Source organism: Lagenorhynchus albirostris, chromosome 1, assembly GCF_949774975.1.
Source record: "Lagenorhynchus albirostris chromosome 1, mLagAlb1.1, whole genome shotgun sequence".
NCBI classification, from domain to species: domain Eukaryota; kingdom Metazoa; phylum Chordata; class Mammalia; order Artiodactyla; family Delphinidae; genus Lagenorhynchus; species Lagenorhynchus albirostris.
In genome coordinates this window covers 101,662,804-101,734,892 of record NC_083095.1, presented here as the reverse complement: position 1 = coordinate 101,734,892, position 72,089 = coordinate 101,662,804, and positions in this window count along the sequence as shown.

Here is a 72,089-nt window from a genome sequence, read left to right as displayed (position 1 = left end):
GCTCAATGAAGTGGACTCAACACCCCATATTAAACGCCTAAGAATATACCTGACTAGTAAGAATCTTAAAACCTATGGATTTACATGTCTCCAAAAGAGAATCAAGTGTGTGTACAGCAGCATAAACGCAGCAGTGATAGGATTAGTGAGGTTCGGTGAGCAAATGCAGACCCTTTGAAGTCATATTGCATGGTACCCATTCCATGGGTCTCAACTCTCCAGGTTTAAGGGATTCTTCCTTCAGCTAAAACATGCATGTGGAACCCAGAGTATGATCCACTGTGTGATCGGGAAACGTGTTCATATATGTCTCAGTTTTCGTCCCCTGGTACTCGGGTGCAACATTCCAGACGCTTTACTAACACTCTCCCCACTTGGAGAGTCAGTGCCTTTAACCTCCTGTTTGGCCCAGCTTGCAATTTCTGCGGGAAATGAACAGGAATAGGGAGAACCAATGAGAGACTAGCTGGAGGTGTCTGGACGGGCAAATTTAACTCTCATTTCCCACCAGGAAGAGGAATTAACCAAAGGCTCAGCTTGCCGTGCCGGAACCACACTAGGGCCTGAAGCAATCCTGCGGTGTTGCGGCCAGCTCACAATAAAGAGAGTTGAAGAAAGGAGCTCAGGGGCACTGTCATTCACAAACCTGCAGAGTTATAAATGACAGCTATCGTCCAAAAATATATTGAAGTAAGGCTGCCAAGAGCACTTGAAAGCGGGGCAGAATTGCAGGAAACCAATTTCAGGAGGTAGACAGGAATTGCATGAAAAGCATAGGAAAAGAGGCAGAACGTCCACAATGATGCACTTGGCCAAAAAGGGCGTATGCGTTTTTTCCCGAATATATTCAGGAAAAAACGCATACGCCCTTTTTGGCCAACCAAGCAAGCTTGCAAAGGAAATCTGCACTACAATGAAGTCTCACTGCCCCCTGGGCAAAAGGGCCATCTGAAAAAAAGTGTAAAATCCAGAAAGGCAGGACAGGCCATGGAGAACTGGGAGCCTTGTTATGCTGATGGGCGGGATGTAAATTGCCAACAGCCACTCTGGAGAAGTGTATGGTGTTTCCTGAAACATGTAAAAAACAAAGCCACAGAGCCTAGGGCACTTCCACTTATGCTCCTATAGCTTAGGGAAATTCAAATCAAAAAGTCACAGCCACCCCAAAGTTTGGGACGGCTCTGTTTACAAGAATCTCGTTTATGGTACAAGTTCAATATCATAGAAAGCCAAAAATGCATAAAGAATTTGTGGTACTTACGTACAATGCAATATCACTCAGCAATGAAATCTATGTCATCAGGCCCGTAGCAGCATAATGAGTGGACTCAGGTACGATGATTCTAAGAGAAATAGGTCACACAGAAAAAGAAATATCATAAGTTATCACTAATACACGGAATGTAAACTTGGCTACCCAGGAACTGAATTACAAAACAGAACAGGGTCTGAAATGTAGAAAACCAACTTATGCTTGCTTAAGGGGAAAGGTGAGTTGGGGTGCTTCATAAAACCAGAGCTTGAAATTAGTACAGATACCGTTCCATAAGCCAAATATGTAATAGACAAGAGCTACTCCTTGCTCAACGAAGTGGACTCAACACCCCATATTAAACGCCTAAGAATATACCTGACTAGTAAGAATCTTAAAACCTATGGATTTACATGTCTCCGAAAGAGAATCAAGCGTGTGTACAGCAGCATAAACGCAGCAGTGATAGGATTGGTGAGTTTCGGTGAGGAAATGCAGACCCTTTGAAGTCATATTGCATGGTACCCATTCCATGGGTCTCAACTCTCCAGGTTTAAGGGATTCTTCCTTCAGCTAAAACATGCATATGGAACCCAGAGTATGATCCACCGTGTGATCGGGAAACGTGTTCAAATGTGTCTCAGTTTTCGTCCCCTGGTACTCGGGTGCAACATTCCAGACGCTTTACTAACACTCTCCCCACTTGGAGAGTCAGTGCCTTTAACGTCGTGTTTGGACCAGTTTGCAATTTCTGCGGAAAATGAACAGGAATAGGGAGAACCAATGAGAGACTAGCTGGAGGTGTCTGGACGTGCAAATTTAACTCTCATTTCCCACCAGGAAGAGGAATTAACCAAAGGCTCAGCTTGCCGTGCCGGAACCACACTAGGGCCTGAAGCAATCCTGCGGTGTTGCGGCCAGCTCACAAGAAAGCGAGTTGAACAAAGGAGCTCAGGGGCACTGTCATTCACAAACCTGCAGAGTTATAAATGACAGCTACCGTCCAAAAATATATTGAAGTAAGGCTGCCAACAGCACTTGAAAGCGGGGCAGAATTGCAGGACACCGATTTCAGGAGGTAGACTGGAATTGCATGAAAAGCATAGGAAAAGAGGCAGAACGTCCACAATGATGCACTTGGCCAAAAAGGGCGTATGCGTTTTTTCCTGAATATATTCAGGAAAAAACGCATACGCCCTTTTTGGCCAACCAAGCAAGCGTGCAAAGGAAATCTGCACTACAATGAAGTCTCACTGCCCCACGGGCAAAAGGGCCATCTGAAAAAAGTGTAAAATCCAGAAAGGCAGGACAGGCCATGGAGAACTGGGAGCCTTGTTATGCTGATGGGCGGGATGTAAATTGCCAACAGCCACTCTGGAGAAGTGTATGGTGTTTCCTGAAACATGTAAAAAACAAAGCAACAGAGCCTAGGGCACTTCCACTTATGCTCCTATAGCTTAGGGAAATTCAAATCAAAAAGTCACAGCCACCCCAAAGTTTGTGACGGCTCTGTTTACAAGATCCTCGTTTATGGTACAAGTTCAATATCACAGAAAGCGAAAAATGAATAAAGAATTTGTGGTATTTACGTACAATGCAATATCACTCAGCAATGAAATCTATGTCAACAGGCCCGTAGCAGCATAATGAGTGGACTCAGGTACGATGATTCTAAGTGAAATAAGTCACACAGAAAAAGAAACATCATAAGATATCACTAATACACGGAATGTAAACTTGGCTACCCAGGAACTGAATTACAAAACAGAACAGGGTCTCAAATGTAGAAAACCAACTTATGCTTGCTTAAGGGAAAGGTGAGTTGGGGTGCTGCATAAAACCAGAGATTGAAATTAGCACAGATACCGTTCCATAAGCCAAATATGTAATAGACAAGAGCTACTCCTTGCTCAACGAAGTGGACTCAACACCCCATATTAAACGCCTAAGAATATACCTGACTAGTAAGAATCTTAAAACCTATGGATTTACATGTCTCCGAAAGAGAATCAAGCGTGTGTACAGCAGCATAAACGCAGCAGTGATAGGACTGGTGAGTTTCGGTGAGGAAATGCAGACCCTTTGAAGTCATATTGCATGGTACCCATTCCATGGGTCTCAACTCTCCAGGTTTAAGGGATTCTTCCTTCAGCTAAAACATGCATATGGAACCCAGAGTATGATCCACCGTGTGATCGGGAAACGTGTTCAAATGTGTCTCAGTTTTCGTCCCCTGGTACTCGGGTGCAACATTCCAGACGCTTTACTAACACTCTCCCCACTTGGAGAGTCAGTGCCTTTAACGTCGTGTTTGGACCAGTTTGCAATTTCTGCGGAAAATGAACAGGAATAGGGAGAACCAATGAGAGACTAGCTGGAGGTGTCTGGACGTGCAAATTTAACTCTCATTTCCCACCAGGAAGAGGAATTAACCAAAGGCTCAGCTTGCCGTGCCGGAACCACACTAGGGCCTGAAGCAATCCTGCGGTGTTGCGGCCAGCTCACAAGAAAGCGAGTTGAACAAAGGAGCTCAGGGGCACTGTCATTCACAAACCTGCAGAGTTATAAATGACAGCTATCGTCCAAAAATATATTGAAGTAAGGCTGCCAAGAGGACTTGAAAGCGGGGCAGAATTGCAAGAAACCGATTTCAGGAGGTAGACTGGAATTGCATGAAAAGCATAGGAAAAGAGGCAGAACGTCCACAATGATGCACTTGGCCAAAAAGGGCGTATGCGTTTTTTCCTGAATATATTCAGGAAAAAACGCATACGCCCTTTTTGGCCAACCAAGCAAGCGTGCAAAGGAAATCTGCACTACAATGAAGTCTCACAGCCCGCCGGGCAAAAGGGCCATCTGAAAAAAGTGTAAAATCCAGAAAGGCAGGACAGGCCATGGAGAACTGGGAGCCTTGTTATGCTGATGGGCGGGATGTAAATTGCCAACAGCCACTCTGGAGAAGTGTATGGTGTTTCCTGAAACATGTAAAAAACAAAGCAACAGAGCCTAGGGCACTTCCACTTATGCTCCTATACCTTAGGGAAATTCAAATCAAAAAGTCACAGCCACCCCAAAGTTTGTGACGGCTCTGTTTACAAGATCCTCGTTTATGGTACAAGTTCAATATCACAGAAAGCGAAAAATGAATAAAGAATTTGTGGTATTTACGTACAATGCAATATCACTCAGCAATGAAATCTATGTCAACAGGCCCGTAGCAGCATAATGAGTGGACTCAGGTACGATGATTCTAAGTGAAATAAGTCACACAGAAAAAGAAACATCATAAGATATCACTAATACACGGAATGTAAACTTGGCTACCCAGGAACTGAATTACAAAACAGAACAGGGTCTCAAATGTAGAAAACCAACTTATGCTTGCTTAAGGGGAAAGGTGAGTTGGGGTGCTGCATAAAACCAGAGATTGAAATTAGCACAGATACCGTTCCATAAGCCAAATATGTAATAGACAAGAGCTACTCCTTGCTCAACGAAGTGGACTCAACACCCCATATTAAACGCCTAAGAATATACCTGACTAGTAAGAATCTTAAAACCTATGGATTTACATGTCTCCGAAAGAGAATCAAGCGTGTGTACAGCAGCATAAACGCAGCAGTGATAGGATTGGTGAGTTTCGGTGAGGAAATGCAGACCCTTTGAAGTCATATTGCATGGTACCCATTCCATGGGTCTCAACTCTCCAGGTTTAAGGGATTCTTCCTTCAGCTAAAACATGCATATGGAACCCAGAGTATGATCCACCGTGTGATCGGGAAACGTGTTCAAATGTGTCTCAGTTTTCGTCCCCTGGTACTCGGGTGCAACATTCCAGACGCTTTACTAACACTCTCCCCACTTGGAGAGTCAGTGCCTTTAACGTCGTGTTTGGACCAGTTTGCAATTTCTGCGGAAAATGAACAGGAATAGGGAGAACCAATGAGAGACTAGCTGGAGGTGTCTGGACGTGCAAATTTAACTCTCATTTCCCACCAGGAAGAGGAATTAACCAAAGGCTCAGCTTGCCGTGCCGGAACCACACTAGGGCCTGAAGCAATCCTGCGGTGTTGCGGCCAGCTCACAAGAAAGCGAGTTGAACAAAGGAGCTCAGGGGCACTGTCATTCACAAACCTGCAGAGTTATAAATGACAGCTATCGTCCAAAAATATATTGAAGTAAGGCTGCCAAGAGCACTTGAAAGCGGGGCAGAATTGCAGGACACCGATTTCAGGAGGTAGACTGGAATTGCATGAAAAGCATAGGAAAAGAGGCAGAACGTCCACAATGATGCACTTGGCCAAAAAGGGCGTATGCGTTTTTTCCTGAATATATTCAGGAAAAAACGCATACGTCCTTTTTGGCCAACCAAGCAAGCTTGCAAAGGAAATCTGCACTACAATGAAGTCTCACTGCCCCACGGGCAAAAGGGCCATCTGAAAAAAGTGTAAAATCCAGAAAGGCAGGACAGGCCATGGAGAACTGGGAGCCTTGTTATGCTGATGGGCGGGATGTAAATTGCCAACAGCCACTCTGGAGAAGTGTATGGTGTTTCCTGAAACATCTAAAAAACAAAGCAACAGAGCCTAGGGCACTTCCACTTATGCTCCTATAGCTTAGGGAAATTCAAATCAAAAAGACACAGCCACCCCAAAGTTTGGGACGGCTCTGTTTACAAGGACCTCGTTTATGGTACAAGTTCAATATCACAGAAAGCGAAAAATGAATAAAGAATTTGTGGTACTTACGTACAATGCAATATCACTCAGCAATGAAATCTATGTCATCAGGCCCGTAGCAGCATAATGAGTGGACTCAGGTACGATGATTTTAAGAGAAATAACTAACACAGAAAAAGAAATATCATAAGGTATCACTAATACACGGAATGTAAACTTGGCTACCCAGGAACTGAATTTCAAAACAGAACAGGGTCTCAAATGTAGAAAACCAACTTATGATTGCCTAAGGGAAAGGTGAGTTGGGGTGCTGCATAAAACCAGAGATTGAAATTAGCACAGATACCGTTCCATAAGCCAAATATGTAATAGACAAGAGCTACTCCTTGCTCAACGAAGTGGACTCAACACCCCTTATTAAACGCCTAAGAATATAACTGACTAGTAAGAATCTTAAAACCTATGGATTTATATGTCTCCGAAAAGGAATCAAGCATGTGTACAGCAGCATAAACGCAGCAGTGATAGGATTCGTGAGTTTCGGTGAGGAAATGCAGACCCTTTGAAGTCATATTGTATGGTACCCATTCCATGGGTCTCAACTCTCCAGGTTTAAGGGATTCTTCCTTCAGCTAAAACACGCATGTGGAACCCAGAGTATGATCCACCGTGTGATCGGGAAACGTGTTCAAATGTGTCTCAGTTTTCGTCCCCTGGTACTCGGGTGCAACATTCCAGACGCTTTACTAACAGTCTCCCCACTTGGAGAGTCAGTGCCTTTAACCTCCTGTTTGGCCCAGTTTGCAATTTCTGCGGGAAATGAACAGGAATAGGGAGAACCAATGAGAGACTAGCTGGAGGTGTCTGGACGGGCAAATTTAACTCTCATTTCCCACCAGGAAGAGGAATTAACCAAAGGCTCAGCTTGCCGTGCCGGAACCACACTAGGGCCTGAAGCAATCCTGCGGTGTTGCGGCCAGCTCACAAGAAAGCGAGTTGAACAAAGGAGCTCAGGGGCACTGTCATTCACAAACCTGCAGAGTTATAAATGACAGCTATCGTCCAAAAATATATTGAAGTAAGGCTGCCAACAGCACTTGAAAGCGGGGCAGAATTGCAGGACACCGATTTCAGGAGGTAGACTGGAATTGCATGAAAAGCATAGGAAAAGAGGCAGAACGTCCACAATGATGCACTTGGCCAAAAAGGGCGTATGCGTTTTTTCCTGAATATATTCAGGAAAAAACGCATACGCCCTTTTTGGCCAACCAAGCAAGCTTGCAAAGGAAATCTGCACTACAATGAAGTCTCACTGCCCCACGGGCAAAAGGGCCATCTGAAAAAAGTGTAAAATCCAGAAAGGCAGGACAGGCCATGGAGAACTGGGAGCCTTGTTATGCTGATGGGCGGGATGTAAATTGCCAACAGCCACTCTGGAGAAGTGTATGGTGTTTCCTGAAACATCTAAAAAACAAAGCAACAGAGCCTAGGGCACTTCCACTTATGCTCCTATAGCTTAGGGAAATTCAAATCAAAAAGTCACAGCCACCCCAAAGTTTGGGACCGCTCTGTTTACAAGATCCTCGTTTATGGTACAAGTTCAATATCACAGAAAGCGAAAAATGAATAAAGAATTTGTGGTATTTACGTACAATGCAATATCACTCAGCAATGAAATCTATGTCAACAGGCCCGTAGCAGCATAATGAGTGGACTCAGGTACGATGATTCTAAGTGAAATAAGTCACACAGAAAAAGAAACATCATAAGATATCACTAATACACGGAATGTAAACTTGGCTACCCAGGAACTGAATTACAAAACAGAACAGGGTCTCAAATGTAGAAAACCAACTTATGCTTGCTTAAGGGAAAGGTGAGTTGGGGTGCTGCATAAAACCAGAGATTGAAATTAGCACAGATACCGTTCCATAAGCCAAATATGTAACAGAGAAGAGCTACTCCTTGCTCAACGAAGTGGACTCAACACCCCTTATTAATCGCCTAAGAATATAACTGACTAGTAAGAATCTTAAAACCTATGGATTTATATGTCTCCGAAAAGGAATCAAGCATGTGTACAGCAGCATAAACGCAGCACTGATAGGATTGGTGAGGTTCGGTGAGCAAATGCAGACCCTTGGAGTCATATAGCATGGTACCCATTCCATGGGTCTCAACTCTCCAGCTTTAAGGGATTCTTCCTTCAGCTAAAACATGCATGTGGAACCCAGAGTATGATCCACCGTGTGATCGGGAAATGTGTTCAAATATGTCTCAGTTTAAGTCCCCTGGTACTCGGGTGCAACATTCCAGACGCTTTATTAACAGTCTCCCCACTTGGAGAGTCAGTGCCTTTAACCTCCTGTTTGGCCCAGTTTGCAATTTCTGCGGGAAATGAACAGGAATAGGGAGAACCAATGAGAGACTAGCTGGAGGTGTCTGGACGGGCAAATTTAACTCTCATTTCCCACCAGGAAGAGGAATTAACCAAAGGCTCAGCTTGCCGTGCCGGAACCACACTAGGGCCTGAAGCAATCCTGCGGTGTTGCGGCCAGCTCACAATAAAGAGAGTTGAAGAAAGGAGCTCAGGGTCACTGTAATTCACAAACCTGCAGAGTTATAAATGACAGCTATCGTCCAAAAATATATTGAAGTAAGGCTGCCAAGAGGACTTGAAAGCGGGGCAGAATTGCAGGAAACCGATTTCAGGAGGTAGACTGGAAATGCATGAAAAGCATAGGAAAAGAGGCAGAACGTCCACAATGATGCACTTGGCCAAAAAGGGCGTATGCGTTTTTTCCTGAATATATTCAGGAAAAAACGCATACGCCCTTTTTGGCCAACCAAGCAAGCTTGCAAAGGAAATCTGCACTACAATGAAGTCTCACTGCCCCACGGGCAAAAGGGCCATCTGAAAAAAGTGTAAAATCCAGAAAGGCAGGACAGGCCATGGAAAACTGGGAGGCTTGTTATGCTGATGGGCGGGATGTCAATTGCCAACAGCCACTCTGAAGAAGTGTATGGTGTTTCCTGAAACATCTAAAAAACAAAGCAACAGAGCCTAGGGCACTTCCACTTATGCTCCTATAGCTTAGGGAAATTCAAATCAAAAAGTCACAGCCACCCCAAAGTTTGGGACGGCTCTGTTTACAAGAACCTCGTTTATGGTACAAGTTCAATATCACAGAAAGCGAAAAATGAATAAAGAATTTGTGGTACTTATGTACAATGCAATACCACTCAGCAATGAAATCTATGTCATCAGACCCGTAGCAGCATAATGAGTGGACTCAGGTACGATGATTCTAAGAGAAATAAGTCACACAGAAAAAGAAATATCATAAGGTATCACTAATACACGGAATGTAAACTTGGCTACCCAGGAACTGAATTACAAAACAGAACAGGGTCTCAAATGTAGAAAACCAACTTATGCTTGCGTAAGGGAAAGGTGAGTTGGGGTGCTGCATAAAACCAGAGATTGAAATTAGCACAGATACCGTTCCATAAGCCAAATATGTAATAGACAAGAGCTACTCCTTGCTCAACGAAGTGGACTCAACACCCCATATTAAACGCCTAAGAATATACCTGACTAGTAAGAATCTTAAAACCTATGGATTTACATGTCTCCGAAAGAGAATCAAGCGTGTGTACAGCAGCATAAACGCAGCAGTGATAGGATTGGTGAGTTTCGGTGAGGAAATGCAGACCCTTTGAAGTCATATTGCATGGTACCCATTCCATGGGTCTCAACTCTCCAGGTTTAAGGGATTCTTCCTTCAGCTAAAACATGCATATGGAACCCAGAGTATGATCCACCGTGTGATCGGGAAACGTGTTCAAATGTGTCTCAGTTTTCGTCCCCTGGTACTCGGGTGCAACATTCCAGACGCTTTACTAACACTCTCCCCACTTGGAGAGTCAGTGCCTTTAACGTCGTGTTTGGACCAGTTTGCAATTTCTGCGGAAAATGAACAGGAATAGGGAGAACCAATGAGAGACTAGCTGGAGGTGTCTGGACGTGCAAATTTAACTCTCATTTCCCACCAGGAAGAGGAATTAACCAAAGGCTCAGCTTGCCGTGCCGGAACCACACTAGGGCCTGAAGCAATCCTGCGGTGTTGCGGCCAGCTCACAAGAAAGCGAGTTGAACAAAGGAGCTCAGGGGCACTGTCATTCACAAACCTGCAGAGTTATAAATGACAGCTATCGTCCAAAAATATATTGAAGTAAGGCTGCCAAGAGCACTTGAAAGCGGGGCAGAATTGCAGGAAACCGATTTCAGGAGGTAGACTGGAATTGCATGAAAAGCATAGGAAAAGAGGCAGAACGTCCACAATGATGCACTTGGCCAAAAAGGGCGTATGCGTTTTTTCCTGAATATATTCAGGAAAAAACGCATACGCCCTTTTTGGCCAACCAAGCAAGCTTGCAAAGGAAATCTGCACTACAATGAAGTCTCACTGCCCCACGGGCAAAAGGGCCATCTGAAAAAAGTGTAAAATCCAGAAAGGCAGGACAGGCCATGGAGAACTGGGAGCCTTGTTATGCTGATGGGCGGGATGTAAATTGCCAACAGCCACTCTGGAGAAGTGTATGGTGTTTCCTGAAACATCTAAAAAACAAAGCAACAGAGCCTAGGGCACTTCCACTTATGCTCCTATAGCTTAGGGAAATTCAAATCAAAAAGACACAGCCACCCCAAAGTTTGGGACGGCTCTGTTTACAAGGACCTCGTTTATGGTACAAGTTCAATATCACAGAAAGCGAAAAATGAATAAAGAATTTGTGGTACTTACGTACAATGCAATATCACTCAGCAATGAAATCTATGTCATCAGGCCCGTAGCAGCATAATGAGTGGACTCAGGTACGATGATTTTAAGAGAAATAAGTAACACAGAAAAAGAAATATCATAAGGTATCACTAATACACGGAATGTAAACTTGGCTACCCAGGAACTGAATTTCAAAACAGAACAGGGTCTCAAATGTAGAAAACCAACTTATGATTGCCTAAGGGAAAGGTGAGTTGGGGTGCTGCATAAAACCAGAGATTGAAATTAGCACAGATACCGTTCCATAAGCCAAATATGTAATAGACAAGAGCTATTCCATGCTCAACGAAGTGGACTCAACACCCCTTATTAAACGCCTAAGAATATAACTGACTAGTAAGAATCTTAAAACCTATGGATTTATATGTCTCCGAAAAGGAATCAAGCATGTGTACAGCAGCATAAACGCAGCAGTGATAGGATTCGTGAGTTTCGGTGAGGAAATGCAGACCCTTTGAAGTCATATTGTATGGTACCCATTCCATGGGTCTCAACTCTCCAGGTTTAAGGGATTCTTCCTTCAGCTAAAACACGCATGTGGAACCCAGAGTATGATCCACCGTGTGATCAGGAAACGTGTTCAAATGTGTCTCAGTTTTCGTCCCCTGGTACTCGGGTGCAACATTCCAGACGCTTTACTAACAGTCTCCCCACTTGGAGAGTCAGTGCCTTTAACCTCCTGTTTGGCCCAGTTTGCAATTTCTGCGGGAAATGAACAGGAATAGGGAGAACCAATGAGAGACTAGCTGGAGGTGTCTGGACGGGCAAATTTAACTCTCATTTCCCACCAGGAAGAGGAATTAACCAAAGGCTCAGCTTGCCGTGCCGGAACCACACTAGGGCCTGAAGCAATCCTGCGGTGTTGCGGCCAGCTCACAAGAAAGCGAGTTGAACAAAGGAGCTCAGGGGCACTGTCATTCACAAACCTGCAGAGTTATAAATGACAGCTATCGTCCAAAAATATATTGAAGTAAGGCTGCCAACAGCACTTGAAAGCGGGGCAGAATTGCAGGACACCGATTTCAGGAGGTAGACTGGAATTGCATGAAAAGCATAGGAAAAGAGGCAGAACGTCCACAATGATGCACTTGGCCAAAAAGGGCGTATGCGTTTTTTCCTGAATATATTCAGGAAAAAACGCATACGCCCTTTTTGGCCAACCAAGCAAGCTTGCAAAGGAAATCTGCACTACAATGAAGTCTCACTGCCCCACGGGCAAAAGGGCCATCTGAAAAAAGTGTAAAATCCAGAAAGGCAGGACAGGCCATGGAGAACTGGGAGCCTTGTTATGCTGATGGGCGGGATGTAAATTGCCAACAGCCACTCTGGAGAAGTGTATGGTGTTTCCTGAAACATCTAAAAAACAAAGCAACAGAGCCTAGGGCACTTCCACTTATGCTCCTATAGCTTAGGGAAATTCAAATCAAAAAGTCACAGCCACCCCAAAGTTTGGGACCGCTCTGTTTACAAGATCCTCGTTTATGGTACAAGTTCAATATCACAGAAAGCGAAAAATGAATAAAGAATTTGTGGTATTTACGTACAATGCAATATCACTCAGCAATGAAATCTATGTCAACAGGCCCGTAGCAGCATAATGAGTGGACTCAGGTACGATGATTCTAAGTGAAATAAGTCACACAGAAAAAGAAACATCATAAGATATCACTAATACACGGAATGTAAACTTGGCTACCCAGGAACTGAATTACAAAACAGAACAGGGTCTCAAATGTAGAAAACCAACTTATGCTTGCTTAAGGGAAAGGTGAGTTGGGGTGCTGCATAAAACCAGAGATTGAAATTAGCACAGATACCGTTCCATAAGCCAAATATGTAACAGACAAGAGCTACTCCTTGCTCAACGAAGTGGGCTCAACACCCCTAATTAATCGCCTAAGAATATAACTGACTAGTAAGAATCTTAAAACCTATGGATTTATATGTCTCCGAAAAGGAATCAAGCATGTGTACAGCAGCATAAACGCAGCACTGATAGGATTGGTGAGGTTCGGTGAGCAAATGCAGACCCTTGGAGTCATATAGCATGGTACCCATTCCATGGGTCTCAACTCTCCAGCTTTAAGGGATTCTTCCTTCAGCTAAAACATGCATGTGGAACCCAGAGTATGATCCACCGTGTGATCGGGAAATGTGTTCAAATATGTCTCAGTTTAAGTCCCCTGGTACTCGGGTGCAACATTCCAGACGCTTTATTAACAGTCTCCCCACTTGGAGAGTCAGTGCCTTTAACCTCCTGTTTGGCCCAGTTTGCAATTTCTGCGGGAAATGAACAGGAATAGGGAGAACCAATGAGAGACTAGCTGGAGGTGTCTGGACGGGCAAATTTAACTCTCATTTCCCACCAGGAAGAGGAATTAACCAAAGGCTCAGCTTGCCGTGCCGGAACCACACTAGGGCCTGAAGCAATCCTGCGGTGTTGCGGCCAGCTCACAATAAAGAGAGTTGAAGAAAGGAGCTCAGGGTCACTGTAATTCACAAACCTGCAGAGTTATAAATGACAGCTATCGTCCAAAAATATATTGAAGTAAGGCTGCCAAGAGGACTTGAAAGCGGGGCAGAATTGCAGGAAACCGATTTCAGGAGGTAGACTGGAAATGCATGAAAAGCATAGGAAAAGAGGCAGAACGTCCACAATGATGCACTTGGCCAAAAAGGGCGTATGCGTTTTTTCCTGAATATATTCAGGAAAAAACGCATACGCCCTTTTTGGCCAACCAAGCAAGCTTGCAAAGGAAATCTGCACTACAATGAAGTCTCACTGCCCCACGGGCAAAAGGGCCATCTGAAAAAAGTGTAAAATCCAGAAAGGCAGGACAGGCCATGGAAAACTGGGAGCCTTGTTATGCTGATGGGCGGGATGTCAATTGCCAACAGCCACTCTGAAGAAGTGTATGGTGTTTCCTGAAACATCTAAAAAACAAAGCAACAGAGCCTAGGGCACTTCCACTTATGCTCCTATAGCTTAGGGAAATTCAAATCAAAAAGTCACAGCCACCCCAAAGTTTGGGACGGCTCTGTTTACAAGAACCTCGTTTATGGTACAAGTTCAATATCACAGAAAGCGAAAAATGAATAAAGAATTTGTGGTACTTATGTACAATGCAATACCACTCAGCAATGAAATCTATGTCATCAGACCCGTAGCAGCATAATGAGTGGACTCAGGTACGATGATTCTAAGAGAAATAAGTCACACAGAAAAAGAAATATCATAAGGTATCACTAATACACGGAATGTAAACTTGGCTACCCAGGAACTGAATTACAAAACAGAACAGGGTCTGAAATGTAGAAAACCAACTTATGCTTGCTTAAGGGGAAAGGTGAGTTGGGGTGCTGCATAAAACCAGAGATTGAAATTAGCACAGATACCATTCCATAAGCCAAATATGTAATAGACAAGAGCTACTCCTTGCTCAATGAAGTGGACTCAACACCCCATATTAAACGCCTAAGAATATACCTGACTAGTAAGAATCTTAAAACCTATGGATTTACATGTCTCCAAAAGAGAATCAAGCGTGTGTACAGCAGCATAAACGCAGCAGTGATAGGATTAGTGAGGTTCGGTGAGCAAATGCAGACCCTTTGAAGTCATATTGCATGGTACCCATTCCATGGGTCTCAACTCTCCAGGTTTAAGGGATTCTTCCTTCAGCTAAAACATGCATGTGGAACCCAGAGTATGATCCACCGTGTGATCGGGAAACGTGTTCATATATGTCTCAGTTTTCGTCCCCTGGTACTCGGGTGCAACATTCCAGACGCTTTACTAACACTCTCCCCACTTGGAGAGTCAGTGCCTTTAACCTCCTGTTTGGCCCAGCTTGCAATTTCTGCGGGAAATGAACAGGAATAGGGAGAACCAATGAGAGACTAGCTGGAGGTGTCTGGACGGGCAAATTTAACTCTCATTTCCCACCAGGAAGAGGAATTAACCAAAGGCTCAGCTTGCCATGCCGGAACCACACTAGGGCCTGAAGCAATCCTGCGGTGTTGCGGCCAGCTCACAATAAAGAGAGTTGAAGAAAGGAGCTCAGGGTCACTGTAATTCACAAACCTGCAGAGTTATAAATGACAGCTATCGTCCAAAAATATATTGAAGTAAGGCTGCCAAGAGGACTTGAAAGCGGGGCAGAATTGCAGGAAACCGATTTCAGGAGGTAGACTGGAAATGCATGAAAAGCATAGGAAAAGAGGCAGAACGTCCACAATGATGCACTTGGCCAAAAAGGGCGTATGCGTTTTTTCCTGAATATATTCAGGAAAAAACGCATACGCCCTTTTTGGCCAACCAAGCAAGCTTGCAAAGGAAATCTGCACTACAATGAAGTCTCACTGCCCCACGGGCAAAAGGGCCATCTGAAAAAAGTGTAAAATCCAGAAAGGCAGGACAGGCCATGGAAAACTGGGAGCCTTGTTATGCTGATGGGCGGGATGTCAATTGCCAACAGCCACTCTGAAGAAGTGTATGGTGTTTCCTGAAACATCTAAAAAACAAAGCAACAGAGCCTAGGGCACTTCCACTTATGCTCCTATAGCTTAGGGAAATTCAAATCAAAAAGTCACAGCCACCCCAAAGTTTGGGACGGCTCTGTTTACAAGAACCTCGTTTATGGTACAAGTTCAATATCACAGAAAGCGAAAAATGAATAAAGAATTTGTGGTACTTATGTACAATGCAATACCACTCAGCAATGAAATCTATGTCATCAGACCCGTAGCAGCATAATGAGTGGACTCAGGTACGATGATTCTAAGAGAAATAAGTCACACAGAAAAAGAAATATCATAAGGTATCACTAATACACGGAATGTAAACTTGGCTACCCAGGAACTGAATTACAAAACAGAACAGGGTCTGAAATGTAGAAAACCAACTTATGCTTGCTTAAGGGGAAAGGTGAGTTGGGGTGCTGCATAAAACCAGAGATTGAAATTAGCACAGATACCATTCCATAAGCCAAATATGTAATAGACAAGAGCTACTCCTTGCTCAATGAAGTGGACTCAACACCCCATATTAAACGCCTAAGAATATACCTGACTAGTAAGAATCTTAAAACCTATGGATTTACATGTCTCCAAAAGAGAATCAAGCGTGTGTACAGCAGCATAAACGCAGCAGTGATAGGATTAGTGAGGTTCGGTGAGCAAATGCAGACCCTTTGAAGTCATATTGCATGGTACCCATTCCATGGGTCTCAACTCTCCAGGTTTAAGGGATTCTTCCTTCAGCTAAAACATGCATGTGGAACCCAGAGTATGATCCACTGTGTGATCGGGAAACGTGTTCATATATGTCTCAGTTTTCGTCCCCTGGTACTCGGGTGCAACATTCCAGACGCTTTACTAACACTCTCCCCACTTGGAGAGTCAGTGCCTTTAACCTCCTGTTTGGCCCAGCTTGCAATTTCTGCGGGAAATGAACAGGAATAGGGAGAACCAATGAGAGACTAGCTGGAGGTGTCTGGACGGGCAAATTTAACTCTCATTTCCCACCAGGAAGAGGAATTAACCAAAGGCTCAGCTTGCCGTGCCGGAACCACACTAGGGCCTGAAGCAATCCTGCGGTGTTGCGGCCAGCTCACAATAAAGAGAGTTGAAGAAAGGAGCTCAGGGTCACTGTAATTCACAAACCTGCAGAGTTATAAATGACAGCTATCGTCCAAAAATATATTGAAGTAAGGCTGCCAAGAGGACTTGAAAGCGGGGCAGAATTGCAGGAAACCGATTTCAGGAGGTAGACTGGAAATGCATGAAAAGCATAGGAAAAGAGGCAGAACGTCCACAATGATGCACTTGGCCAAAAAGGGCGTATGCGTTTTTTCCTGAATATATTCAGGAAAAAACGCATACGCCCTTTTTGGCCAACCAAGCAAGCTTGCAAAGGAAATCTGCACTACAATGAAGTCTCACTGCCCCACGGGCAAAAGGGCCATCTGAAAAAAGTGTAAAATCCAGAAAGGCAGGACAGGCCATGGAAAACTGGGAGCCTTGTTATGCTGATGGGCGGGATGTCAATTGCCAACAGCCACTCTGAAGAAGTGTATGGTGTTTCCTGAAACATCTAAAAAACAAAGCAACAGAGCCTAGGGCACTTCCACTTATGCTCCTATAGCTTAGGGAAATTCAAATCAAAAAGTCACAGCCACCCCAAAGTTTGGGACGGCTCTGTTTACAAGAACCTCGTTTATGGTACAAGTTCAATATCACAGAAAGCGAAAAATGAATAAAGAATTTGTGGTACTTATGTACAATGCAATACCACTCAGCAATGAAATCTATGTCATCAGACCCGTAGCAGCATAATGAGTGGACTCAGGTACGATGATTCTAAGAGAAATAAGTCACACAGAAAAAGAAATATCATAAGGTATCACTAATACACGGAATGTAAACTTGGCTACCCAGGAACTGAATTACAAAACAGAACAGGGTCTGAAATGTAGAAAACCAACTTATGCTTGCTTAAGGGGAAAGGTGAGTTGGGGTGCTGCATAAAACCAGAGATTGAAATTAGCACAGATACCATTCCATAAGCCAAATATGTAATAGACAAGAGCTACTCCTTGCTCAATGAAGTGGACTCAACACCCCATATTAAACGCCTAAGAATATACCTGACTAGTAAGAATCTTAAAACCTATGGATTTACATGTCTCCAAAAGAGAATCAAGCGTGTGTACAGCAGCATAAACGCAGCAGTGATAGGATTAGTGAGGTTCGGTGAGCAAATGCAGACCCTTTGAAGTCATATTGCATGGTACCCATTCCATGGGTCTCAACTCTCCAGGTTTAAGGGATTCTTCCTTCAGCTAAAACATGCATGTGGAACCCAGAGTATGATCCACTGTGTGATCGGGAAACGTGTTCATATATGTCTCAGTTTTCGTCCCCTGGTACTCGGGTGCAACATTCCAGACGCTTTACTAACACTCTCCCCACTTGGAGAGTCAGTGCCTTTAACCTCCTGTTTGGCCCAGCTTGCAATTTCTGCGGGAAATGAACAGGAATAGGGAGAACCAATGAGAGACTAGCTGGAGGTGTCTGGACGGGCAAATTTAACTCTCATTTCCCACCAGGAAGAGGAATTAACCAAAGGCTCAGCTTGCCGTGCCGGAACCACACTAGGGCCTGAAGCAATCCTGCGGTGTTGCGGCCAGCTCACAATAAAGAGAGTTGAAGAAAGGAGCTCAGGGTCACTGTAATTCACAAACCTGCAGAGTTATAAATGACAGCTATCGTCCAAAAATATATTGAAGTAAGGCTGCCAAGAGGACTTGAAAGCGGGGCAGAATTGCAGGAAACCGATTTCAGGAGGTAGACTGGAAATGCATGAAAAGCATAGGAAAAGAGGCAGAACGTCCACAATGATGCACTTGGCCAAAAAGGGCGTATGCGTTTTTTCCTGAATATATTCAGGAAAAAACGCATACGCCCTTTTTGGCCAACCAAGCAAGCTTGCAAAGGAAATCTGCACTACAATGAAGTCTCACTGCCCCACGGGCAAAAGGGCCATCTGAAAAAAGTGTAAAATCCAGAAAGGCAGGACAGGCCATGGAAAACTGGGAGCCTTGTTATGCTGATGGGCGGGATGTCAATTGCCAACAGCCACTCTGAAGAAGTGTATGGTGTTTCCTGAAACATCTAAAAAACAAAGCAACAGAGCCTAGGGCACTTCCACTTATGCTCCTATAGCTTAGGGAAATTCAAATCAAAAAGTCACAGCCACCCCAAAGTTTGGGACGGCTCTGTTTACAAGAACCTCGTTTATGGTACAAGTTCAATATCACAGAAAGCGAAAAATGAATAAAGAATTTGTGGTACTTATGTACAATGCAATACCACTCAGCAATGAAATCTATGTCATCAGACCCGTAGCAGCATAATGAGTGGACTCAGGTACGATGATTCTAAGAGAAATAAGTCACACAGAAAAAGAAATATCATAAGGTATCACTAATACACGGAATGTAAACTTGGCTACCCAGGAACTGAATTACAAAACAGAACAGGGTCTGAAATGTAGAAAACCAACTTATGCTTGCTTAAGGGGAAAGGTGAGTTGGGGTGCTGCATAAAACCAGAGATTGAAATTAGCACAGATACCATTCCATAAGCCAAATATGTAATAGACAAGAGCTACTCCTTGCTCAATGAAGTGGACTCAACACCCCATATTAAACGCCTAAGAATATACCTGACTAGTAAGAATCTTAAAACCTATGGATTTACATGTCTCCAAAAGAGAATCAAGCGTGTGTACAGCAGCATAAACGCAGCAGTGATAGGATTAGTGAGGTTCGGTGAGCAAATGCAGACCCTTTGAAGTCATATTGCATGGTACCCATTCCATGGGTCTCAACTCTCCAGGTTTAAGGGATTCTTCCTTCAGCTAAAACATGCATGTGGAACCCAGAGTATGATCCACTGTGTGATCGGGAAACGTGTTCATATATGTCTCAGTTTTCGTCCCCTGGTACTCGGGTGCAACATTCCAGACGCTTTACTAACACTCTCCCCACTTGGAGAGTCAGTGCCTTTAACCTCCTGTTTGGCCCAGCTTGCAATTTCTGCGGGAAATGAACAGGAATAGGGAGAACCAATGAGAGACTAGCTGGAGGTGTCTGGACGGGCAAATTTAACTCTCATTTCCCACCAGGAAGAGGAATTAACCAAAGGCTCAGCTTGCCGTGCCGGAACCACACTAGGGCCTGAAGCAATCCTGCGGTGTTGCGGCCAGCTCACAAGAAAGCGAGTTGAACAAAGGAGCTCAGGGGCACTGTCATTCACAAACCTGCAGAGTTATAAATGACAGCTACCGTCCAAAAATATATTGAAGTAAGGCTGCCAACAGCACTTGAAAGCGGGGCAGAATTGCAGGACACCGATTTCAGGAGGTAGACTGGAATTGCATGAAAAGCATAGGAAAAGAGGCAGAACGTCCACAATGATGCACTTGGCCAAAAAGGGCGTATGCGTTTTTTCCTGAATATATTCAGGAAAAAACGCATACGCCCTTTTTGGCCAACCAAGCAAGCGTGCAAAGGAAATCTGCACTACAATGAAGTCTCACTGCCCCACGGGCAAAAGGGCCATCTGAAAAAAGTGTAAAATCCAGAAAGGCAGGACAGGCCATGGAGAACTGGGAGCCTTGTTATGCTGATGGGCGGGATGTAAATTGCCAACAGCCACTCTGGAGAAGTGTATGGTGTTTCCTGAAACATGTAAAAAACAAAGCAACAGAGCCTAGGGCACTTCCACTTATGCTCCTATAGCTTAGGGAAATTCAAATCAAAAAGTCACAGCCACCCCAAAGTTTGTGACGGCTCTGTTTACAAGATCCTCGTTTATGGTACAAGTTCAATATCACAGAAAGCGAAAAATGAATAAAGAATTTGTGGTATTTACGTACAATGCAATATCACTCAGCAATGAAATCTATGTCAACAGGCCCGTAGCAGCATAATGAGTGGACTCAGGTACGATGATTCTAAGTGAAATAAGTCACACAGAAAAAGAAACATCATAAGGTATCACTAATACACGGAATGTAAACTTGGCTACCCAGGAACTGAATTACAAAACAGAACAGGGTCTCAAATGTAGAAAACCAACTTATGCTTGCTTAAGGGAAAGGTGAGTTGGGGTGCTGCATAAAACCAGAGATTGAAATTAGCACAGATACCGTTCCATAAGCCAAATATGTAATAGACAAGAGCTACTCCTTGCTCAACGAAGTGGACTCAACACCCCATATTAAACGCCTAAGAATATACCTGACTAGTAAGAATCTTAAAACCTATGGATTTACATGTCTCCGAAAGAGAATCAAGCGTGTGTACAGCAGCATAAACGCAGCAGTGATAGGATTGGTGAGTTTCGGTGAGGAAATGCAGACCCTTTGAAGTCATATTGCATGGTACCCATTCCATGGGTCTCAACTCTCCAGGTTTAAGGGATTCTTCCTTCAGCTAAAACATGCATATGGAACCCAGAGTATGATCCACCGTGTGATCGGGAAACGTGTTCAAATGTGTCTCAGTTTTCGTCCCCTGGTACTCGGGTGCAACATTCCAGACGCTTTACTAACACTCTCCCCACTTGGAGAGTCAGTGCCTTTAACGTCGTGTTTGGACCAGTTTGCAATTTCTGCGGAAAATGAACAGGAATAGGGAGAACCAATGAGAGACTAGCTGGAGGTGTCTGGACGTGCAAATTTAACTCTCATTTCCCACCAGGAAGAGGAATTAACCAAAGGCTCAGCTTGCCGTGCCGGAACCACACTAGGGCCTGAAGCAATCCTGCGGTGTTGCGGCCAGCTCACAAGAAAGCGAGTTGAACAAAGGAGCTCAGGGGCACTGTCATTCACAAACCTGCAGAGTTATAAATGACAGCTATCGTCCAAAAATATATTGAAGTAAGGCTGCCAAGAGGACTTGAAAGCGGGGCAGAATTGCAAGAAACCGATTTCAGGAAGTAGACTGGAATTGCATGAAAAGCATAGGAAAAGAGGCAGAACGTCCACAATGATGCACTTGGCCAAAAAGGGCGTATGCGTTTTTTCCTGAATATATTCAGGAAAAAACGCATACGCCCTTTTTGGCCAACCAAGCAAGCGTGCAAAGGAAATCTGCACTACAATGAAGTCTCACAGCCCGCCGGGCAAAAGGGCCATCTGAAAAAAGTGTAAAATCCAGAAAGGCAGGACAGGCCATGGAGAACTGGGAGCCTTGTTATGCTGATGGGCGGGATGTAAATTGCCAACAGCCACTCTGGAGAAGTGTATGGTGTTTCCTGAAACATGTAAAAAACAAAGCAACAGAGCCTAGGGCACTTCCACTTATGCTCCTATACCTTAGGGAAATTCAAATCAAAAAGTCACAGCCACCCCAAAGTTTGGGACGGCTCTGTTTACAAGATCCTCGTTTATGGTACAAGTTCAATATCACAGAAAGCGAAAAATGAATAAAGAATTTGTGGTATTTACGTACAATGCAATATCACTCAGCAATGAAATCTATGTCAACAGGCCCGTAGCAGCATAATGAGTGGACTCAGGTACGATGATTCTAAGTGAAATAAGTCACACAGAAAAAGAAACATCATAAGATATCACTAATACACGGAATGTAAACTTGGCTACCCAGGAACTGAATTACAAAACAGAACAGGGTCTCAAATGTAGAAAACCAACTTATGCTTGCGTAAGGGAAAGGTGAGTTGGGGTGCTGCATAAAACCAGAGATTGAAATTAGCACAGATACCGTTCCATAAGCCAAATATGTAATAGACAAGAGCTACTCCTTGCTCAACGAAGTGGACTCAACACCCCATATTAAACGCCTAAGAATATACCTGACTAGTAAGAATCTTAAAACCTATGGATTTACATGTCTCCGAAAGAGAATCAAGCGTGTGTACAGCAGCATAAACGCAGCAGTGATAGGATTGGTGAGTTTCGATGAGGAAATGCAGACCCTTTGAAGTCATATTGCATGGTACCCATTCCATGGGTCTCAACTCTCCAGGTTTAAGGGATTCTTCCTTCAGCTAAAACATGCATATGGAACCCAGAGTATGATCCACCGTGTGATCGGGAAACGTGTTCAAATGTGTCTCAGTTTTCGTCCCCTGGTACTCGGGTGCAACATTCCAGACGCTTTACTAACACTCTCCCCACTTGGAGAGTCAGTGCCTTTAACGTCGTGTTTGGACCAGTTTGCAATTTCTGCGGAAAATGAACAGGAATAGGGAGAACCAATGAGAGACTAGCTGGAGGTGTCTGGACGTGCAAATTTAACTCTCATTTCCCACCAGGAAGAGGAATTAACCAAAGGCTCAGCTTGCCGTGCCGGAACCACACTAGGGCCTGAAGCAATCCTGCGGTGTTGCGGCCAGCTCACAAGAAAGCGAGTTGAACAAAGGAGCTCAGGGGCACTGTCATTCACAAACCTGCAGAGTTATAAATGACAGCTATCGTCCAAAAATATATTGAAGTAAGGCTGCCAAGAGCACTTGAAAGCGGGGCAGAATTGCAGGACACCGATTTCAGGAGGTAGACTGGAATTGCATGAAAAGCATAGGAAAAGAGGCAGAACGTCCACAATGATGCACTTGGCCAAAAAGGGCGTATGCGTTTTTTCCTGAATATATTCAGGAAAAAACGCATACGTCCTTTTTGGCCAACCAAGCAAGCTTGCAAAGGAAATCTGCACTACAATGAAGTCTCACTGCCCCACGGGCAAAAGGGCCATCTGAAAAAAGTGTAAAATCCAGAAAGGCAGGACAGGCCATGGAGAACTGGGAGCCTTGTTATGTTGATGGGCGGGATGTAAATTGCCAACAGCCACTCTGGAGAAGTGTATGGTGTTTCCTGAAACATCTAAAAAACAAAGCAACAGAGCCTAGGGCACTTCCACTTATGCTCCTATAGCTTAGGGAAATTCAAATCAAAAAGACACAGCCACCCCAAAGTTTGGGACGGCTCTGTTTACAAGGACCTCGTTTATGGTACAAGTTCAATATCACAGAAAGCGAAAAATGAATAAAGAATTTGTGGTACTTACGTACAATGCAATATCACTCAGCAATGAAATCTATGTCATCAGGCCCGTAGCAGCATAATGAGTGGACTCAGGTACGATGATTTTAAGAGAAATAAGTAACACAGAAAAAGAAATATCATAAGGTATCACTAATACACGGAATGTAAACTTGGCTACCCAGGAACTGAATTTCAAAACAGAACAGGGTCTCAAATGTAGAAAACCAACTTATGATTGCCTAAGGGAAAGGTGAGTTGGGGTGCTGCATAAAACCAGAGATTGAAATTAGCACAGATACCATTCCATAAGCCAAATATGTAATAGACAAGAGCTACTCCTTGCTCAACGAAGTGGACTCAACACCCCTTATTAAACGCCTAAGAATATAACTGACTAGTAAGAATCTTAAAACCTATGGATTTATATGTCTCCGAAAAGGAATCAAGCATGTGTACAGCAGCATAAACGCAGCAGTGATAGGATTCGTGAGTTTCGGTGAGGAAATGCAGACCCTTTGAAGTCATATTGTATGGTACCCATTCCATGGGTCTCAACTCTCCAGGTTTAAGGGATTCTTCCTTCAGCTAAAACACGCATGTGGAACCCAGAGTATGATCCACCGTGTGATCGGGAAACGTGTTCAAATGTGTCTCAGTTTTCGTCCCCTGGTACTCGGGTGCAACATTCCAGACGCTTTACTAACAGTCTCCCCACTTGGAGAGTCAGTGCCTTTAACCTCCTGTTTGGCCCAGTTTGCAATTTCTGCGGGAAATGAACAGGAATAGGGAGAACCAATGAGAGACTAGCTGGAGGTGTCTGGACGGGCAAATTTAACTCTCATTTCCCACCAGGAAGAGGAATTAACCAAAGGCTCAGCTTGCCGTGCCGGAACCACACTAGGGCCTGAAGCAATCCTGCGGTGTTGCGGCCAGCTCACAAGAAAGCGAGTTGAACAAAGGAGCTCAGGGGCACTGTCATTCACAAACCTGCAGAGTTATAAATGACAGCTATCGTCCAAAAATATATTGAAGTAAGGCTGCCAACAGCACTTGAAAGCGGGGCAGAATTGCAGGACACCGATTTCAGGAGGTAGACTGGAATTGCATGAAAAGCATAGGAAAAGAGGCAGAACGTCCACAATGATGCACTTGGCCAAAAAGGGCGTATGCGTTTTTTCTTGAATATATTCAGGAAAAAACGCATACGCCCTTTTTGGCCAACCAAGCAAGCTTGCAAAGGAAATCTGCACTACAATGAAGTCTCACTGCCCCACGGGCAAAAGGGCCATCTGAAAAAAGTGTAAAATCCAGAAAGGCAGGACAGGCCATGGAGAACTGGGAGCCTTGTTATGCTGATGGGCGGGATGTAAATTGCCAACAGCCACTCTGGAGAAGTGTATGGTGTTTCCTGAAACATCTAAAAAACAAAGCAACAGAGCCTAGGGCACTTCCACTTATGCTCCTATAGCTTAGGGAAATTCAAATCAAAAAGTCACAGCCACCCCAAAGTTTGGGACCGCTCTGTTTACAAGATCCTCGTTTATGGTACAAGTTCAATATCACAGAAAGCGAAAAATGAATAAAGAATTTGTGGTATTTACGTACAATGCAATATCACTCAGCAATGAAATCTATGTCAACAGGCCCGTAGCAGCATAATGAGTGGACTCAGGTACGATGATTCTAAGTGAAATAAGTCACACAGAAAAAGAAACATCATAAGATATCACTAATACACGGAATGTAAACTTGGCTACCCAGGAACTGAATTACAAAACAGAACAGGGTCTCAAATGTAGAAAACCAACTTATGCTTGCTTAAGGGAAAGGTGAGTTGGGGTGCTGCATAAAACCAGAGATTGAAATTAGCACAGATACCGTTCCATAAGCCAAATATGTAACAGACAAGAGCTACTCCTTGCTCAACGAAGTGGACTCAACACCCCTTATTAATCGCCTAAGAATATAACTGACTAGTAAGAATCTTAAAACCTATGGATTTATATGTCTCCGAAAAGGAATCAAGCATGTGTACAGCAGCATAAACGCAGCACTGATAGGATTGGTGAGGTTCGGTGAGCAAATGCAGACCCTTGGAGTCATATAGCATGGTACCCATTCCATGGGTCTCAACTCTCCAGCTTTAAGGGATTCTTCCTTCAGCTAAAACATGCATGTGGAACCCAGAGTATGATCCACCGTGTGATCGGGAAATGTGTTCAAATATGTCTCAGTTTAAGTCCCCTGGTACTCGGGTGCAACATTCCAGACGCTTTATTAACAGTCTCCCCACTTGGAGAGTCAGTGCCTTTAACCTCCTGTTTGGCCCAGTTTGCAATTTCTGCGGGAAATGAACAGGAATAGGGAGAACCAATGAGAGACTAGCTGGAGGTGTCTGGACGGGCAAATTTAACTCTCATTTCCCACCAGGAAGAGGAATTAACCAAAGGCTCAGCTTGCCGTGCCGGAACCACACTAGGGCCTGAAGCAATCCTGCGGTGTTGCGGCCAGCTCACAATAAAGAGAGTTGAAGAAAGGAGCTCAGGGTCACTGTAATTCACAAACCTGCAGAGTTATAAATGACAGCTATCGTCCAAAAATATATTGAAGTAAGGCTGCCAAGAGGACTTGAAAGCGGGGCAGAATTGCAGGAAACCGATTTCAGGAGGTAGACTGGAAATGCATGAAAAGCATAGGAAAAGAGGCAGAACGTCCACAATGATGCACTTGGCCAAAAAGGGCGTATGCGTTTTTTCCTGAATATATTCAGGAAAAAACGCATACGCCCTTTTTGGCCAACCAAGCAAGCTTGCAAAGGAAATCTGCACTACAATGAAGTCTCACTGCCCCACGGGCAAAAGGGCCATCTGAAAAAAGTGTAAAATCCAGAAAGGCAGGACAGGCCATGGAAAACTGGGAGCCTTGTTATGCTGATGGGCGGGATGTCAATTGCCAACAGCCACTCTGAAGAAGTGTATGGTGTTTCCTGAAACATCTAAAAAACAAAGCAACAGAGCCTAGGGCACTTCCACTTATGCTCCTATAGCTTAGGGAAATTCAAATCAAAAAGTCACAGCCACCCCAAAGTTTGGGACGGCTCTGTTTACAAGAACCTCGTTTATGGTACAAGTTCAATATCACAGAAAGCGAAAAATGAATAAAGAATTTGTGGTACTTATGTACAATGCAATACCACTCAGCAATGAAATCTATGTCATCAGACCCGTAGCAGCATAATGAGTGGACTCAGGTACGATGATTCTAAGAGAAATAAGTCACACAGAAAAAGAAATATCATAAGGTATCACTAATACACGGAATGTAAACTTGGCTACCCAGGAACTGAATTACAAAACAGAACAGGGTCTCAAATGTAGAAAACCAACTTATGCTTGCGTAAGGGAAAGGTGAGTTGGGGTGCTGCATAAAACCAGAGATTGAAATTAGCACAGATACCGTTCCATAAGCCAAATATGTAATAGACAAGAGCTACTCCTTGCTCAACGAAGTGGACTCAACACCCCATATTAAACGCCTAAGAATATACCTGACTAGTAAGAATCTTAAAACCTATGGATTTACATGTCTCCGAAAGAGAATCAAGCGTGTGTACAGCAGCATAAACGCAGCAGTGATAGGATTGGTGAGTTTCGGTGAGGAAATGCAGACCCTTTGAAGTCATATTGCATGGTACCCATTCCATGGGTCTCAACTCTCCAGGTTTAAGGGATTCTTCCTTCAGCTAAAACATGCATATGGAACCCAGAGTATGATCCACCGTGTGATCGGGAAACGTGTTCAAATGTGTCTCAGTTTTCGTCCCCTGGTACTCGGGTGCAACATTCCAGACGCTTTACTAACACTCTCCCCACTTGGAGAGTCAGTGCCTTTAACGTCGTGTTTGGACCAGTTTGCAATTTCTGCGGAAAATGAACAGGAATAGGGAGAACCAATGAGAGACTAGCTGGAGGTGTCTGGACGTGCAAATTTAACTCTCATTTCCCACCAGGAAGAGGAATTAACCAAAGGCTCAGCTTGCCGTGCCGGAACCACACTAGGGCCTGAAGCAATCCTGCGGTGTTGCGGCCAGCTCACAAGAAAGCGAGTTGAACGAAGGAGCTCAGGGGCACTGTCATTCACAAACCTGCAGAGTTATAAATGACAGCTATCGTCCAAAAATATATTGAAGTAAGGCTGCCAAGAGCACTTGAAAGCGGGGCAGAATTGCAGGACACCGATTTCAGGAGGTAGACTGGAATTGCATGAAAAGCATAGGAAAAGAGGCAGAACGTCCACAATGATGCACTTGGCCAAAAAGGGCGTATGCGTTTTTTCCTGAATATATTCAGGAAAAAACGCATACGCCCTTTTTGGCCAACCAAGCAAGCTTGCAAAGGAAATCTGCACTACAATGAAGTCTCACTGCCCCACGGGCAAAAGGGCCATCTGAAAAAAGTGTAAAATCCAGAAAGGCAGGACAGGCCATGGAGAACTGGGAGCCTTGTTATGCTGATGGGCGGGATGTAAATTGCCAACAGCCACTCTGGAGAAGTGTATGGTGTTTCCTGAAACATCTAAAAAACAAAGCAACAGAGCCTAGGGCACTTCCACTTATGCTCCTATAGCTTAGGGAAATTCAAATCAAAAAGACACAGCCACCCCAAAGTTTGGGACGGCTCTGTTTACAAGGACCTCGTTTATGGTACAAGTTCAATATCACAGAAAGCGAAAAATGAATAAAGAATTTGTGGTACTTACGTACAATGCAATATCACTCAGCAATGAAATCTATGTCATCAGGCCCGTAGCAGCATAATGAGTGGACTCAGGTACGATGATTTTAAGAGAAATAAGTAACACAGAAAAAGAAATATCATAAGGTATCACTAATACACGGAATGTAAACTTGGCTACCCAGGAACTGAATTTCAAAACAGAACAGGGTCTCAAATGTAGAAAACCAACTTATGATTGCCTAAGGGAAAGGTGAGTTGGGGTGCTGCATAAAACCAGAGATTGAAATTAGCACAGATACCGTTCCATAAGCCAAATATGTAATAGACAAGAGCTACTCCTTGCTCAACGAAGTGGACTCAACACCCCTTATTAAACGCCTAAGAATATAACTGACTAGTAAGAATCTTAAAACCTATGGATTTATATGTCTCCGAAAAGGAATCAAGCATGTGTACAGCAGCATAAACGCAGCAGTGATAGGATTCGTGAGTTTCGGTGAGGAAATGCAGACCCTTTGAAGTCATATTGTATGGTACCCATTCCATGGGTCTCAACTCTCCAGGTTTAAGGGATTCTTCCTTCAGCTAAAACACGCATGTGGAACCCAGAGTATGATCCACCGTGTGATCGGGAAACGTGTTCAAATGTGTCTCAGTTTTCGTCCCCTGGTACTCGGGTGCAACATTCCAGACGCTTTACTAACAGTCTCCCCACTTGGAGAGTCAGTGCCTTTAACCTCCTGTTTGGCCCAGTTTGCAATTTCTGCGGGAAATGAACAGGAATAGGGAGAACCAATGAGAGACTAGCTGGAGGTGTCTGGACGGGCAAATTTAACTCTCATTTCCCACCAGGAAGAGGAATTAACCAAAGGCTCAGCTTGCCGTGCCGGAACCACACTAGGGCCTGAAGCAATCCTGCGGTGTTGCGGCCAGCTCACAAGAAAGCGAGTTGAACAAAGGAGCTCAGGGGCACTGTCATTCACAAACCTGCAGAGTTATAAATGACAGCTATCGTCCAAAAATATATTGAAGTAAGGCTGCCAACAGCACTTGAAAGCGGGGCAGAATTGCAGGACACCGATTTCAGGAGGTAGACTGGAATTGCATGAAAAGCATAGGAAAAGAGGCAGAACGTCCACAATGATGCACTTGGCCAAAAAGGGCGTATGCGTTTTTTCCTGAATATATTCAGGAAAAAACGCATACGCCCTTTTTGGCCAACCAAGCAAGCTTGCAAAGGAAATCTGCACTACAATGAAGTCTCACTGCCCCACGGGCAAAAGGGCCATCTGAAAAAAGTGTAAAATCCAGAAAGGCAGGACAGGCCATGGAGAACTGGGAGCCTTGTTATGCTGATGGGCGGGATGTAAATTGCCAACAGCCACTCTGGAGAAGTGTATGGTGTTTCCTGAAACATCTAAAAAACAAAGCAACAGAGCCTAGGGCACTTCCACTTATGCTCCTATAGCTTAGGGAAATTCAAATCAAAAAGTCACAGCCACCCCAAAGTTTGGGACGGCTCTGTTTACAAGATCCTCGTTTATGGTACAAGTTCAATATCACAGAAAGCGAAAAATGAATAAAGAATTTGTGGTATTTACGTACAATGCAATATCACTCAGCAATGAAATCTATGTCAACAGGCCCGTAGCAGCATAATGAGTGGACTCAGGTACGATGATTCTAAGTGAAATAAGTCACACAGAAAAAGAAACATCATAAGATATCACTAATACATGGAATGTAAACTTGGCTACCCAGGAACTGAATTACAAAACAGAACAGGGTCTGAAATGTAGAAAACCAACTTATGCTTGCTTAAGGGAAAGGTGAGTTGGGGTGCTGCATAAAACCAGAGATTGAAATTAGCACAGATACCGTTCCATAAGTCAAATATGTAACAGACAAGAGCTACTCCTTGCTCAACGAAGTGGACTCAACACCCCTTATTAAACGCCTAAGAATATAACTGACTAGTAAGAATCTTAAAACCTATGGATTTATATGTCTCCGAAAAGGAATCAAGTATGTGTACAGCAGCATAAACGCAGCAGTGATAGGATTGGTGAGTTTCGGTGAGGAAATGCAGACCCTTTGAAGTCATATAGCATGGTACCCATTCCATGGGTCTCAACTCTCAAGCTTTAAGGGATTCTTCCTTCAGCTAAAACATGCATGTGGAACCCAGAGTATGATCCACCATGTGATCGGGAAACGTGTTCAAATGTGTCTCAGTTTTCGTCCCCTGGTACTCGGGTGCAACATTCCAGACGCTTTACTAACACTCTCCCCACTTGGAGAGTCAGTGCCTTTAACGTCGTGTTTGGCCCAGTTTGCAATTTCTGCGGAAAATGAATAGGAATAGGGAGAACCAATGAGAGACTAGCTGGAGGTGTCTGGACGGGCAAATTTAACTCTCATTTCCCACCAGGAAGAGGAATTAACCAAAGGCTCAGCTTGCCGTGCCGGAACCACACTAGGGCCTGAAGCAATCCTGCGGTGTTGCGGCCAGCTCACAATAAAGAGAGTTGAAGAAAGGAGCTCAGGGGCACTGTCATTCACAAACCTGCAGAGTTATAAATGACAGCTATCGTCCGAAAATATACTGAAGTAAGGCTGCCAAGAGCACTTGAAAGCGGGGCAGCATTGCAGGAAACCGATTTCAGGAGGTAGACTGGAATTGCATGAAAAGCATAGGAAAAGAGGCAGAACGTCCACAATGATGCACTTGGCCAAAAAGGGCGTATGTGTTTTTTCCTGAATATATTCAGGAAAAAACGCATACGCCCTTTTTGGCCAACCAAGCAAGCTTGCAAAGGAAATCTGCACTACAATGAAGTCTCACTGCCCCCCGGTCAAAAGGGACAGCTGAAAAAAGTGTAAAATCCAGAAAGGCAGGAAAGGCTATGGAGAACTGGGAGCCTTGTTATGCTGATGGGCGGGATGAAAATTGCCAACAGCCACTCTGGAGAAGTGTATGGTGTTTCCTGAAACATCTAAAAAACAAAGCAACAGAGCCTAGGGCACTTCCACTTATGCTCCTATAGCTTAGGGAAATTCAAATCAAAAAGACACAGCCACCCCAAAGTTTGCGACGGCTCTGTTTACAAGATCCTCGTTTATGGTACAAGTTCAATATCACAGAAAGCGAAAAATGAATAAAGAATTTGTGGTACTTACGTACAATGCAATATCACTCAGCAATGAAATCTATGTCACCAGGCCCGTAGCAGCATAATGAGTGGACTCAGGTACGATGATTCTAAGAGAAATAAGTCACACAGAAAAAGAAATATCATAAGGTATCACTAATACACAGAATGTAAACTTGGCTACCCAGGAACTGAATTACAAAACAGAACAGGGTCTCAAATGTAGAAAACCAACTTATGCTTGCTTAAGGGAAAGGTGAGTTGGGGTGCTGCATAAAACCAGAGATTGAAATTAGCACATATACCGTTCCATAGCCAAATATGTAACAGACAAGAGCTACTCCTTGCTCAACGAAGTGGACTCAACACCCCTTATTAAACGCCTAAGAATATAACTGACTAGTAAGAATCTTAAAACCTATGGATTTATATGTCTCCGAAAAGGAATCAAGTATGTGTACAGCAGCATAAACGCAGCAGTGATAGGATTGGTGAGTTTCGGTGAGGAAATGCAGACCCTTTGAAGTCATATAGCATGGTACCCATTCCATGGGTCTCAACTCTCAAGATTTAAGGGATTCTTCCTTCAGCTAAAACATGCATGTGGAACCCAGAGTATGATCCACCGTGTGATCGGGAAACGTGTTCAAATGTGTCTCAGTTTTCGTCCCCTGGTACTCGGGTGCAACATTTCAGACGCTTTACTAACACTCTCCCCACTTGGAGAGTCAGTGCCTTTAACGTCGTGTTTGGACCAGTTTGCAATTTCTGCGGAAAATGAACAGGAATAGGGAGAACCAATGAGAGACTAGCTGGAGGTGTCTGGACGGGCAAATTTAACTCTCATTTCCCACCAGGAAGAGGAATTAACCAAAGGCTCAGCTTGCCGTGCCGGAACCACAGTAGGGCCTGAAGCAATACTGCGGTGTTGCGGCCAGCTCACAAGAAAGCGAGTTGAAGAAAGGAGCTCAGGGGCCCTGTCATTCACAAACCTGCAGAGTTATAAATGACAGCTATCGTCCAAAAATATATTGAAGTAAGGCTGCCAAGAGCACTTGAAAGCGGGGCAGAATTGCAGGAAACCGATTTCAGGAGGTAGACTGGAATTGCATGAAAAGCAGAGGAAAAGAGGCAGAACGTCCACAATGATGCACTTGGCCAAAAAGGGCGTATGCGTTTTTTCCTGAATATATTCAGGAAAAAACGCATACGCCCTTCTAGGCCAACCAAGCAAGCTTGCAAAGGAAATCTGCACTACAATGAAGTCTCACAGCCCGCCGGGCAAAAGGGCCATCTGATAAAAGTGTAAAATCCAGAAAGGCAGGACAGGCCATGGAGAACTGGGAGCCTTGTTTTGCTGATGGGCGGGATGTAAATTGCCAACAGCCACTCTGGAGAAGTGTATGGTGTTTCCTGAAACATCTAAAAAACAAAGCAACAGAGCCTAGGGCACTTCCACTTATGCTCCTATAGCTTAGGGAAATTAAAATCAAAAAGACACAGCCACCCCAAAATTTGGGATGGCTCTGTTTACAAGAACCTCGTTTATGGTACAAGTTCAATATCACAGAAAGCGAAAAATGAATAAAGAATTTGTGGTACTTACGTACAATGCAATATCACTCAGCAATGAAATCTATGTCATCAGACCCGTAGCAGCATAATGAGTGGACTCAGGTACGATGATTCTAAGAGAAATAAGTCACACAGAAAAAGAAATATCATAAGGTATCACTAATACACGGAATGTAAACTTGGCTACCCAGGAACTGAATTACAAAACAGAACAGGGTCTCAAATGTAGAAAACCAACTTATGCTTGCTTAAGGGGAAAGGTCAGTTGGGGTGCTGCATAAAACCAGAGATTGAAATTAGCACAGATACCGTTCCATAAGCCAAATATGTAATAGACAAGAGCTACTCCTTGCTCAACGAAGTGGACACAACACCCCATATTAAACACCTAAGAATATACCTGACTAGTAAAAATCTTAAAACCTATGGATTTATATGTCTCCGAAAAAGAATCAAGCGTGTGTACAGCAGCATAAACGCAGCAGTGATAGCATCGGTGAGTTTCGGTGAGCAAATGCATACCCTTTGAAGTCATATTGCATGGTACCCATTCCATGGGTCTCAACTCTCCAGGTTTAAGGGATTCCTCCTTCAGCTAAAACATGCATGTGGAAACCAGAGTATGATCCACCATGTGATCGGGAAACGTGTTCAAATGTGTCTCAGTTTTCGTCCCCTGGTACTCGGGTGCAACATTCCAGACGCTTTACTAACACTCTCCCCACTTGGAGAGTCAGTGCCTTTAACGTCGTGTTTGGCCCAGTTTGCAATTTCTGCGGGAAATGAACAGGAATAGGGAGAACCAATGAGAGACTAGCTGGAGGTGTCTGGACGGGCAAATTTAACTCTCATTTCCCACCAGGAAGAGGAATTAACCAAAGGCTCAGCTTGACGTGCCGGAACCACACTAGGGCCTGAAGCAATCCTGCGGTGTTGCGGCCAGCTCACAATAAAGAGAGTTGAAGAAAGGATCTCAGGGGAACTGTCATTCACAAAACTGCAGAGTTATAAATGACAGCTATCGTCCAAATATATTGAAGTAAGGCTGCCAAGAGCACTTGAAAGCGGGGCAGAATTGCAGGAAACCGATTTCAGGAGGTAGACTGGAATTGCATGAAAAGCATAGGAAAAGAGGCAGAACGTCCACAATGATGCACTTGGCCAAAAAGGGCGTATGCGTTTTTTCCTGAATATATTCAGGAAAAAACGCATACGCACTTTTTGGCCAACGAAGCAAGCTTGCAAAGGAAATCTGCACTACAATGAAGTCTCACTGCCCCCCGGTCAAAAGGGCCATCTGAAAAAAGTGTAAAATCCAGAAAGGCAGGACAGGCCATGGAGAACTGGGAGCCTTGTTATGCTGATGGGCGGGATGTAAATTGCCAACAGCCACTCTGGAGAAGTGTATGGTGTTTCCTGAAACATCTAAAAAACAAAGCAACAGAGCCTAGGGCACTTCCACTTATGCTCCTATAGCTTAGGGAAATTAAAATCAAAAAGACACAGCCACCCCAAAGTTTGGGACGGCTCTGTTTACAAGAACCTCGTTTATGATACAAGTTCATTATCACAGAAAGCGAAAAATGAATAAAGAATTTGTGGTACTTACGTACAATGCAATATCACTCAGCAATGAAATCTATGTCATCAGGCCCGTAGCAGCATAATGAGTGGATTCAGTTACGATGATTCTAAGTGAAATATGTCACACAGAAAAAGAAATATCATAAGGTATCACTAATACACGGAATGTAAACTTGGCTACCCAGGAACTGAATTACAAAACAGAACAGGGTCTCAAATGTAGAAAACCAACTTATGCTTGCTTAAGGGAAAGGTGAGTTGGGGTGCTACATAAAACCAGAGATTGAAATTAGCACAGATACCATTCCATAAGCCAAATATGTAATAGACAAGAGCTACTCCTTCCTCAACGAAGTGGACTCAACACCCCATATTAAACGCCTAAGAATATACCTGACTAGTAAGAATCTTAAAACCTATGGATTTACATGTCTCCGAAAAGTTATCAAGCGTGTGTACAGCAGCATAAACGCAGCAGTGATAGGATTGGTGAGTTTCGGTGAGCAAATGCAGACCCTTTGAAGTCATATTGCATGGTACCCATTTCATGGGTCACAACTCTCCAGGTTTAAGGGATTCCTCCTTCAGCTAAAACATGCATGTGGAACCCAGAGTATGATCCACCGTGTGATCGGGAAACGTGTTCAAATGTGTCTCAGTTTTCGTCCCCTGGTACTCGGGTGCAACATTCCAGACGCTTTACTAACACTCTCCCCACTTGGAGAGTCAGTGCCTTTAACCTCCTGTTTGGCCCAGTTTGCAATTTCTGCGGGAAATGAACAGGAATAGGGAGAACCAATGAGAGACTAGCTGGAGGTGTCTGGACGGGCAAATTTAACTCTCATTTCCCACCAGGAAGAGAAATTAACCAAAGGCTCAGCTTGCCGTGCCGGAACCACACTAGGGCCTGAAGCAATCCTGTGGTGTTGCGGCCAGCTCACAATAAAGAGAGTTGAAGAAAGGATCTCAGGGGCACTGTCATTCACAAACATGCAGAGTTATAAATGACAGCTATCGTCCAAAAATATATTGAAGTAAGGCTGCCAAGAGCACTTGTAAGCGGGGCAGAATTGCAGGAAACCGATTTCAGGAGGTAGACTGGAATTGCATGAAAAGCATAGGAAAAGAGGCAGAACGTCCACAATGATGCACTTGGCCAAAAAGGGCGTATGCGTTTTTTCCTGAATATATTCAGGAAAAAACGCATACGCACTTTTTGGCCAACCAAGCAAGCTTGCAAAGGAAATCTGCACTACAATGAAGTCTCACTGCCCCACTGGCAAAAGGGCCATCTGAAAAATGTGTAAAATCCAGAAAGGCAGGACAGGCCATGGAGAACTGGGAGCCTTGTTATGCTGATGGGCGGGATGTAAATTGCCAACAGCCACTCTGGAGAAGTGTATGGTGTTTCCTGAAACATCTAAAAAACAAAGCAACAGAGCCTAGGGCACTTCCACTTATGCTCCTATAGCTTAGGGAAATTCAAATCAAAAAGTCACAGCCACCCCAAAGTTTGGGACGGCTCTGTTTACAAGAACCTCGTTTATGGTACAAGTTCAATATCACAGAAAGCGAAAAATGAATAAAGAATTTGTGGTACTTATGTACAATGCAATACCACTCAGCAATGAAATCTATGTCATCAGACCCGTAGCAGCATAATGAGTGGACTCAGGTATGATGATTCCAACAGAAATAAGTCACACAGAAAAAGAAATATCATAAGGTATCACTAATACACGGAATGTAAACTTGGCTACCCAGGAACTGAATTACAAAACAGAACAGGGTCTCAAATGTAGAAAACCAACTTATGCTTGCTTAAGGGGAAAGGTGAGTTGGGGTGCTGCATAAAACCAGAGATTGAAATTAGCACAGATACCGTTCCATAAGCCAAATATGTAATAGACAAGAGCTACTACTTGCTCAACGAAGTGGACACAACACCCCATATTAAACACCTAAGAATATACCTGACTAGTAAAAATCTTAAAACCTATGGATTTATATGTCTCCGAAAAAGAATCAAGCGTGTGTACAGCAGCATAAACGCAGCAGTGATAGCATTGGTGAGTTTCGGTGAGCAAATGCATACCCTTTGAAGTCATATTGCATGGTACCCATTCCATGGGTCTCAACTCTCCAGGTTTAAGGGATTCCTCCTTCAGCTAAAACATGCATGTGGAAACCAGAGTATGATCCACCATGTGATCGGGAAACGTGTTCAAATGTGTCTCAGTTTTCGTCCCCTGGTACTCGGGTGCAACATTCCAGACGCTTTACTAACACTCTCCCCACTTGGAGAGTCAGTGCCTTTAACGTCGTGTTTGGCCCAGTTTGCAATTTCTGCGGGAAATGAACAGGAATAGGGAGAACCAATGAGAGACTAGCTGGAGGTGTCTGGACGGGCAAATTTAACTCTCATTTCCCACCAGGAAGAGGAATTAACCAAAGGCTCAGCTTGACGTGCCGGAACCACACTAGGGCCTGAAGCAATCCTGCGGTGTTGCGGCCAGCTCACAATAAAGAGAGTTGAAGAAAGGATCTCAGGGGAACTGTCATTCACAAAACTGCAGAGTTATAAATGACAGCTATCGTCCAAATATATTGAAGTAAGGCTGCCAAGAGCACTTGAAAGCGGGGCAGAATTGCAGGAAACCGATTTCAGGAGGTAGACTGGAATTGCATGAAAAGCATAGGAAAAGAGGCAGAACGTCCACAATGATGCACTTGGCCAAAAAGGGCGTATGCGTTTTTTCCTGAATATATTCAGGAAAAAACGCATACGCACTTTTTGGCCAACGAAGCAAGCTTGCAAAGGAAATCTGCACTACAATGAAGTCTCACTGCCCCCCGGTCAAAAGGGCCATCTGAAAAAAGTGTAAAATCCAGAAAGGCAGGACAGGCCATGGAGAACTGGGAGCCTTGTTATGCTGATGGGCGGGATGTAAATTGCCAACAGCCACTCTGGAGAAGTGTATGGTGTTTCCTGAAACATCTAAAAAACAAAGCAACAGAGCCTAGGGCACTTCCACTTATGCTCCTATAGCTTAGGGAAATTAAAATCAAAAAGACACAGCCACCCCAAAGTTTGGGACGGCTCTGTTTACAAGAACCTCGTTTATGATACAAGTTCATTATCACAGAAAGCGAAAAATGAATAAAGAATTTGTGGTACTTACGTACAATGCAATATCACTCAGCAATGAAATCTATGTCATCAGGCCCGTAGCAGCATAATGAGTGGATTCAGTTACGATGATTCTAAGTGAAATATGTCACACAGAAAAAGAAATATCATAAGGTATCACTAATACACGGAATGTAAACTTGGCTACCCAGGAACTGAATTACAAAACAGAACAGGGTCTCAAATGTAGAAAACCAACTTATGCTTGCTTAAGGGAAAGGTGAGTTGGGGTGCTGCATAAAACCAGAGATTGAAATTAGCACAGATACCATTCCATAAGCCAAATATGTAATAGACAAGAGCTACTCCTTCCTCAACGAAGTGGACTCAACACCCCATATTAAACGCCTAAGAATATACCTGACTAGTAAGAATCTTAAAACCTATGGATTTACATGTCTCCGAAAAGTTATCAAGCGTGTGTACAGCAGCATAAACGCAGCAGTGATAGGATTGGTGAGTTTCGGTGAGCAAATGCAGACCCTTTGAAGTCATATTGCATGGTACCCATTTCATGGGTCACAACTCTCCAGGTTTAAGGGATTCCTCCTTCAGCTAAAACATGCATGTGGAACCCAGAGTATGATCCACCGTGTGATCGGGAAACGTGTTCAAATGTGTCTCAGTTTTCGTCCCCTGGTACTCGGGTGCAACATTCCAGACGCTTTACTAACACTCTCCCCACTTGGAGAGTCAGTGCCTTTAACCTCCTGTTTGGCCCAGTTTGCAATTTCTGCGGGAAATGAACAGGAATAGGGAGAACCAATGAGAGACTAGCTGGAGGTGTCTGGACGGGCAAATTTAACTCTCATTTCCCACCAGGAAGAGAAATTAACCAAAGGCTCAGCTTGCCGGGCCGGAACCACACTAGGGCCTGAAGCAATCCTGTGGTGTTGCGGCCAGCTCACAATAAAGAGAGTTGAAGAAAGGATCTCAGGGGCACTGTCATTCACAAACATGCAGAGTTATAAATGACAGCTATCGTCCAAAAATATATTGAAGTAAGGCTGCCAAGAGCACTTGTAAGCGGGGCAGAATTGCAGGAAACCGATTTCAGGAGGTAGACTGGAATTGCATGAAAAGCATAGGAAAAGAGGCAGAACGTCCACAATGATGCACTTGGCCAAAAAGGGCGTATGCGTTTTTTCCTGAATATATTCAGGAAAAAACGCATACGCACTTTTTGGCCAACCAAGCAAGCTTGCAAAGGAAATCTGCACTACAATGAAGTCTCACTGCCCCACTGGCAAAAGGGCCATCTGAAAAATGTGTAAAATCCAGAAAGGCAGGACAGGCCATGGAGAACTGGGAGCCTTGTTATGCTGATGGGCGGGATGTAAATTGCCAACAGCCACTCTGGAGAAGTGTATGGTGTTTCCTGAAACATCTAAAAAACAAAGCAACAGAGCCTAGGGCACTTCCACTTATGCTCCTATAGCTTAGGGAAATTCAAATCAAAAAGTCACAGCCACCCCAAAGTTTGGGACGGCTCTGTTTACAAGAACCTCGTTTATGGTACAAGTTCAATATCACAGAAAGCGAAAAATGAATAAAGAATTTGTGGTACTTATGTACAATGCAATACCACTCAGCAATGAAATCTATGTCATCAGACCCGTAGCAGCATAATGAGTGGACTCAGGTATGATGATTCCAACAGAAATAAGTCACACAGAAAAAGAAATATCATAAGGTATCACTAATACACGGAATGTAAACTTGGCTACCCAGGAACTGAATTACAAAACAGAACAGGGTCTCAAATGTAGAAAACCAACTTATGCTTGCTTAAGGGGAAAGGTGAGTTGGGGTGCTGCATAAAACCAGAGATTGAAATTAGCACAGATACCGTTCCATAAGCCAAATATGTAATAGACAAGAGCTACTCCTTGCTCAACGAAGTGGACTCAACAACCCATATTAAACGCCTAAGAATATACCTGACTAGTAAGAATCTTAAAACCTATGGATTTACATGTCTCCAAAAGAGAATCAAGCGTGTGTACAGCAGCACAAACGCAGCAGTGATAGGATTAGTGAGGTTCGGTGAGCAAATGCAGACCCTTTGAAATCATATTGCATGGTACCCATTCCATGGGTCTCAACTCTCCAGGTTTAAGGGATTCTTCCTTCAGCTAAAACATGCATGTGGAACCCAGAGTATGATCCACCGTGTGATCGGGAAACGTGTTCATATATGTCTCAGTTTTCGTCCCCTGGTACTCGGGTGCAACATTCCAGACGCTTTACTAACACTCTCCCCACTTGGAGAGTCAGTGCCTTTAACGTCGTGTTTGGCCCAGTTTGCAATTTCTGCGGGAAATGAACAGGAATAGGGAGAACCAATGAGAGACTAGCTGGAGGTGTCTGGACGGGCAAATTTAACTCTCATTTCCCACCAGGAAGAGGAATTAACCAAAGGCTCAGCTTGCCGTGCCGGAACCACACTAGGGCCTGAAGCAATCTTGCGGTGTTGCGGCCAGCTCACAAGAAAGCGAGTTGAACAAAGGAGCTCAGGGGCACTGTAATTCCCAAACCTGCAGAGTTATAAATAACAGCTATCGTCCAAAAATATATTGAAGTAAGGCTGCCAAGAGGACTTGAAAGTGGGGCAGAATTGCAGGAAACCGATTTCAGGAGGTAGACTGGAATTGCATGAAAAGCATAGGAAAAGAGGCAGAACGTCCACAATGATGCACTTGGCCAAAAAGGGCGTATGCGTTTTTTCCTGAATATATTCAGGAAAAAACGCATACGCCCTTTTTGGCCAACCAAGCAAGCGTGCAAAGGAAATCTGCACTACAATGAAGTCTCTCTGCCCCACGGGCAAAAGGGCCATCTGAAAAAAGTGTAATATCCAGAAAGGCAGGACAGGCCATGGAGAACTGGGAGCCTTGTTATGCTGATGGGCGGGATGTAAATTGCCAACAGCCACTCTGGAGAAGTGTATGGTGTTTCCTGAAACATGTAAAAAACAAAGCAACAGAGCCTAGGGCACTTCCACTTATGGTCCTATAGCTTAGGGAAATTCAAATCAAAAAGTCACAGCCACCCCAAAGTTTGGGACGGCTCTGTTTACATGATCCTCGTTTATGGTACAAGTTCAATATCACAGAAAGCGAAAAATGAATAAAGAATTTGTGGTACTTACGTACAATGCAATACCACTCAGCAATGAAATCTATGTCAACAGGCCCGTAGCAGCATAATGAGTGGACTCAGGTACGATGATTCTAAGTGAAATAAGTCACACAGAAAAAGAAACATCATAAGATATCACTAATACACGGAATGTAAACTTGGCTACCCAGGAACTGAATTACAAAACAGAACAGGGTCTCAAATGTAGAAAACCAACTTATGCTTGCTTAAGGGAAAGGTGAGTTGGGGTGCTGCATAAAACCAGAGATTGAAATTAGCACAGATACCGTTCCATAAGCCAAATATGTAATAGACAAGAGCTACTCCTTGCTCAACGAAGTGGACTCAACACCCCATATTAAACGCCTAAGAATATACCTGACTAGTAAGAATCTTAAAACCTATGGATTTACATGTCTCCGAAAGAGAATCAAGCGTGTGTACAGCAGCATAAACGCAGCAGTGATAGGATTGGTGAGTTTCGGTGAGGAAATGCAGACCCTTTGAAGTCATATTGCATGGTACCCATTCCATGGGTCTCAACTCTCCAGGTTTAAGGGATTCTTCCTTCAGCTAAAACATGCATATGGAACCCAGAGTATGATCCACCGTGTGATCGGGAAACGTGTTCAAATGTGTCTCAGTTTTCGTCCCCTGGTACTCGGGTGCAACATTCCAGACGCTTTACTAACACTCTCCCCACTTGGAGAGTCAGTGCCTTTAACGTCGTGTTTGGACCAGTTTGCAATTTCTGCGGAAAATGAACAGGAATAGGGAGAACCAATGAGAGACTAGCTGGAGGTGTCTGGACGTGCAAATTTAACTCTCATTTCCCACCAGGAAGAGGAATTAACCAAAGGCTCAGCTTGCCGTGCCGGAACCACACTAGGGCCTGAAGCAATCCTGCGGTGTTGCGGCCAGCTCACAAGAAAGCGAGTTGAACAAAGGAGCTCAGGGGCACTGTCATTCACAAACCTGCAGAGTTATAAATGACAGCTATCGTCCAAAAATATATTGAAGTAAGGCTGCCAAGAGGACTTGAAAGCGGGGCAGAATTGCAGGAAACCGATTTCAGGAGGTAGACTGGAATTGCATGAAAAGCATAGGAAAAGAGGCAGAACGTCCACAATGATGCACTTGGCCAAAAAGGGCGTATGCGTTTTTTCCTGAATATATTCAGGAAAAAACGCATACGCCCTTTTTGGCCAACCAAGCAAGCTTGCAAAGGAAATCTGCACTACAATGAAGTCTCACTGCCCCACGGGCAAAAGGGCCATCTGAAAAAAGTGTAAAATCCAGAAAGGCAGGACAGGCCATGGAGAACTGGGAGCCTTGTTATGCTGATGGGCGGGATGTAAATTGCCAACAGCCACTCTGGAGAAGTGTATGGTGTTTCCTGAAATATCTAAAAAACAAAGCAACAGAGCCTAGGGCACTTCCACTTATGCTCCTATAGCTTAGGGAAATTCAAATCAAAAAGTCACAGCCACCCCAAAGTTTGGGACCGCTCTGTTTACAAGATCCTCGTTTATGGTACAAGTTCAATATCACAGAAAGCGAAAAATGAATAAAGAATTTGTGGTATTTACGTACAATGCAATATCACTCAGCAATGAAATCTATGTCAACAGGCCCGTAGCAGCATAATGAGTGGACTCAGGTACGTTGATTCTAAGTGAAATAAGTCACACAGAAAAAGAAACATCATAAGATATCACTAATACACGGAATGTAAACTTGGCTACCCAGGAACTGAATTACAAAACAGAACAGGGTCTCAAATGTAGAAAACCAACTTATGCTTGCTTAAGGGAAAGGTGAGTTGGGGTGCTGCATAAAACCAGAGATTGAAATTAGCACAGATACCGTTCCATAAGCCAAATATGTAACAGACAAGAGCTACTCCTTGCTCAACGAAGTGGACTCAACACCCCTTATTAAACGCCTAAGAATATAACTGACTAGTAAGAATCTTAAAACCTATGGATTTATATGTCTCAGAAAAGGAATCAAGCATGTGTACAGCAGCATAAACGCAGCACTGATAGGATTGGTGAGGTTCGGTGAGCAAATGCAGACCCTTGGAGTCATATAGCATGGTACCCATTCCATGGGTCTCAACTCTCCAGCTTTAAGGGATTCTTCCTTCAGCTAAAACATGCATGTGGAACCCAGAGTATGATCCACCGTGTGATCGGGAAATGTGTTCAAATATGTCTCAGTTTAAGTCCCCTGGTACTCGGGTGCAACATTCCAGACGCTTTACTAACAGTCTCTCCACTTGGAGAGTCAGTGCCTTTAACCTCCTGTTTGGCCCAGTTTGCAATTTCTGCGGGAAATGAACAGGAATAGGGAGAACCAATGAGAGACTAGCTGGAGGTGTCTGGACGGGCAAATTTAACTCTCATTTCCCACCAGGAAGAGGAATTAACCAAAGGCTCAGCTTGCCGTGCCGGAACCACACTAGGGCCTGAAGCAATCCTGCGGTGTTGCGGCCAGCTCACAATAAAGAGAGTTGAAGAAAGGATCTCAGGGGCCCTGTCATTCACAAACCTGCAGAGTTATAAATGACAGCTATCGTCCAAAAATATATTGAAGTAAGGCTGCCAAGAGGACTTGAAAGCGGGGCAGAATTGCAGGAAACCGATTTCAGGAGGTAGACTGGAAATGCATGAAAAGCATAGGAAAAGAGGCAGAACGTCCACAATGATGCACTTGGCCAAAAAGGGCGTATGCGTTTTTTCCTGAATATATTCAGGAAAAAACGCATACGCCCTTTTTGGCCAACCAAGCAAGCTTGCAAAGGAAATCTGCACTACAATGAAGTCTCACTGCCCCACGGGCAAAAGGGCCATCTGAAAAAAGTGTAAAATCCAGAAAGGCAGGACAGGCCATGGAAAACTGGGAGCCTTGTTATGCTGATGGGCGGGATGTCAATTGCCAACAGCCACTCTGAAGAAGTGTATGGTGTTTCCTGAAACATCTAAAAAACAAAGCAACAGAGCCTAGGGCACTTCCACTTATGCTCCTATAGCTTAGGGAAATTCAAATCAAAAAGTCACAGCCACCCCAAAGTTTGGGACGGCTCTGTTTACAAGAACCTCGTTTATGGTACAAGTTCAATATCACAGAAAGCGAAAAATGAATAAAGAATTTGTGGTACTTATGTACAATGCAATACCACTCAGCAATGAAATCTATGTCATCAGACCCGTAGCAGCATAATGAGTGGACTCAGGTACGATGATTCTAAGAGAAATAAGTCACACAGAAAAAGAAATATCATAAGGTATCACTAATACACGGAATGTAAACTTGGCTACCCAGGAACTGAATTACAAAACAGAACAGGGTCTCAAATGTAGAAAACCAACTTATGCTTGCTTAAGGGGAAAGGTGAGTTGGGGTGCTGCATAAAACCAGAGATTGAAATTAGCACAGATACCATTCCATAAGCCAAATATGTAATAGACAAGAGCTACTCCTTGCTCAACGAAGTGGACTCAACACCCCATATTAAACGCCTAAGAATATACCTGACTAGTAAGAATCTTAAAACCTATGGATTTACATGTCTCCAAAAGAGAATCAAGCGTGTGTACAGCAGCATAAACGCAGCAGTGATAGGATTAGTGAGGTTCGGTGAGCAAATGCAGACCCTTTGAAGTCATATTGCATGGTACCCATTCCATGGGTCTCAACTCTCCAGGTTTAAGGGATTCTTCCTTCAGCTAAAACATGCATGTGGAACCCAGAGTATGATCCACTGTGTGATCGGGAAACGTGTTCAAATGTGTCTCAGTTTTCGTCCCCTGGTACTCGGGTGCAACATTCCAGACGCTTTACTAACACTCTCCCCACTTGGAGAGTCAGTGCCTTTAACCTCCTGTTTGGCCCAGCTGGCAATTTCTGCGGGAAATGAACAGGAATAGGGAGAACCAATGAGAGACTAGCTGGAGGTGTCTGGACGGGCAAATTTAACTCTCATTTCCCACCAGGAAGAGGAATTAACCAAAGGCTCAGCTTGCCGTGCCGGAACCACACTAGGGCCTGAAGCAATCCTGCGGTGTTGCGGCCAGCTCACAATAAAGAGAGTTGAAGAAAGGAACTCAGGGGCACTGTCATTCACAAACCTGCAGAGTTATAAATGACAGCTATCGTCCAAAAATATATTGAAGTAAGGCTGCCAAGAGCACTTGAATGCGGGGCAGAATTGCAGGACACAGATTTCAGGAGGTAGACTGGAATTGCATGAAAAGCAGAGGAAAAGAGGCAGAACGTCCACAATGATGCACTTGGCCAAAAAGGGCGTATTCGTTTTTTCCTGACTATATTCAGGAAAAAACGCATACGCCCTTTTTGGCCAACCAAGCAAGCTTGCAAAGGAAATCTGCACTACAATGAAGTCTCACTGCCCCCTGGGCAAAAGGGCCATCTGAAAAAAGTGTAAAATCCAGAAAGGCAGGACAGGCCATGGAGAACTGGGAGCCTTGTTATGCTGATGGGCGGGATGTAAATTGCCAACAGCCACTCTGGAGAAGTGTATGGTGTTTCCTGAAACATGTAAAAAACAAAGCAACAGAGCCTAGGGCACTTCCACTTATGCTCCTATAGCTTAGGGAAATTCAAATCAAAAAGTCACAGCCACCCCAAAGTTTGGGACGGCTCTGTTTACAAGAACCTCGTTTATGGTACAAGTTCAATATCATAGAAAGCCAAAAATGCATAAAGAATTTGTGCTACTTACGTACAATGCAATATCACTCAGCAATGAAATCTGTGTCATCAGGCCCGTAGCAGCATAATGAGTGGACTCAGGTACGATGATTCTAAGAGAAATAGGTCACACAGAAAAAGAAATATCATAAGTTATCACTAATACACGGAATGTAAACTTGGCTACCCAGGAACTGAATTACAAAACAGAACAGGGTCTGAAATGTAGAAAACCAACTTATGCTTGCTTAAGGGCAAAGGTGAGTTGGGGTGCTGCATAAAACAAGAGATTGAAATTAGCACAGATACCGTTCCATAAGCCAAATATGTAATAGACAAGAGCTACTCCTTGCTCAACGAAGTGGACTCAACACCCCATATTAAACGCCTAAGAATATACCTGACTAGTAAGAATCTTAAAACCTATGGATTTACATGTCTCCGAAAGAGAATCAAGCGTGTGTACAGCAGCATAAACGCAGCAGTGATAGGATTGGTGAGTTTCGGTGAGGAAATGCAGACCCTTTGAAGTCATATTGCATGGTACCCATTCCATGGGTCTCAACTCTCCAGGTTTAAGGGATTCTTCCTTCAGCTAAAACTTGCATATGGAACCCAGAGTATGATCCACCGTGTGATCGGGAAACGTGTTCAAATGTGTCTCAGTTTTCGTCCCCTGGTACTCGGGTGCAACATTCCAGACGCTTTACTAACACTCTCCCCACTTGGAGAGTCAGTGCCTTTAACGTCGTGTTTGGACCAGTTTGCAATTTCTGCGGAAAATGAACAGGAATAGGGAGAACCAATGAGAGACTAGCTGGAGGTGTCTGGACGTGCAAATTTAACTCTCATTTCCCACCAGGAAGAGGAATTAACCAAAGGCTCAGCTTGCCGTGCCGGAACCACACTAGGGCCTGAAGCAATCCTGCGGTGTTGCGGCCAGCTCACAAGAAAGCGAGTTGAACAAAGGAGCTCAGGGGCACTGTCATTCACAAACCTGCAGAGTTATAAATGACAGCTATCGTCCAAAAATATATTGAAGTAAGGCTGCCAACAGCACTTGAAAGCGGGGCAGAATTGCAGGACACCGATTTCAGGAGGTAGACTGGAATTGCATGAAAAGCATAGGAAAAGAGGCAGAACGTCCACAATGATGCACTTGGCCAAAAAGGGCGTATGCGTTTTTTCCTGAATATATTCAGGAAAAAACGCATACGCCCTTTTTGGCCAACCAAGCAAGCGTGCAAAGGAAATCTGCACTACAATGAAGTCTCACTGCCCCACGGGCAAAAGGGCCATCTGAAAAAAGTGTAAAATCCAGAAAGGCAGGACAGGCCATGGAGAACTGGGAGCCTTGTTATGCTGATGGGCGGGATGTAAATTGCCAACAGCCACTCTGGAGAAGTGTATGGTGTTTCCTGAAACATGTAAAAAACAAAGCAACAGAGCCTAGGGCACTTCCACTTATGCTCCTATAGCTTAGGGAAATTCAAATCAAAAAGTCACAGCCACCCCAAAGTTTGGGACGGCTCTGTTTACAAGATCCTCGTTTATGGTACAAGTTCAATATCACAGAAAGCGAAAAATGAATAAAGAATTTGTGGTATTTACGTACAATGCAATATCACTCAGCAATGAAATCTATGTCAACAGGCCCGTAGCAGCATAATGAGTGGACTCAGGTACGATGATTCTAAGTGAAATAAGTCACACAGAAAAAGAAACATCATAAGATATCACTAATACACGGAATGTAAACTTGGCTACCCAGGAACTGAATTACAAAACAGAACAGGGTCTCAAATGTAGAAAACCAACTTATGCTTGCTTAAGGGAAAGGTGAGTTGGGGTGCTGCATAAAACCAGGGATTGAAATTAGCACAGATACCGTTCCATAAGCCAAATATGTAATAGACAAGAGCTACTCCTTGCTCAACGAAGTGGACTCAACACCCCATATTAAACGCCTAAGAATATACCTGACTAGTAAGAATCTTAAAACCTATGGATTTACATGTCTCCGAAAGAGAATCAAGCGTGTGTACAGCAGCATAAACGCAGCAGTGATAGGATTGGTGAGTTTCGGTGAGGAAATGCAGACCCTTTGAAGTCATATTGCATGGTACCCATTCCATGGGTCTCAACTCTCCAGGTTTAAGGGATTCTTCCTTCAGCTAAAACATGCATATGGAACCCAGAGTATGATCCACCGTGTGATCGGGAAACGTGTTCAAATGTGTCTCAGTTTTCGTCCCCTGGTACTCGGGTGCAACATTCCAGACGCTTTACTAACACTCTCCCCACTTGGAGAGTCAGTGCCTTTAACGTCGTGTTTGGACCAGTTTGCAATTTCTGCGGAAAATGAACAGGAATAGGGAGAACCAATGAGAGACTAGCTGGAGGTGTCTGGACGTGCAAATTTAACTCTCATTTCCCACCAGGAAGAGGAATTAACCAAAGGCTCAGCTTGCCGTGCCGGAACCACACTAGGGCCTGAAGCAATCCTGCGGTGTTGCGGCCAGCTCACAAGAAAGCGAGTAAAACAAAGGAGCTCAGGGGCACTGTCAATCACAAACCTGCAGAGTTATAAATGACAGCTATCGTCCAAAAATATATTGAAGTAAGGCTGCCAACAGCACTTGAAAGCGGGGCAGAATTGCAGGACACCGATTTCAGGAGGTAGACTGGAATTGCATGAAAAGCATAGGAAAAGAGGCAGAACGTCCACAATGATGCACTTGGCCAAAAAGGGCGTATGCGTTTTTTCCTGAATATATTCAGGAAAAAACGCATACGCACTTTTTGGCCAACCAAGCAAGCGTGCAAAGGAAATCTGCACTACAATGAAGTCTCACAGCCCGCCGGGCAAAAGGGCCATCTGAAAAAAGTGTAAAATCCAGAAAGGCAGGACAGGCCATGGAGAACTGGGAGCCTTGTTATGCTGATGGGCGGGATGTAAATTGCCAACAGCCACTCTGGAGAAGTGTATGGTGTTTCCTGAAACATCTAAAAAACAAAGCAACAGAGCCTAGGGCACTTCCACTTATGCTCCTATACCTTAGGGAAATTCAAATCAAAAAGTCACAGCCACCCCAAAGTTTGTGACGGCTCTGTTTACAAGATCCTCGTTTATGGTACAAGTTCAATATCACAGAAAGCGAAAAATGAATAAAGAATTTGTGGTATTTACGTACAATGCAATATCACTCAGCAATGAAATCTATGTCAACAGGCCCGTAGCAGCATAATGAGTGGACTCAGGTACGATGATTCTAAGTGAAATAAGTCACACAGAAAAAGAAACATCATAAGATATCACTAATACACGGAATGTAAACTTGGCTACCCAGGAACTGAATTACAAAACAGAACAGGGTCTCAAATGTAGAAAACCAACTTATGCTTGCTTAAGGGAAAGGTGAGTTGGGGTGCTGCATAAAACCAGAGATTGAAATTAGCACAGATACCGTTCCATAAGCCAAATATGTAATAGACAAGAGCTACTCCTTGCTCAACGAAGTGGACTCAACACCCCATATTAAACGCCTAAGAATATACCTGACTAGTAAGAATCTTAAAACCTATGGATTTACATGTCTCCGAAAGAGAATCAAGCGTGTGTACAGCAGCATAAACGCAGCAGTGATAGGATTGGTGAGTTTCGGTGAGGAAATGCAGACCCTTTGAAGTCATATTGCATGGTACCCATTCCATGGGTCTCAACTCTCCAGGTTTAAGGGATTCTTCCTTCAGCTAAAACATGCATATGGAACCCAGAGTATGATCCACCGTGTGATCGGGAAACGTGTTCAAATGTGTCTCAGTTTTCGTCCCCTGGTACTCGGGTGCAACATTCCAGACGCTTTACTAACACTCTCCCCACTTGGAGAGTCAGTGCCTTTAACGTCGTGTTTGGACCAGTTTGCAATTTCTGCGGAAAATGAACAGGAATAGGGAGAACCAATGAGAGACTAGCTGGAGGTGTCTGGACGTGCAAATTTAACTCTCATTTCCCACCAGGAAGAGGAATTAACCAAAGGCTCAGCTTGCCGTGCCGGAACCACACTAGGGCCTGAAGCAATCCTGCGGTGTTGCGGCCAGCTCACAAGAAAGCGAGTTGAACAAAGGAGCTCAGGGGCACTGTCATTCACAAACCTGCAGAGTTATAAATGACAGCTATCGTCCAAAAATATATTGAAGTAAGGCTGCCAACAGCACTTGAAAGCGGGGCAGAATTGCAGGACACCGATTTCAGGAGGTAGACTGGAATTGCATGAAAAGCATAGGAAAAGAGGCAGAACGTCCACAATGATGCACTTGGCCAAAAAGGGCGTATGCGTTTTTTCCTGAATATATTCAGGAAAAAACGCATACGTCCTTTTTGGCCAACCAAGCAAGCTTGCAAAGGAAATCTGCACTACAATGAAGTCTCACTGCCCCACGGGCAAAAGGGCCATCTGAAAAAAGTGTAAAATCCAGAAAGGCAGGACAGGCCATGGAGAACTGGGAGCCTTGTTATGCTGATGGGCGGGATGTAAATTGCCAACAGCCACTCTGGAGAAGTGTATGGTGTTTCCTGAAACATCTAAAAAACAAAGCAACAGAGCCTAGGGCACTTCCACTTATGCTCCTATAGCTTAGGGAAATTCAAATCAAAAAGTCACAGCCACCCCAAAGTTTGGGACGGCTCTGTTTACAAGAACCTCGTTTATGGTACAAGTTCAATATCACAGAAAGCGAAAAATGAATAAAGAATTTGTGGTACTTACGTACAATGCAACATCACTCAGCAATGAAATCTATGTCATCATGCCCGTAGCAGCATAATGAGTGGACTCAGGTACGATGATTCTCAGTGAAATATGTCACACAGATAAAGAAATATCATAAGGTATCACTAATACACGGAATGTAAACTTGGCTACCCAGGAACTGAATTACAAAACAGAACAGGGTCTCAAATGTAGAAAACCAACTTATGCTTGCTTAAGGGAAAGGTGAGTTGGGGTGCTGCATAAAACCAGAGATTGAAATTAGCACAGATACCGTTCCATAAGCCAAATATGTAACAGACAAGAGCTACTCCTTGCTCAACGAAGTGGACTCAACACCCCTTATTAAACGCCTAAGAATATAACTGACTAGTAAGAATCTTAAAACCTATTGATTTATATGTCTCCGAAAAGGAATCAAGCATGTGTACAGCAGCATAAACGCAGCAGTGATAGGATTGGTGAGTTTCGGTGAGGAAATGCAGACCCTTTGAAGTCATATAGCATGGTACCCATTCCATGGGTCTCAACTCTCAAGCTTTAAGGGATTCTTCCTTCAGCTAAAACATGCATGTGGAACCCAGAGTATGATCCACCGTGTGATCGGGAAACGTGTTCAAATGTGTCTCAGTTTTCGTCCCCTGGTACTCGGGTGCAACATTCCAGACGCTTTACTAACACTCTCCCCACTTGGAGAGTCAGTGCCTTTAACGTCGTGTTTGGACCAGTTTGCAATTTCTGCGGAAAATGAACAGGAATAGGGAGAACCAATGAGAGACTAGCTGGAGGTGTCTGGACGTGCAAATTTAACTCTCATTTCCCACCAGGAAGAGGAATTAACCAAAGGCTCAGCTTGCCGTGCCGGAACCACACTAGGGCCTGAAGCAATCCTGCGGTGTTGCGGCCAGCTCACAAGAAAGCGAGTTGAACAAAGTAACTCAGGGGCACTGTCATTCACAAACCTGCAGAGTTATAAATGACAGCTATCGTCCAAAAATATATTGAAGTAAGGCTGCCAAGAGCACTTGAAAGCGGGGCAGAATTGCAGGAAACCAATTTCAGGAGGTAGACTGGAATTGCATGAAAAGCATAGGAAAACAGGCAGAACGTCCACAATGATGCACTTGGCCAAAAAGGGCGTATGCGTTTTTTCCTGAATATATTCAGGAAAAAACGCATACGCCCTTTTTGGCCAACCAAGCAAGCTTGCAAAGAAAATCTGCACTACAATGAAGTCTCACTGCCCCCCGGGCAAAAGGGCCATCTGAAAAAAGTGTAAAATCCAGAAAGGCAGGACAGGCCATGGAGAACTGGGAGCCTTGTTATGCTGATGGGCGGGATGTAAATTGCCAACAGCCACTCTGGAGAAGTGTATGGTGTTTCCTGAAACATCTAAAAAACAAAGCAACAGAGCCTAGGGCACTTCCACTTATGCTCCTATAGCTTAGGGAAATTCAAATCAAAAAGACACAGCCACCCCAAAGTTTGGGACGGCTCTGTTTACAAGGACCTCGTTTATGGTACAAGTTCAATATCACAGAAAGCGAAAAATGAATAAAGAATTTGTGGTACTTACGTACAATGCAATATCACTCAGCAATGAAATCTATGTCATCAGGCCCGTAGCAGCATAATGAGTGGACTCAGGTACGATGATTTTAAGAGAAATAAGTCACACAGAAAAAGAAATATCATAAGGTATCACTAATACACGGAATGTAAACTTGGCTACCCAGGAACTGAATTTCAAAACAGAACAGGGTCTCAAATGTAGAAAACCAACTTATGATTGCCTAAGGGAAAGGTGAGTTGGGGTGCTGCATAAAACCAGAGATTGAAATTAGCACAGATACCGTTCCATAAGCCAAATATGTAATAGACAAGAGCTACTCCTTGCTCAACGAAGTGGACTCAACACCCCTTATTAAACGCCTAAGAATATAACTGACTAGTAAGAATCTTAAAACCTATGGATTTATATGTCTCCGAAAAGGAATCAAGCATGTGTACAGCAGCATAAACGCAGCAGTGATAGGATTCGTGAGTTTCGGTGAGGAAATGCAGACCCTTTGAAGTCATATTGTATGGTACCCATTCCATGGGTCTCAACTCTCCAGGTTTAAGGGATTCTTCCTTCAGCTAAAACATGCATGTGGAACCCAGAGTATGATCCACCGTGTGATCGGGAAACGTGTTCAAATGTGTCTCAGTTTTCGTCCCCTGGTACTCGGGTGCAACATTCCAGACGCTTTACTAACACTCTCCCCACTTGGAGAGTCAGTGCCTTTAACGTCGTGTTTGGACCAGTTTGCAATTTCTGCGGAAAATGAACAGGAATAGGGAGAACCAATGAGAGACTAGCTGGAGGTGTCTGGACGTGCAAATTTAACTCTCATTTCCCACCAGGAAGAGGAATTAACCAAAGGCTCACCTTGCCGTGCCGGAACCACACTAGGGCCTGAAGCAATCCTGCGGTGTTGCGGCCAGCTCACAAGAAAGCGAGTTGAACAAAGGAGCTAAGGGGCACTGTCATTCACAAACCTGCAGAGTTATAAATGACAGCTATCGTCCAAAAATATATTGAAGTAAGGCTGCCAAGAGCACTTGAAAGCGGGGCAGAATTGCAGGAAACCAATTTCAGGAGGTAGACTGGAACTGCATGAAAAGCATAGGAAAAGAGGCAGAACGTCCACAATGATGCACTTGGCCAAAAAGGGCTTATGCGTTTTTTCCTGAATATATTCAGGAAAAAACGAATACGCCCTTTTTGGCCAACCAAGCAAGCTTGAAAGGAAATCTGCACTACAATGAAGTCTCACTGCCCCCCGGGCAAAAGGGCCATCTGAAAAAAGTGTAAAATCCAGAAAGGCAGGACAGGCCATGGAGAACTGGGAGCCTTGTTATGCTGATGGGCGGGATGTAAATTGCCAACAGCCACTCTGGAGAAGTGTATGGTGTTTCCTGAAACATGTAAAAAACAAAGCAACAGAGCCTAGGGCACTTCCACTTATGGTCCTATAGCTTAGGGAAATTCAAATCAAAAAGTCACAGCCACCCCAAAGTTTGGGACGGCTCTGTTTACAAGATCCTCGTTTATGGTACAAGTTCAATATCACAGAAAGCGAAAAATGAATAAAGAATTTGTGGTATTTACGTACAATGCAATATCACTCAGCAATGAAATCTATGTCAACAGGCCCGTAGCACCATAATGAGTGGATTCAGATACGATGATTCTAAGTGAAATAAGTCACACAGAAAAAGAAACATCATAAGATATCACTAATACACGGAATGTAAACTTGGCTACACAGGAACTGAATTACAAAACAGAACAGGGTCTGAAATGTAGAAAACCAACTTATGCTTGCTTAAGGGGAATGGTGAGATGGGGTGCTGCATAAAACCAGAGATTGAAATTAGCACAGATACCGTTCCATAAGCCAAATATGTAACAGACAAGAGCTACTCCTTGCTCAACGAAATGGACTCAACACCCCATATTAAACACCTAAGAATATACCTGACTAGTAAGAATCTTAAAACCTATGGAATTACATGTCTCCAAAAGAGAATCAAGCGTGTGTACAGCAGCATAAACGCAGCAGTGATAGGATTGGTGAGGTTTGGTGAGCAAATGCAGACCCTTTGAAGTCATATTGTATGGTACCCATTCCATGGGTCTCAACTCTCCAGGTTTAAGGGATTCTTCCTTCAGCTAAAACATGCATGTGGAACCCAGAGTATGATCCACCGTGTGATCGGGAAACGTGTTCAAATATGTCTCAGTTTTCGTCCCCTGGTACTTGGGTGCAACATTCCAGACGCTTTACTAACACTCTCCCCACTTGGAGAGTCAGTGCCTTTAACGTCGTGTTTGGCCCAGTTTGCAATTTCTGCGGAAAATGAACAGGAATAGGGAGAACCAATGAGAGACTAGCTGGAGGTGTCTGGACGGGCAAATTTAACTCTCATTTCCCACCAGGAAGAGGAATTAACCAAAGGCTCAGCTTGCCGTGCCGGAACCACACTAGGGCCTGAAGCAATCCTGCGGTGTTGCGGCCAGCTCACAAGAAAGCGAGTTGAACAATGGAGCTCAGGGGCACTGTCATTCACAAACCTGAAGAGTTATAAATGACAGCTATCGTCCAAAAATATATTGAAGTAAGGCTGCCAAGAGGACTTGAAAGCGGGGCAGAATTGCAAGAAACCGTTTTCAGGAGGTAGACTGGAATTGCATGAAAAGCATAGGAAAAGAGGCAGAACGTCCACAATGATGCACTTGGCCAAAAAGGGCGTATGCGTTTTTTCCTGAATATATTCAGGAAAAAACGCATACGCCCTTTTTGGCCAACCAAGCAAGCTTGCAAAGGAAATCTGCACTACAATGAAGTCTCACTGCCCCCCGGGCAAAAGGGCCATCTGAAAAAAGTGTAAAATCCAGAAAGGCAGGACAGGCCATGGAGAACTGGGAGCCTTGTTATGCTGATGGGCGGCATGTAAATTGCCAACAGCCACTCTGGAGAAGTGTATGGTGTTTCCTGAAACATCTAAAAAACAAAGCAACAGAGCCTAGGGCACTTCCACTTATGATCCTATAGCTTAGAGAAATTCAAATCAAAAAGTCACAGCCACCCCAAAGTTTGGGACGGCTCTGTTTACAAGATCCTCGTTTATGGTACAAGTTCAATATCACAGAAAGCGAAAAATGAATAAAGAATTTGTGGTACTTACGTACAATGCAATATCACTCAGCAATGAAATCTATGTCACCAGGCCCGTAGCAGCATAATGAGTGGACTCAGGTACGATGATTCTAAGAGAAATAAGTCACACAGAAAAAGAAATATCATAAGGTATCACTAATACACGGAATGTAAACTTGGCTACCCAGGAACTGAATTACAAAACAGAACAGGGTCTCAAATGTAGAAAACCAACTTATGCTTGCTTAAGGGAAAGGTGAGTTGGGGTGCTGCATAAAACCAGAGATTGAAATTAGCACAGATACCGTTCCATAGCCAAATATGTAACAGACAAGAGCTACTCCTTGCTCAACGAAGTGGACTCAACACCCCTTATTAAACGCCTAAGAATATAACTGACTAGTAAGAATCTTAAAACCTATGGATTTATATGTCTCCGAAAAGGAATCAAGTATGTGTACAGCAGCATAAACGCAGCAGTGATAGGATTGGTGAGTTTCGGTGAGGAAATGCAGACCCTTTGAAGTCATATAGCATGGTACCCATTCCATGGGTCTCAACTCTCAAGCTTTAAGGGATTCTTCCTTCAGCTAAAACATGCATGTGGAACCCAGAGTATGATCCACCGTGTGATCGGGAAACGTGTTCAAATGTGTCTCAGTTTTCGTCCCCTGGTACTCGGGTGCAACATTCCAGACGCTTTACTAACACTCTCCCCACTTGGAGAGTCAGTGCCTTTAACGTCGTGTTTGGACCAGTTTGCAATTTCTGCGGAAAATGAACAGGAATAGGGAGAACCAATGAGAGACTAGCTGGAGGTGTCTGGACGGGCAAATTTAACTCTCATTTCCCACCAGGAAGAGGAATTAACCAAAGGCTCAGCTTGCCGTGCTGGAACCACACTAGGGCCTGAAGCAATCCTGCGGTGTTGCGGCCAGCTCACAATAAAGAGAGTTGAAGAAAGGAGCTCAGGGGCACTGTCATTCACAAACCTGCAGAGTTATAAATGACAGCTATCGTCCAAAAATATATTGAAGTAAGGCTGCCAAGAGCACTTGAAAGCGGGGCAGAATTGCAGGAAACCGATTTCAGGAGGTAGACTGGAATTGCATGAAAAGCAGAGGAAAAGAGGCAGAACGTCCACAATGATGCACTTGGCCAAAAAGGGCGTATGCGTTTTTTCCTGAATATATTCAGGAAAAAACGCATACGCACTTCTAGGCCAACCAAGCAAGCTTGCAAAGGAAATCTGCACTACAATGAAGTCTCACAGCCCGCCGGGCAAAAGGGCCATCTGATAAAAGTGTAAAATCCAGAAAGGCAGGACAGGCCATGGAGAACTGGGAGCCTTGTTTTGCTGATGGGCGGGATGTAAATTGCCAACAGCCACTCTGGAGAAGTGTATGGTGTTTCCTGAAACATCTAAAAAACAAAGCAACAGAGTCTAGGGCACTTCCACTTATGCTCCTATAGCTTAGGGAAATTAAAATCAAAAAGACACAGCCACCCCAAAAATTGGGATGGCTCTGTTTACAAGAACCTCGTTTATGGTACAAGTTCAATATCACAGAAAGCGAAAAATGAATAAAGAATTTGTGGTACTTACGTACAATGCAATATCACTCAGCAATGAAATCTATGTCATCAGACCCGTAGCAGCATAATGAGTGGACTCAGGTACGATGATTCTAAGAGAAATAAGTCACACAGAAAAAGAAATATCATAAGGTATCACTAATACACGGAATGTAAACTTGGCTACCCAGGAACTGAATTACAAAACAGAACAGGGTCTCAAATGTAGAAAACCAACTTATGCTTGCTTAAGGGGAAAGGTGAGTTGGGGTGCTGCATAAAACCAGAGATTGAAATTAGCACAGATACCGTTCCATAAGCCAAATATGTAATAGACAAGAGCTACTCCTTGCTCAACGAAGTGGACACAACACCCCATATTAAACACCTAAGAATATACCTGACTAGTAAAAATCTTAAAACCTATGGATTTATATGTCTCCGAAAAAGAATCAAGCGTGTGTACAGCAGCATAAACGCAACAGTGATAGCATTGGTGAGTTTCGGTGAGCAAATGCATACCCTTTGAAGTCATATTGCATGGTACCCATTCCATGGGTCTCAACTCTCCAGGTTTAAGGGATTCCTCCTTCAGCTAAAACATGCATGTGGAAACCAGAGTATGATCCACCATGTGATCGGGAAACGTGTTCAAATGTGTCTCAGTTTTCGTCCCCTGGTACTCGGGTGCAACATTCCAGACGCTTTACTAACACTCTCCCCACTTGGAGAGTCAGTGCCTTTAACGTCGTGTTTGGCCCAGTTTGCAATTTCTGCGGGAAATGAACAGGAATAGGGAGAACCAATGAGAGACTAGCTGGAGGTGTCTGGACGGGCAAATTTAACTCTCATTTCCCACCAGGAAGAGGAATTAACCAAAGGCTCAGCTTGACGTGCCGGAACCACACTAGGGCCTGAAGCAATCCTGCGGTGTTGCGGCCAGCTCACAATAAAGAGAGTTGAAGAAAGGATCTCAGGGGAACTGTCATTCACAAAACTGCAGAGTTATAAATGACAGCTATCGTCCAAATATATTGAAGTAAGGCTGCCAAGAGCACTTGAAAGCGGGGCAGAATTGCAGGAAACCGATTTCAGGAGGTAGACTGGAATTGCATGAAAAGCATAGGAAAAGAGGCAGAACGTCCACAATGATGCACTTGGCCAAAAAGGGCGTATGCGTTTTTTCCTGAATATATTCAGGAAAAAACGCATACGCCCTTTTTGGCCAACCAAGCAAGCTTGCAAAGGAAATCTGCACTACAATGAAGTCTCACTGCCCCCCGGTCAAAAGGGCCATCTGAAAAAAGTGTAAAATCCAGAAAGGCAGGACAGGCCATGGAGAACTGGGAGCCTTGTTATGCTGATGGGCGGGATGTAAATTGCCAACAGCCACTCTGGAGAAGTGTATGGTGTTTCCTGAAACATGTAAAAAACAAAGCAACAGAGCCTAGGGCACTTCCACTTATGCTCCTATAGCTTAGGGAAATTCAAATCAAAAAGACACAGCCACCCCAAAGTTTGGGACGGCTCTGTTTACAAGAACCTCGTTTATGATACAAGTTCATTATCACAGAAAGCGAAAAATGAATAAAGAATTTGTGGTACTTACGTACAATGCAATATCACTCAGCAATGAAATCTATGTCATCAGGCCCGTAGCAGCATAATGAGTGGATTCAGTTACGATGATTCTAAGTGAAATATGTCACACAGAAAAAGAAATATCATAAGGTATCACTAATACACGGAATGTAAACTTGGCTACCCAGGAACTGAATTACAAAACAGAACAGGGTCTCAAATGTAGAAAACCAACTTATGCTTGCTTAAGGGAAAGGTGAGTTGGGGTGCTGCATAAAACCAGAGATTGAAATTAGCACAGATACCATTCCACAAGCCAAATATGTAATAGACAAGAGCTACTCCTTCCTCAACGAAGTGGACTCAACACCCCATATTAAACGCCTAAGAATATACCTGACTAGTAAGAATCTTAAAACCTATGGATTTACATGTCTCCGAAAAGTTATCAAGCGTGTGTACAGCAGCATAAACGCAGCAGTGATAGGATTGGTGAGTTTCGGTGAGCAAATGCAGACCCTTTGAAGTCATATTGCATGGTACCCATTTCATGGGTCACAACTCTCCAGGTTTAAGGGATTCCTCCTTCAGCTAAAACATGCATGTGGAACCCAGAGTATGATCCACCGTGTGATCGGGAAACGTGTTCAAATGTGTCTCAGTTTTCGTCCCCTGGTACTCGGGTGCAACATTCCAGACGCTTTACTAACACTCTCCCCACTTGGAGAGTCAGTGCCTTTAACCTCCTGTTTGGCCCAGTTTGCAATTTCTGCGGGAAATGAACAGGAATAGGGAGAACCAATGAGAGACTAGCTGGAGGTGTCTGGACGGGCAAATTTAACTCTCATTTCCCACCAGGAAGAGAAATTAACCAAAGGCTCAGCTTGCCGTGCCGGAACCACACTAGGGCCTGAAGCAATCCTGCGGTGTTGCGGCCAGCTCACAATAAAGAGAGTTGAAGAAAGGATCTCAGGGGCACTGTCATTCACAAACATGCAGAGTTATAAATGACAGCTATCGTCCAAAAATATATTGAAGTAAGGCTGCCAAGAGCACTTGTAAGCGGGGCAGAATTGCAGGAAACCGATTTCAGGAGGTAGACTGGAATTGCATGAAAAGCATAGGAAAAGAGGCAGAACGTCCACAATGATGCACTTGGCCAAAAAGGGCGTATGCGTTTTTTCCTGAATATATTCAGGAAAAAACGCATACGCCCTTTTTGGCCAACCAAGCAAGCTTGCAAAGGAAATCTGCACTACAATGAAGTCTCACTGCCCCACTGGCAAAAGGGCCATCTGAAAAAAGTGTAAAATCCAGAAAGGCAGGACAGGCCATGGAGAACTGGGAGCCTTGTTATGCTGATGGGCGGGATGTAAATTGCCAACAGCCACTCTGGAGAAGTGTATGGTGTTTCCTGAAACATCTAAAAAACAAAGCAACAGAGCCTAGGGCACTTCCACTTATGCTCCTATAGCTTAGGGAAATTCAAATCAAAAAGTCACAGCCACCCCAAAGTTTGGGACGGCTCTGTTTACAAGAACCTCGTTTATGGTACAAGTTCAATATCACAGAAAGCGAAAAATGAATAAAGAATTTGTGGTACTTATGTACAATGCAATACCACTCAGCAATGAAATCTATGTCATCAGACCCGTAGCAGCATAATGAGTGGACTCAGGTATGATGATTCCAACAAAAATAAGTCACACAGAAAAAGAAATATCATAAGGTATCACTAATACACGGAATGTAAACTTGGCTACCCAGGAACTGAATTACAAAACAGAACAGGGTCTCAAATGTAGAAAACCAACTTATGCTTGCTTAAGGGGAAAGGTGAGTTGGGGTGCTGCATAAAACCAGAGATTGAAATTAGCACAGATACCGTTCCATAAGCCAAATATGTAATAGACAAGAGCTACTCCTTGCTCAACGAAGTGGACTCAACAACCCATATTAAACGCCTAAGAATATACCTGACTAGTAAGAATCTTAAAACCTATGGATTTACATGTCTCCAAAAGAGAATCAAGCGTGTGTACAGCAGCACAAACGCAGCAGTGATAGGATTAGTGAAGTTCGGTGAGCAAATGCAGACCCTTTGAAATCATATTGCATGGTACCCATTCCATGGGTCTCAACTCTCCAGGTTTAAGGGATTCTTCCTTCAGCTAAAACATGCATGTGGAACCCAGAGTATGATCCACCGTGTGATCGGGAAACGTGTTCATATATGTCTCAGTTTTCGTCCCCTGGTACTCGGGTGCAACATTCCAGACGCTTTACTAACAGTCTCCCCACTTGGAGAGTCAGTGCCTTTAACCTCCTGTTTGGCCCAGCTTGCAATTTCTGTGGGAAATGAACAGGAATAGGGAGAACCAATGAGAGACTAGCTGGAGGTGTCTGGACGGGCAAATTTAACTCTCATTTCCCACCAGGAAGAGGAATTAACCAAAGGCTCAGCTTGCCGTGCCGGAACCACACTAGGGCCTGAAGCAATCTTGCGGTGTTGCGGCCAGCTCACAAGAAAGCGAGTTGAACAAAGGAGCTCAGGGGCACTGTAATTCCCAAACCTGCAGAGTTATAAATAACAGCTATCGTCCAAAAATATATTGAAGTAAGGCTGCCAAGAGGACTTGAAAGTGGGGCAGAATTGCAGGAAACCGATTTCAGGAGGTAGACTGGAATTGCATGAAAAGCATAGGAAAAGAGGCAGAACGTCCACAATGATGCACTTGGCCAAAAAGGGCGTATGCGTTTTTTCCTGAATATATTCAGGAAAAAACGCATACGCCCTTTTTGGCCAACCAAGCAAGCGTGCAAAGGAAATCTGCACTACAATGAAGTCTCTCTGCCCCACGGGCAAAAGGGCCATCTGAAAAAAGTGTAATATCCAGAAAGGCAGGACAGGCCATGGAGAACTGGGAGCCTTGTTATGCTGATGGGCGGGATGTAAATTGCCAACAGCCACTCTGGAGAAGTGTATGGTGTTTCCTGAAACATGTAAAAAACAAAGCAACAGAGCCTAGGGCACTTCCACTTATGGTCCTATAGCTTAGGGAAATTCAAATCAAAAAGTCACAGCCACCCCAAAGTTTGGGACGGCTCTGTTTACATGATCCTCGTTTATGGTACAAGTTCAATATCACAGAAAGCGAAAAATGAATAAAGAATTTGTGGTACTTACGTACAATGCAATACCACTCAGCAATGAAATCTATGTCAACAGGCCCGTAGCAGCATAATGAGTGGACTCAGGTACGATGATTCTAAGTGAAATAAGTCACACAGAAAAAGAAACATCATAAGATATCACTAATACACGGAATGTAAACTTGGCTACCCAGGAACTGAATTACAAAACAGAACAGGGTCTCAAATGTAGAAAACCAACTTATGCTTGCTTAAGGGAAAGGTGAGTTGGGGTGCTGCATAAAACCAGAGATTGAAATTAGCACAGATACCGTTCCATAAGCCAAATATGTAACAGACAAGAGCTACTCCTTGCTCAACGAAGTGGACTCAACACCACTTATTAAACGCCTAAGAATATAACTGACTAGTAAGAATCTTAAAACCTATGGATTTATATGTCTCCGAAAAGGAATCAAGCATGTGTACAGCAGCATAAACGCAGCACTGATAGGATTGGTGAGTTTCGGTGAGCAAATGCAGACCCTTGGAGTCATATAGCATGGTACCCATTCCATGGGTCTCAACTCTCCAGCTTTAAGGGATTCTTCCTTCAGCTAAAACATGCATGTGGAACCCAGAGTATGATCCACCGTGTGATCGGGAAATGTGTTCAAATATGTCTCAGTTTAAGTCCCCTGGTACTCGGGTGCAACATTCCAGACGCTTTACTAACAGTCTCCCCACTTGGAGAGTCAGTGCCTTTAACCTCCTGTTTGGCCCAGTTTGCAATTTCTGCGGGAAATGAACAGGAATAGGGAGAACCAATGAGAGACTAGCTGGAGGTGTCTGGACGGGCAAATTTAACTCTCATTTCCCACCAGGAAGAGGAATTAACCAAAGGCTCAGCTTGCCGTGCCGGAACCACACTAGGGCCTGAAGCAATCCTGCGGTGTTGCGGCCAGCTCACAATAAAGAGAGTTGAAGAAAGGAGCTCAGGGGCACTGTAATTCACAAACCTGCAGAGTTATAAATGACAGCTATCGTCCAAAAATATATTGAAGTAAGGCTGCCAAGAGGACTTGAAAGCGGGGCAGAATTGCAGGACACCGATTTCAGGAGGTAGACTGGAAATGCATGAAAAGCATAGGAAAAGAGGCAGAACGTCCACAATGATGCACTTGGCCAAAAAGGGCGTATGCCTTTTTTCCTGAATATATTCAGGAAAAAACGCATACGCCCTTTTTGGCCAACCAAGCAAGCGTGCAAAGGAAATCTGCACTACAATGAAGTCTCACTGCCCCACGGGCAAAAGGGCCATCTGAAAAAAGTGTAAAATCCAGAAAGGCAGGACAGGCCATGGAGAACTGGGAGCCTTGTTATGCTGATGGGCGGGATGTAAATTGCCAACAGCCACTCTGGAGAAGTGTATGGTGTTTCCTGAAACATCTAAAAAACAAAGCAACAGAGCCTAGGGCACTTCCACTTATGCTCCTATAGCTTAGGGAAATTCAAATCAAAAAGTCACAGCCACCCCAAAGTTTGGGACGGCTCTGTTTACAAGAACCTCGTTTATGGTACAAGTTCAATATCACAGAAAGCGAAAAATGAATAAAGAATTTGTGGTACTTACGTACAATGCAACATCACTCAGCAATGAAATCTATGTCATCATGCCCGTAGCAGCATAATGAGTGGACTCAGGTACGATGATTCTCAGTGAAATATGTCACACAGATAAAGAAATATCATAAGGTATCACTAATACACGGAATGTAAACTTGGCTACCCAGGAACTGAATTACAAAACACAACAGGGTCTCAAATGTAGAAAACCAACTTATGCTTGCTTAAGGGAAAGGTGAGTTGGGGTGCTGCATAAAACCAGAGATTGAAATTAGCACAGATACCGTTCCATAAGCCAAATATGTAACAGACAAGAGCTACTCCTTGCTCAACGAAGTGGACTCAACACCCCTTATTAAACGCCTAAGAATATAACTGACTAGTAAGAATCTTAAAACCTATGGATTTATATGTCTCCGAAAAGGAATCAAGCATGTGTACAGCAGCATAAACGCAGCAGTGATAGGATTGGTGAGTTTCGGTGAGGAAATGCAGACCCTTTGAAGTCATATAGCATGGTACCCATTCCATGGGTCTCAACTCTCAAGCTTTAAGGGATTCTTCCTTCAGCTAAAACATGCATGTGGAACCCAGAGTATGATCCACCGTGTGATCGGGAAACGTGTTCAAATGTGTCTCAGTTTTCGTCCCCTGGTACTCGGGTGCAACATTCCAGACGCTTTACTAACACTCTCCCCACTTGGAGAGTCAGTGCCTTTAACGTCGTGTTTGGACCAGTTTGCAATTTCTGCGGAAAATGAACAGGAATAGGGAGAACCAATGAGAGACTAGCTGGAGGTGTCTGGACGGGCAAATTTAACTCTCATTTCCCACCAGGAAGAGGAATTAACCAAAGGCTCAGCTTGCCGTGCCGGAACCACACTAGGGCCTGAAGCAATCCTGCGGTGTTGCGGCCAGCTCACAAGAAAGCGAGTTGAACAAAGTAGCTCAGGGGCACTGTCATTCACAAACCTGCAGAGTTATAAATGACAGCTATCGTCCAAAAATATATTGAAGTAAGGCTGCCAAGAGCACTTGAAAGCGGGGCAGAATTGCAGGAAACCAATTTCAGGAGGTAGACTGGAATTGCATGAAAAGCATAGGAAAAGAGGCAGAACGTCCACAATGATGCACTTGGCCAAAAAGGGCGTATGCGTTTTTTCCTGAATATATTCAGGAAAAAACGCATACGCCCTTTTTGGCCAACCAAGCAAGCTTGCAAAGGAAATCTGCACTACAATGAAGTCTCACTGCCCCCCGGGCAAAAGGGCCATCTGAAAAATGTGTAAAATCCAGAAAGGCAGGACAGGCCATGGAGAACTGGGAGCCTTGTTATGCTGATGGGCGGGATGTAAATTGCCAACAGCCACTCTGGAGAAGTGTATGGTGTTTCCTGAAACATCTAAAAAACAAAGCAACAGAGCCTAGGGCACTTCCACTTATGCTCCTATAGCTTAGGGAAATTCAAATCAAAAAGACACAGCCACCCCAAAGTTTGGGACGGCTCTGTTTACAAGAACCTCGTTTATGGTACAAGTTCAATATCACAGAAAGCGAAAAATGAATAAAGAATTTGTGGTACTTACGTACAATGCAATATCACTCAGCAATGAAATCTATGTCATCAGGCCCGTAGCAGCATAATGAGTGGACTCAGGTACGATGATTCTAAGAGAAATAAGTCACACAGAAAAAGAAATATCATAAGGTATCACTAATACACGGAATGTAAACTTGGCTACCCAGGAACTGAATTTCAAAACAGAACAGGGTCTCAAATGTAGAAAACCAACTTATGATTGCCTAAGGGAAAGGTGAGTTGGGGTGCTGCATAAAACCAGAGATTGAAATTAGCACAGATACCGTTCCATAAGCCAAATATGTAATAGACAAGAGCTACTCCTTGCTCAACGAAGTGGACTCAACACCCCTTATTAAACGCCTAAGAATATAACTGACTAGTAAGAATCTTAAAACCTATGGATTTATATGTCTCCGAAAAGGAATCAAGCATGTGTACAGCAGCATAAACGCAGCAGTGATAGGATTCGTGAGTTTCGGTGAGGAAATGCAGACCCTTTGAAGTCATATTGTATGGTACCCATTCCATGGGTCTCAACTCTCCAGGTTTAAGGGATTCTTCCTTCAGCTAAAACATGCATGTGGAACCCAGAGTATGATCCACCGTGTGATCGGGAAACGTGTTCAAATGTGTCTCAGTTTTCGTCCCCTGGTACTCGGGTGCAACATTCCAGACGCTTTACTAACACTCTCCCCACTTGGAGAGTCAGTGCCTTTAACGTCGTGTTTGGACCAGTTTGCAATTTCTGCGGAAAATGAACAGGAATAGGGAGAACCAATGAGAGACTAGCTGGAGGTGTCTGGACGGGCAAATTTAACTCTCATTTCCCACCAGGAAGAGGAATTAACCAAAGGCTCAGCTTGCCGTGCCGGAACCACACTAGGGCCTGAAGCAATCCTGCGGTGTTGCGGCCAGCTCACAAGAAAGCGAGTTGAACAAAGTAGCTCAGGGGCCCTGTCATTCACAAACCTGCAGAGTTATAAATGACAGCTATCGTCCAAAAATATATTGAAGTAAGGCTGCCAAGAGCACTTGAAAGCGGGGCAGAATTGCAGGAAACCAATTTCAGGAGGTAGACTGGAATTGCATGAAAAGCATAGGAAAAGAGGCAGAACGTCCACAATGATGCACTTGGCCAAAAAGGGCGTATGCGTTTTTTCCTGAATATATTCAGGAAAAAACGCATACGCCCTTTTTGGCCAACCAAGCAAGCTTGCAAAGGAAATCTGCACTACAATGAAGTCTCACTGCCCCCCGGGCAAAAGGGCCATCTGAAAAATGTGTAAAATCCAGAAAGGCAGGACAGGCCATGGAGAACTGGGAGCCTTATTATGCTGATGGGCGGGATGTAAATTGCCAACAGCCACTCTGGAGAAGTGTATGGTGTTTCCTGAAACATCTAAAAAACAAAGCAACAGAGCCTAGGGCACTTCCACTTATGCTCCTATAGCTTAGGGAAATTCAAATCAAAAAGACACAGCCACCCCAAAGTTTGGGACGGCTCTGTTTACAAGAACCTCGTTTATGGTACAAGTTCAATATCACAGAAAGCGAAAAATGAATAAAGAATTTGTGGTACTTACGTACAATGCAATATCACTCAGCAATGAAATCTATGTCATCAGGCCCGTAGCAGCATAATGAGTGGACTCAGGTACGATGATTCTAAGAGAAATAAGTCACACAGAAAAAGAAATATCATAAGGTATCACTAATACACGGAATGTAAACTTGGCTACCCAGGAACTGAATTTCAAAACAGAACAGGGTCTCAAATGTAGAAAACCAACTTATGATTGCCTAAGGGAAAGGTGAGTTGGGGTGCTGCATAAAACCAGAGATTGAAATTAGCACAGATACCGTTCCATAAGCCAAATATGTAATAGACAAGAGCTACTCCTTGCTCAACGAAGTGGACTCAACACCCCTTATTAAACGCCTAAGAATATAACTGACTAGTAAGAATCTTAAAACCTATGGATTTATATGTCTCCGAAAAGGAATCAAGCATGTGTACAGCAGCATAAACGCAGCAGTGATAGGATTCGTGAGTTTCGGTGAGGAAATGCAGACCCTTTGAAGTCATATTGTATGGTACCCATTCCATGGGTCTCAACTCTCCAGGTTTAAGGGATTCTTCCTTCAGCTAAAACATGCATGTGGAACCCAGAGTATGATCCACCGTGTGATCGGGAAACGTGTTCAAATGTGTCTCAGTTTTCGTCCCCTGGTACTCGGGTGCAACATTCCAGACGCTTTACTAACACTCTCCCCACTTGGAGAGTCAGTGCCTTTAACGTCGTGTTTGGACCAGTTTGCAATTTCTGCGGAAAATGAACAGGAATAGGGAGAACCAATGAGAGACTAGCTGGAGGTGTCTGGACGTGCAAATTTAACTCTCATTTCCCACCAGGAAGAGGAATTAACCAAAGGCTCACCTTGCCGTGCCAGAACCACACTAGGGCCTGAAGCAATCCTGCGGTGTTGCGGCCAGCTCACAAGAAAGCGAGTTGAACAAAGGAGCTAAGGGGCACTGTCATTCACAAACCTGCAGAGTTATAAATGACAGCTATCGTCCAAAAATATATTGAAGTAAGGCTGCCAAGAGCACTTGAAAGCGGGGCAGAATTGCAGGAAACCAATTTCAGGAGGTAGACTGGAACTGCATGAAAAGCATAGGAAAAGAGGCAGAACGTCCACAATGATGCACTTGGCCAAAAAGGGCTTATGCTTTTTTTCCTGAATATATTCAGGAAAAAACGCATACGCCCTTTTTGGCCAACCAAGCAAGCTTGCAAAGGAAATCTGCACTACAATGAAGTCTCACTGCCCCCCGGGCAAAAGGGCCATCTGAAAAAAGTGTAAAATCCAGAAAGGCAGGACAGGCCATGGAGAACTGGGAGCCTTGTTATGCTGATGGGCGGGATGTAAATTGCCAACAGCCACTCTGGAGAAGTGTATGGTGTTTCCTGAAACATGTAAAAAACAAAGCAACAGAGCCTAGGGCACTTCCACTTATGGTCCTATAGCTTAGGGAAATTCAAATCAAAATGTCACAGCCACCCCAAAGTTTGGGACGGCTCTGTTTACAAGATCCTCGTTTATGGTACAAGTTCAATATCACAGAAAGCGAAAAATGAATAAAGAATTTGTGGTATTTACGTACAATGCAATATCACTCAGCAATGAAATCTATGTCAACAGGCCCGTAGCACCATAATGAGTGGATTCAGATACGATGATTCTAAGTGAAATAAGTCACACAGAAAAAGAAACATCATAAGATATCACTAATACACGGAATGTAAACTTGGCTACACAGGAACTGAATTACAAAACAGAACAGGGTCTGAAATGTAGAAAACCAACTTATGCTTGCTTAAGGGGAATGGTGAGATGGGGTGCTGCATAAAACCAGAGATTGAAATTAGCACAGATACCGTTCCATAAGCCAAATATGTAACAGACAAGAGCTACTCCTTGCTCAACGAAGTGGACTCAACACCCCATATGAAACACCTAAGAATATACCTGACTAGTAAGAATCTTAAAACCTATGGAATTACATGTCTCCAAAAGAGAATCAAGCGTGTGTACAGCAGCATAAACGCAGCAGTGATAGGATTGGTGAGGTTTGGTGAGCAAATGCAGACCCTTTGAAGTCATATTGTATGGTACCCATTCCATGGGTCTCAACTCTCCAGGTTTAAGGGATTCTTCCTTCAGCTAAAACATGCATGTGGAACCCAGAGTATGATCCACCGTGTGATCGGGAAACGTGTTCAAATATGTCTCAGTTTTCGTCCCCTGGTACTTGGGTGCAACATTCCAGACGCTTTACTAACACTCTCCCCACTTGGAGAGTCAGTGCCTTTAACGTCGTGTTTGGCCCAGTTTGCAATTTCTGCGGAAAATGAACAGGAATAGGGAGAACCAATGAGAGACTAGCTGGAGGTGTCTGGACGGGCAAATTTAACTCTCATTTCCCACCAGGAAGAGGAATTAACCAAAGGCTCAGCTTGCCGTGCCGGAACCACACTAGGGCCTGAAGCAATCCTGCGGTGTTGCGGCCAGCTCACAAGAAAGCGAGTTGAACAATGGAGCTCAGGGGCACTGTCATTCACAAACCTGAAGAGTTATAAATGACAGCTATCGTCCAAAAATATATTGAAGTAAGGCTGCCAAGAGGACTTGAAAGCGGGGCAGAATTGCAAGAAACCGATTTCAGGAGGTAGACTGGAATTGCATGAAAAGCATAGGAAAAGAGGCAGAACGTCCACAATGATGCACTTGGCCAAAAAGGGCGTATGCGTTTTTTCCTGAATATATTCAGGAAAAAACGCATATGCCCTTTTTGGCCAACCAAGCAAGCTTGCAAAGGAAATCTGCACTACAATGAAGTCTCACTGCCCCCCGGGCAAAAGGGCCCTCTGAAAAAAGTGTAAAATCCAGAAAGGCAGGACAGGCCATGGAGAACTGGGAGCCTTGTTATGCTGATGGGCGGGATGTAAATTGCCAACAGCCACTCTGAAGAAGTGTATGGTGTTTCCTGAAACATCTAAAAAACAAAGCAACAGAGCCTAGGGCACTTCCACTTATGCTCCTATAGCTTAGGGAAATTAAAATAAAAAAGACACAGCCACCCCAAAATTTGGGATGGCTCTGTTTACAAGAACCTCGTTTATGGTACAAGTTCATTATCACAGAAAGCGAAAAATGAATAAAGAATTTGTGGTACTTGCGTACAATGCAATATCATTCAGCAATGAAATCTATGTCATCAGGCCCGTAGCAGCATAATGAGTGGATTCAGGTACGATGATTCTAAGTGAAATATGTCACACAGAAAAAGAAATATCATAAGGTATCACTAATACACGGAATGTAAACTTGGCTACACAGGAACTGAATTACGAAACAGAACAGGGTCTCAAATGTAGAAAACCAACTTATGCTTGCTTAAGGGCAAAGGTGAGTTGGGGTGCTGCATAAAACAAGAGATTGAAATTAGCACAGATACCGTTCCATAAGCCAAATATGTAATAGACAAGAGATACTCCTTGCTCAACGAAGTGGACTCAACACCCCATATTAAACGCCTAAGAATATACCTGACTAGTAAGAATCTTAAAACCTATGGATTTACATGTCTCCAAAAGAGAATCAAGCGTGTGTACAGCAGCATAAACGCAGCAGTGATAGGATTAGTGAGGTTCGGTGAGCAAATGCAGACCCTTTGAAGTCATATTGCATGGTACCCATTCCATGGGTCTCAACTCTCCAGGTTTAAGCGATTCTTCCTTCAGCTAAAACATGCATGTGGAACCCAGAGTATGATCCACCGTGTGATCGGGAAACGTGTTCAAATGTGTCTCAGTTTTCGTCCCCTGGTACTCGGGTGCAACATTCCAGACGCTTTACTAACACTCTCCCCACTTGGAGAGTCAGTGCCTTTAACGTCCTGTTTGACCCAGTTTGCAATTTCTGCGGGAAATGAACAGGAATAGGGAGAACCAATGAGAGACTAGCTGGAGGTGTCTGGACGTGCAAATTTAACTCTCATTTCCCACCAGGAAGAGGAATTAACCAAAGGCTCAGCTTGCCGTGCCGGAACCACACTAGGGCCTGAAGCAATCCTGCGGTGTTGCGGCCAGCTCACAATAAAGAGAGTTGAAGAACGGAGTTCAGGGGCACTGTCATTCACAAACCTGCAGAGTTAAAAATCACAGCTATCGTCCAAAAATATATTGAAGTAAGGCTGCCAAGAGGACTTGAAAGCGGGGCAGAATTGCAGGAAACCGATTTCAGGAGGTAGACTGGAATTGCATGAAAAGCATAGGAAAAGAGGCAGAACGTCCACAATGATGCACTTGGCCAAAAAGGGCGTATGCGTTTTTTCCTGAATATATTCAGGAAAAAACGCATACGCCCTTTTTGGCCAACCAAGCAAGCTTGCAAAGGAAATCTGCACTACAATGAAGTCTCACAGCCCGCCGGGCAAAAGGGCCATCTGATAAAAGTGTAAAATCCAGAAAGGCAGGACAGGCCATGGAGAACTGGGAGCCTTGTTTTGCTGATGGGCGGGATGTAAATTGCCAACAGCCACTCTGGAGAAGTGTATGGTGTTTCCTGAAACATCTAAAAAACAAAGCAACAGAGCCTAGGGCACTTCCACTTATGCTCCTATAGCTTAGGGAAATTAAAATCAAAAAGACACAGCCACCCCAAAATTTGGGACGGCTCTGTTTACAAGAACCTCGTTTATGGTACAAGTTCAATATCACAGAAAGCGAAAAATGAATAAAGAATTTGTGGTACTTACGTACAATGCAATATCACTCAGCAATGAAATCTATGTCATCAGGTCCGTAGCAGCATAATGAGTGGACTCAGGTACGATGATTCTAAGAGAAATAAGTCACACAGAAAAAGAAATATCATAAGGTATCACTAATACACGGAATGTAAACTTGGCTACCCAGGAACTGAATTACAAAACAGAACAGGGTCTCAAATGTAGAAAACCAACTTATGCTTGCTTAAGGGAAAGGTGAGTTGGGGTGCTGCATAAAACCAGAGATTGAAATTAGCACAGATACCGTTCCATAAGCCAAATATGTAATAGACAAGAGCTACTCCTTGCTCAACGAAGTGGACTCAACACCCCATATTAAACGCCTAAGAATATACCTGACTAGTAAGAATCTTAAAACCTATGGATTTACATGTCTCCGAAAGAGAATCAAGCGTGTGTACAGCAGCATAAACGCAGCAGTGATAGGATTGGTGAGTTTCGGTGAGGAAATGCAGACCCTTTGAAGTCATATTGCATGGTACCCATTCCATGGGTCTCAACTCTCCAGGTTTAAGGGATTCTTCCTTCAGCTAAAACATGCATATGGAACCCAGAGTATGATCCACCGTGTGATCGGGAAACGTGTTCAAATGTGTCTCAGTTTTCGTCCCCTGGTACTCGGGTGCAACATTCCAGACGCTTTACTAACACTCTCCCCACTTGGAGAGTCAGTGCCTTTAACGTCGTGTTTGGACCAGTTTGCAATTTCTGCGGAAAATGAACAGGAATAGGGAGAACCAATGAGAGACTAGCTGGAGGTGTCTGGACGTGCAAATTTAACTCTCATTTCCCACCAGGAAGAGGAATTAACCAAAGGCTCAGCTTGCCGTGCCGGAACCACACTAGGGCCTGAAGCAATCCTGCGGTGTTGCGGCCAGCTCACAAGAAAGCGAGTTGAACAAAGGAGGTCAGGGGCACTGTCATTCACAAACCTGCAGAGTTATAAATGACAGCTATCGTCCAAAAATATATTGAAGTAAGGCTGCCAACAGCACTTGAAAGCGGGGCAGAATTGCAGGACACCGATTTCAGGAGGTAGACTGGAATTGCATGAAAAGCATAGGAAAAGAGGCAGAACGTCCACAATGATGCACTTGGCCAAAAAGGGCGTATGCGTTTTTTCCTGAATATATTCAGGAAAAAACGCATACGCCCTTTTTGGCCAACCAAGCAAGCTTGCAAAGGAAATCTGCACTACAATGAAGTCTCACTGCCCCACGGGCAAAAGGGCCATCTGAAAAAAGTGTAAAATCCAGAAAGGCAGGACAGGCCATGGAGAACTGGGAGCCTTGTTATGCTGATGGGCGGGATGTAAAT